Raw genomic sequence first — 61,273 nt, forward strand, 5'->3', positions numbered from 1 at the left:
TGGTGATGAGTTTGGCCGGAGGTACAGAGAGTTGGAGAGTGGAGGAAGAGCGGAGTGTGCGGGCAGGGGTGGCGATGTGGAGAAGGTCAGATATGTACGGAGGGGCCAGGTTATGAAGTGCTTTGAAGGTAATGAGGAGTATTTTGAAGTTGATCCTTTGTTTTATGGGAAGCCAGTGAAGTTGTTGTAGGACGGGGGTGATGTGATGAGTGGAGGGGGTCCGTGTGATGATTCGTGCTGCAGAGTTCTGGAGGAGCTGCAGTTTCTGGAGGGATTTGTTGGGGAGGCCGAAGAGAAGTGAATTGCAATAATCAATGCGGGAGGTGATGAGGCTGTGGACAAGGATGGCGGTGGTGTGGGGGGTGAGAGAGGGGCGGAGACGAGAAATGTTCCGCAGGTGAAAATAGGCGGACCGGGTGATGTTGTTAATGTGTGAGTGGAAGGAAAGTGTACTGTCGAGGATGACACCCAGACTCTTAACCTGAGGGGAAGGAAGGAGAGAGGAGTTGTTGAAGGAAATATGGAAACTGTTGGATTTTGAGAGAGTGGATGAGGTGCCTACAAGGAGGACTTCTGTTTTGGAACTATTGAGTTTAAGGACGTTGGAAGAGAACCAAGAATTAATGTCTTGTAAACAGAGGGTAAGGGAGGAAGGAGGAAGAGAAGAAGATGGTTTGGTAGAGAGGTAGAGCTGGGTGTCATCCGCATAGCAGTGGATGGATATTATGTTTACGGAGGATGTGACCAAGTGGAAGAATGTAGATGATGAAGAGAAGGGGCCCCAGGACAGAGCCCTGAGGCACGCCAGCAGGGACAGGGAAGGTGTTGGACTTGTGAGAGTTGAGTTGGATGAATTGTGTACGGCCAGAAAGATAGGAAGTGAACCAGGCGAGGGGGGTGTGAGTGATGCCGATTGAGGAGAGTCTGTCAAGGAGAATGGGGTGAGAAATCGTATCGAAAGCTGCGGTGAGGTCGAGGAGAATGAGAATGGAGAGTAAACCAGAGTCTGAAGCTATGAGGAGGTCATTGGTAATTTTCAGGAGGGCTGGTTCAGTGCTGTGAAGGGGACGGAAACCGGATTGAAACTGCTCGTAAATATTGTTCGTGATGAGATGATTGTGGAGTTCGGTGGCAACAGATTTTTCAAGTATTTTGGAGATGAAGGGGAGATTTGAAATGGGACGGCGGTTGTTGAAGTTGGTGGGATCCAGACCAGGTTTTTTTAGGATGGGTGTGACTATGGCGGTTTTGAATGAGAGAGGGACAGTACCAGTGATGAGAGAAGAGTGAATGATATTGGTGATAAGGGGGGCAAGTGAAGGGAGGCAGGATTTAACAATGACTGTAGGGAGGGGGTCGAGCTGACAGGTTGAGGGTTTAGAATTGACGATAAAATCGGAAATGGCTTGGATGGTGGGGAGGATGAAGCCGGAGAATGTAGTTGCCAGGGATGAGTGGGGGGCTGAGGAATCCACTCCAGAAATTGCAGCTCCGTGTGAGGTCAGTTGTTGATGGATGGTGGATATCTTGGAGATGAAGAAGGACATGAGTGAGTTGCAGAAGTCAGCAGATTGCATGTGGTGGGGGAGAGAGTCGGGGGGTTTTGTGATACTCCTGTGGAACTATTAATGACAGGTTTGCATTCACAACAATGAAAATAAATATTGTAAAAATAGGAAAAAGATGCACAGACAAGGTACAGGTAATTTATCCAATGTTTTTTATTATTTTCGTTTTAGGCTGCAGTCCTACCAAATGTGAAAAAGGATGGAGACTCCGATGCTATGGAATTTAGGAATTCAATCTTCAACATCATCAAAATAAATGTATTACTATTTCTTAAAAGAATGAATGCAAGTTAAAGATATGGAAAATCAGTCATGGGCGACCGTGGCTCACGTGGTAGAGGGTCGTCTTCTGATCGAGAGGATGGGGGTTCGATCCCAGTACCTGACTATGTGTCGAAGTGTCCTTGGGCAAGACACTGAACCCTAAGTTGCTCCCAGTGGTCGACTAGCGCCTTGCATGGCAGTCTGTCCCACTGGTGTGTGAATGTGAGAGTGATTGGGTGAATGAGCTGATGTGTAAAGCGCTTTGAGACTGCTTCAGTGTGGTGATAAAGCGCTATATAAAATCAAGTCCATTTACCATATCAAAACCAACTGGATGACATTAAAGTGATATTGTTGAACCAAATGACATCTATTTCTCGTACTTATCCGCTGGCGTGGACATGGATGGGCATGTTGGCCGCCCAGAAGCAGGCAAGAGGTTTTCCCAGTATTCCCAGCGAGCCCTAGGACAGGTTTATTAATTCAGTTAATTATAAATCCAACCTTTCCATGATTACAACTACGGCAGGGCGAAATATCGAGATTCAACATATATCAAGTTTTCTGTTTTGGCGATATAGAAAATGACAATATCGCCTATATCAATAAATATATATTTTTATAAGTTATTTTCTATTAAAATACTTGTTTTAGGAATCACTGCTTTCTCTGTTTCTCAGAACAGCATGTAAAGCTCAGTTAGATGGATTTCTGAGTGCGTCCAAACCCAGACCTTTATCTAAACAAGCCACATTTAAGAACTCACTCACACATGCTGTCCCTTAGAGGAGAAAATGACTAAAGTGGCACATATTGTACAGCTGTTTGTTAATAAATGTCTCAGTCCCATTGTGTATCTTTGTTGTTCTTTTGTGTATTTTTCTGGTAATTTTGGATATCTTTCTGAGTCGTTTAAGTATTTTTGTTTGTTTGTATGTTGTTCATGGATTTTTGTTGTTCCATTGTGCATTTTTTCTCCTTTTGTGTCTTTTTGTTTTTTCTTTGCGTATTTCCAGTTTGTTTGTACAATTTTGTAGGGTTTTTTGTGTGCGTTTATGTTGTTCTTTTACGTATTTTTGTTTTCCCATTGGGCATTTATTTTGTCCTTTCTCCTTTTGTGTATTTTGTTTAAGTATTTGTGTTCTCTGTTAATTTGTATTTTTCAAGTAATTTTGTGTATCTTTTTGCTGTCATTTTGTACATTTACTTTTGGGGGCGCTACTTTGATTTTTTTTTTTTTTTTACTATTCTTAAAGCACTGTGATGTTATTTTAGCCTGTGTGACATTTTGAATCAGCAAATTTGACCCAGAATTGTCTTTCAGGTAAAACTTAATTCAAATTAAAATTATTGCCAATAAATTTCCCTTTTTCCTAAATTTTGTCAATTTTTTGCAAGTTTTTTTGGCACTTTTATCCAATTTTTGTCAATTTTTTAACCATTTTTTTTTTTTTACTTTTTATCCAAATAAGCTACCTTTTGCCCAATAAATAACACTTGTTTCCTTTTTTCTCTACATTTTGCCTTTTTTTGTTGCACATTTTTGCCCTTTTTCACTGTTGTTTGCCACAACATTTAAGCTACTTTTTGCCATTACATACCACCTGTTTCCTCTTTTTTTGCAATTTTTTCCTTGCCACTCTTGACTGCTTTTGGCCCATTTTAGTTACTTTTCACTCTGTTTTTGCCACTTTTAGACCAATTTTTTGCCAGCTGTTAATAATTTTTTGTCACTTTACTCATTACTGTGTTAACTCTGTTTACCTTCTCAGAACAGCGGCTTTGTTAAATGGCTGTCTGTGATTGGCTTGATAACCATTCAATCAATCTAACTGGATCAATACGCTTTCAACAATTTATTTATTTATTTATTTATTCAGTTCATTTCCGACATGGTTGCAATCACAGAAATTCATTTTGACATTCAGAGCAAAATCACATCATTTTTTTTTTTTTTTTTTTTTTGTCCTTTTGCATGCCGGAAAGGGCGACGGAAAAAAAGCATTATGCTTATCCAGATCCGTCCCCTGATTTGAACACAGATAATTTTACATCAAACCTCGTTTCTTCCCTAGTCAAACATTCTCATCTCCTACAACCTCCCCAGCATTCAAACACTCTAAGATACCCTGACACACACACACCTAAATATTTAAATCTAAATGGTATATGTTATATCTAAATGTTGAATCTATATCTAAATATTTAATCTAAATTTTAAATCTAAATGTTATTTCTAAATGTTAAATCTAAGTCTAAATATTTAATCTAAATGTTATATATCACATCTCAATGCTAAATCTTATGTCTAAATGTTAAATCTAAATGTTAAATCTAAATGTAAATATACATGTTAAATCTAAATGTTAAATATTACATGTTAAATATTACATGTTAAATCTAAATGTTAAATCTAAATGTTAAATCTGAATGTTAAATCTGAATGTTAAATGTTAAATCTAAATCTAAATGTTGAACCTAAATGTTTCGCACACATGCTAATTGACCCCGCCCCTTGTAACCTCAACCAATACACAAGCAGAGACACACACAGCCTGGGTGATAAGTATGGCGGCGCGGTCGTGGCAGGTGTAAGAGCTGCACTTCACAGTACATTCCCAACACAATTTTTTACACTTGGCACCCCATATTTAGTCTATGCCAGTCAGTTCAGAATTATAAATGTTTAATTTGTGCAGGTTGCAACAATGTTACAATCCTCTGGCTGGAGTTTTTAGGCTGGGCTACCGGACTCAAAACGCCACTCACTTTGTTGTTGTTCTTCTACTTCTTGTTGTGTACACTAGTTAAAATTGCTACTCCTCTGTTATTCGTGAACAAATCGGGCTGAAATTTGGTAGGTATAATCTATGGATGTATGCGTATCGACGCTCTGAGCCCGATTTTCGATTTTCGAAAAGAAAAAAAAATGGCCGTAGTTCATCTAAACTTGTTCTGCAACAGTTTAAATCAAGGGGTTTTTTTTAATTCTGAATCCAAGTACCCCCTTTATCCGACTACAACATTTGGCTTACAATTTTAGGAAAAAACAACTATAGAGCATAATGAAATGAATGAGTGTTAACACACATTTTAAAGAATCTCATTTTGTAAATAAGTGGAATGAAACGTTGTATTTAGTGCCTCCTGAATAGATGTATTATATCTATAGTTTTTTTATTACTTCCAGTCATCTAACGCCTAGTGTGGGACCAAGATGGACCTTTATATTTTTAGTTCATGTTCTAGTCAAGATCATTTTCATCATCATCATCATGATTATTACAATTACCATTTTTTAACAAATAATAACTCAAGTGTGACATAGAACAACGTACACACGAAAAAATTAAATACATTAAAAAAAAAAAAAATCTACATTTGTGATGTGCAAAACAAGTAGGCTTTCATATATATGTAGAACAAAATGTATAAATGTATAAATGTTATAAAAGGGGAAAAGGTTGTGTACAGAATTTTACATATATCAATATATACTCATATGCGTCCGGTTGTACAAACACATACATATATACATACAGTACATGTACGCAAACACCTAAACATGTATTTATTCATACATACCAGATTATACATAATAGCCAAACTTGTAGTAATACTATATGTTGGAGAAACAAATCTAAAACTGCTTTAACTATAGTGATTTAGATATAACAGCTGTCAGATGGTCAACAAACAGAAAAGTCAGAAGCTGACGTTTGGACCACAACAGAGATAATGTGCATAGTTGAATTTAATGATTAACATGAAGAGGCAACACATTAACATGATAGAAAGCACAGATTCATTTAATATTTAGTTAAAAGTGTGATCCGTGTAAAACATCCATATATAAGTTTATCTCACCCTTCTCTTCTTGCTTTCCATCTTGTTGGGTGGTCTCACGTTGGTTCAAAGTTCATTGTGAGCCACAGGGTATGAGAGTCCTATGCTGTTCACTCTGTAAACCAAACTGATGTTAGTTTATTCTTTGTTCAGTCATTAAAACAAGGCTTTACGCAGAAAAGAAAAAAATGTCTATGCATAATGACTGAAGGGGTTAAGGCTGAAGTATGTTACTTATTAATGCCATACACCATGAGCACAATTCCAAAAAAAACACAGAACCAAACAGCAAGCAAAACAGTTTACAAAGGGTTACAACTGAGAATAGCAGGCAACAAGATAGAAAACATATATATCACAGTCATTATTAGTCATGTCCAAATTTTAAATAAAATACCTGTAAATAACGTTTTAAATACAATACCTGTAAATAAAAGCAAGTGTCAGTCAGTGTGAGGGCAAATTACTCAAACTGGCTTAAAGTCCTTAAAGGATATATATCAAAATTAATAAATTAAATTAAATAATAACTATATTACTTGCATTTCCTGAGGAAAATGCATGTGAGGACCCTATAAATCTATTATTTATTTATTTGTATTCCTTTCCCTGTTGGTTTCCTCTTATCTCTCTTAAATTGACCCCTCTATTCAGAATTGGTAAGCGAGTATATTGGAGCTCAGCTTTTATGATGTACAGAAGCACACCAGTACATTTATTTGCTGTTTAAATGTTAGGAGGTAGCTCATATATATATAGTTCCTTACCTGACTCTAATCATGTTTTATTCTGAAAAGATTAAGTGAGAAAGTGAGTCAGAACAATACAGTAACCTGTATCAGAGATTTATTAGTGTGTACAAATGTGTGTTTATTGCCCAAATAGTTGGATTGTTCTGGCAATCTTTTTGTATATTCGTTTCCTCTGTAGAAATTATTCATACTTTGGTTCGCGAGTGTTTTTAAAACGCAGACTTTTCAGTGTGAGCAGAAGTGCTTTACTCACCGCCGACCTGCAGAGGTCGCTGTTTGTCGCTGGGTTTTTTTTAGCTCCAAGCGTCAGCAGTCACGTGACCCTACGTCACATTTCGGCGGGCGTCAAACTTGTCAACAAACGCTCAGACTTCCGTCCACCAACACTTTGGAGCAGAAAACAAGGCTTTATGCAGCTTTAACTGGAATTAAAACCAGGTAAGACATTTCACAAGTACTGAGGACTTTAACGTTGACTGGTTTAAATGTTTCATTTCTTACCACTGGCTCCAGTTGGTTATTCTTACTTTACTGCATCAAACGCGTTGGTTTCTGAGCTTTGTTTTCACTCGTTTTTCTGTTGACAGCTGAGGTTATATTACAAAGATATTAAAGATAAACTTAAAATATGAGTGTTTTTAAAAGCACTTATAAATAAAATTCATTTATTAATATTCTGCCGAATGATTTTTATAAAACTTTTAGAATTGTGTTTGACATCAGAAATACAGTACATACAATTAAAAAAAAAAAGCTTTTACATTTCCTTAGTATGGAAGCCCGTTTTCGCCACTAAAACAAAAAACAAAAAAAAAACAAAAAAAAAACGAGATAATTATGAGAAATAGTCATAATTATGCGAAATAAAGTCAAAAATATGAGAAGTAAAGTCATAATTATGAGAAATAGTCATAATTATGAGAAATAGTCATAAATATGAGAAATAGTCATAAATATGAGAAATAGTCATAACTATGATAAAAATATGTTTTTTAATGTAAAGTTGCAAAGAAAAATAATCACTATGGCAAGTCATAATTATGAGTTAGTAAAGTCATATTTATGAGAAAGAAAGTCATAATTATGAGGAAATTATTTTTATATACATTTGCAAAGAAACATACATAAATGTGATGGAATCATTTTTGCAAAAAAGACTTATTTATGTACTTCCACTATTTTCTACACCATGTATTGATGTATTTATTCTAACTGAATAAACTAAAGCCAAAATATGTGTTATGAATGAATTATTATTAATCAAAGTGTCATTAACAACGTTAACGGTCAGTATCGGTAGACTGCAGCTATTGCTCAGTTTCTATCTCATAATTATGACTTTACTAACTCATAGTTATGCTGTGGCGTTTTTTATTTTTAGTGGTGGAAACGGGTTTCCATACTTTTGTCACACTTCTACTGATTTATTTTCCCTTAAATGATCCATTATTAATTTGACCTTGTGTTTAAAGTCATGAAAGAGAGTGGCTGAGGAGATTAATGTTATGTTCCATGTGTTCACAATTGGATTCATCCAAACAGGCATCATCACTGTGTTTAAAGATGGACTCAGACACTGAGAATCTGAATAACGCAGCTTCATCAGACTGCACCAACAGACAGGACACGTCAACAGCAGACATGCTCAGGTTCTCCCCGACATAGATAAACAACACAGAGTCTCTCTCCTTTGTTCCTACATTATGACATTTGTGATGTTTTCAGGATGCAGCAGCAGATGTCCAACCAGTGCTTTGAGATGTCGGTACAGCTCAATGCAGGTTTGCATCAAGAATTATTCTATGATAATAATTCTGATTTTGTAGATCAAACAATTTTAAGCCTAGTTTCTAATGACAGGAAAAAGTAAAAGATGTTGCAGCACATCTGAAGCAGAGAGAGACTTGTGAGTTGAATTATATTGTACAACGGCACATTAGGGCCACATTAAAGTTAAAATAAAATAAAAAATAATCTGTCCACTATGAGAATAAAGTCGTATCTTAACGAAATCGTAATTTTATGAGATTAAAGTCACAATATTTCAAGAATAAAGTCATATTTTTATGAGAATAAGATTGAAATACAAACAGTCACGCGTGTGTTATGGAGAATGTGGAACATTTAGTGAGATTATACTTCTCTTAAGGTTTCACACATGCCGACGTTTACGTTTGTTCCAACAAAAAGAACCAGACTGATTTGGAGCAAGAAACTTCTTTTGTGGTAGAGGAACTGGCTGGAAGTGGTCGACTTCAGGTGTTGGTTGCGTTCACTTCAACAGGGAATTCTGTGCGCTACACTATTAAGAGTCTTTTAAGATACGCCTTTATTCTCATTAAATTATGACTCTTCTCAAAATATTACAGCTTTGATCTCGATATATTACGACTTTAATCTCGTAGTGCGCAGATTTCTTTTTATTTTCAATGTGGCCCTAATACGCCATCGTAATATTGCACTTTTACGTTTGTGTGTAATATACTAATTAACAGTAACACATGTATTAATGTTTCAGACCAGATTACATGAATGAAGTTGAAAAAGTTAAAACAGCTCATTTTACTGGCACGTTGGCCCTGCACAGGTAACGTAAAGTCTCTTTGCTATTATAAAAATGAACATGTTACATCATGTGACCTAAGACCAAGTATTTGTGTGTTACAGAATTCAGATGTGGAACGCTATTGGAGAGAAACTGAGAGAGGGCGACTCGGTGTAAGTCACCTAATACAGTGTTTCTATAATGGGGGTACTTGAGAGAGAGCGAGAGGAAAATTTACAAATGAAAGCATTGAAAATATGGAGTTTTATAATGTGTATTTTTAGTTAAAAATGATAATCACACTGAATATTACCAGCAACCATGAAAGAGAAAAATATACTGAATAATAAAATGAACAAACAACAACAAAATACACAAAATGACGCCAAAAACACACGCACGAAGAGAGAAAAATAAATGGTAAATGGACTTGATTTTATATAGCGCTTTATCACCACACTGAAGCATTCTCAAAGCGCTTTACATAACAGCTCATTCACCCAATCACTCTCACATTCACACACCAGTGGGACAGGACTGCCATGCAAGGCGCTAGTCGACCACTGGGAGCAACTTAGGGTTCAGTGTCTTGCTCAAGGACACTTCGACACATAGTCAGGTACTGGGATCGAACCCCCAACCTCTCGATCAGAAGACGACCCGCTACCACCTGAGCCACGGTCGCCCGTAGGTAAATACTATTACCAGCAACACACAAAACGACAAAGACACACTGAAGGAGAGGAAAAATACACAAAAATAACAGAGACATACAAAATGACATAAGAAACAAACGACACCAAAAACACACACACACACTGAAAGAGAATCATTTAAATAATACCAACAGCACACAAAAACGACAACAAAAATACACAAAATAAGAGAAAAATATACTGAATAATAAAAGGAAAAGAAACAACAACAAATGACACAAAATGATGGTAGAAATGATTTTGATTAGAACCTGAACTGAAAACACAAAGGTCAGTCTTGGTCCCACATCAGGAGGGAGATGACCATAAATGATAAAAACTATGAAATAAATCTATTCATGAGGCACTAAATAATGTTTTATTCCTCTTATTTACAAAATAAGATTCTTTAATACGTTTATCACTAATTCATTCCATTATTATGGTTTATAGTTGTTTTTTCACAGAATTATGAGCTAAATGTAGTAGTCAGACATAAGGGGGTACTTGCATTCAAAAGTAAGAGAAACGGGGTACTTGAGCCACAAACGTTTGAGAAGCACTGACTGAGTATATTATCTATAAAACTCCAGACATGAGGTGTAAGAGTGAATTTGATGGCTGTGTCTTTTTACAGTTCCCTGAGAGTCATGATTGATCGCTACAAGGCTCTTTGTTCACACATTAAACAACTCCAGCAGGTAAACGCTCCTCATTTTCTCTCTGACACTAAGGTCGATGCACTTTGACCTTTAGATGTGAAAACACTTGAAGAAAGCTTGACCCAGTTTACCTCAGTGTAAGGCAGGGGCACACCCACATTTATATTGTTTAACATTAAGGTTTACAAAGTTCAGTTCATTTTCAAAGTTGGAAAAATTAATTTTTATCATTATCGACTGAAACACCCAGATTTCATGCAAGTTCACGTGATATTATCTCTGAAATTAATCAAAATTCGATTACGTACGTGTAATTTGGTAACTGTACCAATAGCACCGGGGATCGTCCGTACAAATAGACACTTTCTTTTTAATATTCTATTAATTCCTGAGCTTCAGTTCACGTGAAAGTTTACAAAAAATGTCCAGCTCTTTGTAACCCTATTTAACTCATTCAGTGCCAGCCATTTTCAAAATTTCTACCCTCTCAGTGCCAGCTGTTTCAGAGCATTTTGACTCATTTTTTTAAAGACCCACAGAATATTTTGTATTATGACAATCTGAATTCTGACGCCAGATTCTGAAAGATTGAAGTCTCTAATTTCATCAGAAAAAACTAATTTTGTTTCTAGCTCATTTCGTTCTTCTGTAATCCACAGTTGATCGTAGTTCCGTAAAGTTTAGGAAGAAGAGTTTAGGCCTCGCTTCAAGTCATTTACTGGTGTTTCTGTAAAATCCTGGTTAATGAAATCTAAGCTTGTGCTTTGCCGTTTTGTTTTTGTCTTGTTTTTTCCATCAGGAATCGAAAACTCTCCAAGACGAGATCATAAAATTACAGAAGCACAGACTAGGTTTGTCACAATCCCACACATTGTTTTGCTAAACAGGAATTTTGAGTCTGATTTAGAAGCAGTTGTGGTTTTGACGGCGAATCCCAAAAAGTAGTTCCAATCCTAGGATGAGATAAACCCATTGTGTTCATGTTGTGTAGAGCTGAAGCGTCTGACACATGAGAGGATGAAACAAACAGAGGAGCTGGCGTCTAAGATGGAGCACCCAGACACACACAAGTATAAAGCAGCAGTGGAGAAAGGCCAGGCCAACCTGGAGAAATACAGGAGGATGACGGTCATGACCCAGAACGTCCTCAGGGTGAGAAAAACGGGGTTTTTGAAGTCATTTGATCCTGTATGATTGGAAACATCTATTTTATTTCTAAAGCTTTCATTGTTGCTAGAGGTGTCCTGATCCAAGATTGATATCGGGCCGATATCAGCCAGAAAACGAATATCGGATTTTATTGGACTGCATCTAAAATCACCGATATAAGCCCTCCGATAAAACTTTTTGATCCAGCACTTCTATCCATAGGTGACAACAAAGCAACCTACTGTTGCTGACTATTGTTCTCTGTTTGAGTAACATCACTTGATCAAGCCTTTTCTAACATTCCACACTACAAAATAAGTAATAAAAGTATGTATGATTTGTGCTGATATCGTATCGGATCAATAGCGGTATCGTAAAGTTGTATCGGGACATCCCTAATTGTTGCGTTGCAGAAATACTTTGTTCAATTTCAAAATGTAGAGTGTGTGTGTGTTTCTTCAGGGTATTCTGCTGGCCTGTAAAGTAAATTGGATGGATGATCCTGAAGTCCAAGCCATCGCCATGACTCTGGAGGACTAGAGATAGACTTTTTATTCTATTGTTTTTGTTTAATAAAAACTGTGTGTTCCAAGTGTATCTAATGTCATATTTCAGTGGATCTCGTCACTGGTTAAACAAGTTTTAGGTTATTCCATTCACAGTATAAATAAAAAATAAAACAGATCAAACTAAATGAGTGTTTTTAATCAAGTTATTTTGAGTCTAAACTGATCACTATGTACAGCTTATGTACTGCACATGCTAAGGCCAACACTGTTAACTCGTGGCTTCATTTTGAGCGTAATCTGATTATGCACCAATAGAGTCCAGCACAGGCTGTGTAATGATTATTACTTAAGCACAAAAATGAGTTGAGTTATATCCTTTACATGATGACATATTATACAGCTTGTTTTGTATTCTATAGCCACATAATCCTGGAGTATATATATATATATACACACACACGGGTAGAGATGTGTAGAAACATTCTCACAAGATGAAGATTCTTTTCATTATAATTAATGTTTGTTTTTTTTGTGTTCATTTTTATGAACATAGGTTTTTGAATGGGAATATAACACTCAAAACAAGAAGCAGTGAGAGTTGCAACCCACCCTCAATAAGATTTACAGTAAATAAACTAAAACAATATCAGTATGTGTATAACATTAAGCATACATACTTTTCAGTGAACATTGCTATGCATACAAACATCTATCCAATTCATCATAAGTCCATAATTCAGTTTACCTTTTCATTTATTTCACAATTCTAATACACAGAACCAGTAATAAAAGGTTGTTATATATATATATTTATTTTTATTTTTTTTATTTTATTTTTTTTAACTTATTTACTTTTACTTTAAAGTAGCTGCCCAAAACTTGCTTTTTTTTCTTAATGCTTAAAATTAGATTTGCCCAAAATCAACCTTTCAATGTTTAAATATCAAAAATCTTCCATATTTGATATTTTTTTCTTCAAATGTGCCTGTTTTATATTTTCCCATCAGCTCAGATTCTTTCAGAAACTTGGTTAGTATAAAATCGGATTTGATTAGTTTTTCAACTTTGCAAAAATAAAGTAGATTAGTGCCAAAGTGATACCTTTGTTTATAACATTAATGTGTTAAAACGTAAACGTAACAGACAACATAATAAAGTCTTCACACACACAAAAAGAAAAGCACAGTCCTGTTCTACGATTTAGTAAATTAGTTTAACCGCTAGAGGGCGACGCGCCCGAGTTATGCCATTATATTCTATCTACTGTACACACCTAAACACTGAAGAAGAGAGCAGCACACGTGTGTACACACTGCACACAGACCTGACGATAAAACGTCGTTAAAACATTTTTTTAGTGACTGGTGTGTTAGTGGATATCAACGTAAACATGCCAAAAATAAGAGCAGAGAAGAAGAGCAGGCAGCACCAGGAAGTGAAGAATCAGGGTGAGTCGCTGTTAGCTTTAGCATGCTAGCAATACCACTGCTGTAAGAAGATTTCAAAGTTCCTTACTTAAGTTATTCTCAACGCGAAATTTGTCAACACAAGCTGTGTAAAGTGTTGTACAAGTGCTGCTGCTTCTCCAATGAGTCCCAGTATAGGATGGATTGTTCATATTATTATATTTATTACTTGTAGTGAACAGTGGTAAGGACAAAACCAAATGTAATGCTCAATGGTAAGAGTTTAAGAGTCTTAGTATTGGAGTTCATTAGAATGATTAATGAAATTAAAGTGGTCAAGGTCTTAACAGGAAGTGAGAATTTTTTTTATTTATTTATTTTTTAACATTTTTTAATCAAATCTTACATGATCGATTATGTATGACCTGATCAGAATCAGTTTTATTTGCCAAGTACAGTTAAAAAAAAAAAACACCACAAGGACTTTAGCTTGGTGGATGGTGTGAAGAACAACCCCCCCCCCCCAAAAAAAAGAAAAAATAAACACTTATAATAAAATATAAAGGATGATATATACAAGTGTGATGTACAGTATGTAAACCACAGAAGTTTTTATTTACTCTGAATTTAAACTAAAACTATTGATTTTTGATGCAAAGCTAATCAGGAGTTAAACTACGTCCCCACCATGAGTCAGTGCAGTGCTTTGGTCACAGTTACAACAGGATTTATCCATCATTGTGGTTTTGTAAAAGTCATGAGCCTTTGTTTAACAACACTGTGGTAATGGTTCTAGTCAAACTTGAACCTAATACACAGGCTAGTCATTAGGGGTGTCCCGATCCAATATTGATATCAGATATCTGTCCGATATCAGCCAGAAAACAAATATCCGATTTGATCAGACTGCATTTAAAAGTTGTGTTTGTCCCCGCCCTCAGTTGTTCCCATCATATACTGACAGTGAAAAATAACTGAATTGAATTGCTGACTATTGTTCTCTGAGTAACATCACTTGATGAAGCCTTTTCTAACATTCCACACTACAAAATAAGTAATAAAAGTATTTATGACTCGTGCTGATATCGGCAAATATGCAAGGTTGCAATATCGGTATCGGAAGTGAGAAAAAGGTTGTATCGGGACATCCCTACCAGTCATACATTAAACTTGTGGCTCTTTGTTTCAGGGATCATGTTTAACACGGGCGTTGGTCAGCACATCCTGAAGAATCCTTTAATTGTTAATGGAATCATAGAAAAGGTAGGAAGTGAAAGATGGCTTTGCCTCCACATTGTCAGATAAACCCAGTGATGCTTTCATTATTGTTTCCAGGCTGCTCTGAGGCCCACTGACGTGGTCCTGGAGGTGGGACCTGGTACGGGTAACATGACTGTCAAACTGCTGGAAAAAGCCAAGAAGGTGAGAGAGCTCACTTAGCAACCAGGTTTATCCCATTTATGGGTCATACAATGTGTTGCTTTTGCATTTAAAGACATGGAGCTGAACATAAAAATGGCAGCTTCTGTTTGTCAGTGACAGAAGGTGGGTTGTGCGGTCTGTTTGCATGGTCGTACTTTACACATCATGCTCGTTGTATGAAGCTGCTCCTCCACATGTGACGACGATGAAACAAAGCCTCCATGATATATTGCTTAGAAGTCTGAGGGTGCGTCCGAATATTCCCTCCTATCTCCTTTCCTATCCACTTTTTCTTAACCCATGGAAGTGTTTAAGTGGAGCGTTCCATTTCTTTAAAAGCTAAGGAAAGGAGGCTAAATGCTTCCTTTATAACCTCCTTTAGCCTAGGAAACACTGACTCCTGTAATTTATGTTACGGCTCCCTCTAGGATGTGTATCCAGTGACGCCATAACAGAAATCAAGATTATCAAAGTCATTATTATAAGTTTTTTAAAGTAGCAACAGAACGAAACAAAACGGACTGGAGGTCCTGGTAAACTAAACAAAAGTAGGCAGGACCCTGAGCAGCATCCACCCTCTAAACTACTAAAAGTTACAAAACACTATATCTACATGAACACGATAACAGAACTACCACAAACCTGCAGTCCAAACTAAAATAACAAACGTATAAAACGTTGAGTGGGGAGCTGAAGAACAATCTTTCTTTCAGCCCTTTATACAGCTCCTCCTCCCTCTCCACCTGATTACTGATGTGAATCAGGTGTGTTAGTTGAGAGGGAAGAACGGCAGCCGTAACAGCATCCTTTAGCAAAGAAGAAAAGATAATGCTGACCCACAATTCCTTGCGGCGACAACATTTGAAGGGACCTGCTCATCCGAGCACTTACGAAAACTCACGATGACATAACCGAGCGCTCAGTCGTTAGAAAAAGAGATCAGAGAGATTTTTTTCTTCAACATATTTTATTCACATAGGAATGCTTTGTGTGGTTGTTTATTTGTATGCATACAATGTTACATAGGCCTATATCAGAGGTCTGTAACCTTTACTCTCAAAGGAGCCTAGTTTGCCTCATCTCACCTGGATTAAAGTCCTTCCAGAACCGAAAAAAAATACCTTCTCCATGAAGACAATACAGTGTATAAAATTCTATACAATTAAAATATTGAATAATTTTATGAGTTAATGGTTTTGAAGGGTTACAAAAAATAACTGATTTGATAACACATGATCATGTCGGTCAACACATGCTAATTGCTAATTTCATGCAACATATCAAGCATGCACATTAAGCTGGCATGTTGGCAATTAAATATATCTTTCCCCACAAAAATACAAAATACACTCTATTTTCTTCCTTTTTGTTGGTGTATTTATCTTAGCAGGGATTTAAAACTTAAGATTAGCCACAGGTATAAGGGAAGGTGATGGTCTGTAGAGGTTGAAGTAGGAAGGTGGTAAAGTTATTGCACAATGTGATTTTTTTTTTAGGTTAACCAATTGTTAATCATAATTTTATTTGATGTTAATGTCATTAATCATCAATATCCTCTGTAAGAAATAATTCATTATTTTAATATTTATTTTAAAGCTACAGGGAGCCATTGCAAAAGAGTCAAAGAGCCACAAGTTGCAGACCCCTGGTCTATATCTTGCATTAATGTAACAATTTCATACATCATCATACTTATTTTGGATTAATGTTGGTTTCTGGGTGGAAGGTGAGTGTGAGCATCCATTCTCTATAGTTTCACTTTTGTTCCTCGTAGCCATGGTAGCCTCTTTTCCTTTGATTTACATCAGTGCAAAGTGTTATAAATGTGCTTTTAGTCCATTTTCTGAAATTTGTTGTTTATCACCATTGCAGACGTCACTAACCTTCACCGCCGTCGGATTATTACGTCACCTAGTGGAAGTGCGTCTGTCAAAACAACGGGATGGCCTTTCCCTAACTCCTTTAGGAAGTCTAACACCTTTCCCCATGGACTTAAGGAAAAATTGATAGGAGGGACTATTGGGACGCAGCCTGAGCCTTGTTTTAGCTTTTAGCTAAACGATCCATGTGTGTATTTTACAGGTGGTGGCCTGTGAGTTGGACGGCAGATTAGTGGCTGAGCTTCAGAAAAGAGTGCAGTGCACGTGAGTGAGGAGAGCAGTAGCTAGTGCTAGTGCGTGCTGCACACATGTAGATTAGTGCAAATAGTGGAAATGTGACTGATTTCTTTTTCCTGTTAGACCTCTGCAGACCAAACTGCAGATATTGATCGGTGACGTGTTGAAAACAGATCTGCCTTTCTTTGACGTGTGTGTGGCTAATTTACCTTACCAGGTGAGTGCGACTTTGTGCTCTGCACAGTTCAGTCATTCACAATCTAATCTCTTTATTCTTCCTGTTTGTGCAGATTTCTTCTCCGTTTGTGTTCAAGCTCTTGCTGCATCGTCCGTTCTTCAGGTGTGAACCTGTTTATCTGTGTCTGTGTCCTTCCTGTTGTGTCTGCACTCTTTCACGCCTCTGTCATGTTGTTTCTCTCCATTCAGGTGTGCTGTGTTGATGTTCCAAAGGGAGTTTGCTATGCGTCTGGTGGCCCCGCCTGGAGACAAGCTCTACTGCAGATTGTCCATCAACACGCAGCTACTGGCTCGTGTCGACCATCTGATGAAGGTCAGTCCATAGCGGTGTCAGAGGATTCTCACTTCTGTTCTTTCTTTAATTTCAAGGTTTGTTTCCAAACTAAACACTCACTTCCAGATTGTGCATCATTGAAATCTAACCGACACTTATTACATATTTGGCCTATTTGTCACTTTGGGCCCAATCAAATCCACGTGGACGGAATTACGGAATCGACCAATGAAAACGGAATCCAGACTTAAATGCGGAAATGGACAGAATCGGGATGAAACGCCGCCACCGTGAGAAAAAATTTTTTTTTTTTAAATTGGGAAATGTTTCCAGGGACGGCTCATTAGGTGCCCTGCTCGCCCCCCTCTTGTCCTGGCTGCTTCAAACACTGACCCAAAACACTGCCTAAACCACCAAAAACCACCCAAAACACCGCCTAAACCACCCAAAACACCGTCTAAACTGCCGAAAAACTATGCAAATCATTGACTCCTACATATGCAGCTACCAGTTCCTGTTTAACTTCACTGTGTCTGTAAAACTCCATGTTTTCACAGAGTGCCACAGCACTTGATGAAAAGCAATGTAAATCATTTTTACACTACTTATAACTATTTTATCTTTGCATTTCACATGAACCAAATCTAGTTTCAACCACACAGTTAACATGGCACTTGAAATAAGCTTAATAAATCTTTAAATTAAACAAGTAAACTCAATAAACATGCCTTGCATTGCCTGTTAAACAATGAACAATTTGCCAAACTTTACAAGTAAATGACAAGAAATGCATTCAACAAGTTTCCATGCTGAACAATGTTTAAGTCCAAGTTTCCTGATTGCTTTTAAATGAATTGTCCAAGCAACAGAAGCCCGTGGTGATGTCGAGGTGCTTACCACCAGCTGTCCATCCAAACACGTAGAGAGTCTTTACGCATCAAAGTTCAGTCCCAGCTGAGGGTAAAGAACTCTCTCCTCTGTAGGCTGCTAAGCACGCACTGCCATTGTCTCAGTTCACCCAGTGACTTGGTCAGTGTCATTAAAAGAATCAGGTGTGCACACTCACAAGTGGGAGGGGCTTCTACCTGGCCCCTCCCCTGCTTAGCAGGTGGGTGGGAGGCAGCTCACAGGAAGTTTGGCAGAACACCTCCCACTCCGTCTTCACGCTGGATCTGCTAGGAAGACCACACTAAACGTTCACTGCAAACAGCCGTTAAAGTCCTTTGTGACGCTCCACGAAGACTCCAACTTGTTCCTTGATCGGGAGAAGAACCACCAGCCACCGGACGTCTCTATGTAGAACTTAATGTTAACGTATTTTGAGCCTCAGATTCTCCGTTTGAGGGTATAACCATTTCCATTTGATCATCTTTCCCTGTTTCAGTGACTTCACTGGCTATTAAACGTCTCAAAATCATACCAAACCTGCTAAATAGGGTGAATAAAGTCCACTACTGTTACTAATTTTACATTTTATAGCTTCAGATGATTTACGAGAGCAACAGTCACCCGTTTAATGGGAAAATACCATTATAATGTGTGAACTGACCCCAAAATATTATTTTAAAATTTCTGCCAATTAGCGAATGACCCTAATGTTTAGCACGAAACCTCCATGCAGCCATGTGATTGTAGATGCTTCTGATGTGACAGAGTTCAACTAATACACCAACAGCGAAACCCGTCTTTGTACCAGTGCCTTTTCAGTCATAATATTCTGAACCGCTTGTTTAACACATGTTTAAAAACACTTCAGATGAAGCTCTGTATGCTTTTTTAATCACAGAACATGATTTTTTAGTTATTCAATCATCTGATTTCTGTTGAAAAATGGCGTCTAAGTGTGTGTGATGTTGGTGTCTGATTTTCCATAAAAAGAGAGAGGCGGGAAAAATTAGTTTGTTTGCCTTTATGTGTCAGATTGATTTTTTTGTTTTAGAACGCAATTTTTTCGTCCATTTTTTACATTTACAGGAAGTCTGAGGCCCTACATATTGTGCGCCAATGATGTGAAAAACTCAAAAAAGTGTCCAGTATACAGGGTCCCCACGGTCATTAAAAGTTATGGAATTTGAAAAAAACTATTTTACAGTCTTGAAAAGTCATGGAATGATTTAACTGTTTTGGAAATAGCCTATTTTATTTTAATGTTTAAAATATGTTAAACCTCAAAGATTGCGTTCTCAAATTGAAAGTGCTGCATACTGGCAGCATAATTGAGTGGGAATCACGAGTTATCAAAATTTCATGCAAATTCACTGCCTCATTTATAAAACTGCGTAGGTAAGATCACTTCAGCTGATGTACGCTAAAAAACAAGAAATGCATACGCAAAAAAAAGAGCTTAGCGCTTCAGAACTAAGTCATGGAAATTTGGGAAAATATTTTGGAAAAGTTTTGAAAAATCATTGTGTAAAAAGTGCGGGAACCCTGAGTATATAATAAAAAATAAGCAAAGTGCGCTGTCAATTTTCATAAAGATTTAAAGCACTATACCTGAGTCCCTGGGCTTTAGAGCAGCTGCTAATGAGTTCTGTCACAGGTCGGGAAGAACAACTTCCGCCCTCCTCCCAAAGTGGAGTCGAGTGTTGTGAGGATAGAGCCAAAGAATCCCCCTCCTCCAGTCAACTTCCAGGTGAGCAGAGTGTCTCTGACTGATGAAACAAGGACCGCTGCTGTAAACGTGACCATTTGTCTCCTCTGAATCAGGAGTGGGATGGTCTGGTCAGAATAGCATTTGTGAGGAAGAACAAAACCCTCAATGCAGCGTTTAGGTGAGTACCTTCACCAAACCAGACCTTTGAGAGATTTGCTTCAAAGCTGATCATGTGACTAATGTCTGCTTTCTAGGTCGACTGCTGTGGAGCAGCTACTGGAGAAAAACTACAGAATTCACTGCTCTGTTCACAACGTGGTGAGGAAAAGACAAAAAAAAAAACCAAGGAAATGAACATTTCTGAACTCTAATGTCACATCCATCCAAATCCCTCTGTTCCATCTCTAAAGGAGGTCCCAGCTGATTTTAGCATCAGCAAAAAGGTTGCGAGTGTCCTACAGGAGGCGGGGTTTAGTGAGAAGAGAGCCAGGTCCATGGACATAGATGACTTCATGGTGTAAGTTCTCATCTCACTAACTCTTCCTACCTAAAGAACTCTGATGTTTTAATGGCTATATGTTGTCTCCATCCACAGACTGCTGCATGCGTTCAACTCTGCAGGGATCCACTTCTCTTAAAAAAAGAGCAGATCAGATGAAAAAATAAAATGGACTGTTTTTCCCCTCCTTGGAACTGTAATTGGAGGCGTTAACTAGGTAGTGGAATGTTCAGAGCATACTGGTGGCTCATATTGAGTGCTATTCTACACATGTAGATATCTGAAGTTATAAAAGGACATTTTATTCACCCTACATAAGAGGAAATATATCTATATCGCTTTCTTTTTGAAATCATACACACTTAATTACAGTAAGTTTATTTTGTCTTCTTTTTTTAAATATATGTAAAGGTTTTGTTTATTCAGACAAGGTTTTCCAGGAAATGTTATCTCCTGACATGTTTCGTCTTCCTTAGCCTTTTAGGTGATATGCCTTGATGTGTCCCTACGAGTTATCTCATAAGGAAGTTGACAGTCGAAACATGTCAGGAGATAAAATTTCCTGAAAAACCTTTACATATACAAACTTTTTTGAATTGTATTTCCTGCATTAAGACTTGGTAACTCGTTCACTCACAAAACTTTTATCCAGAATTTTATCCGCTGCAAACCCTGAATAACAAAACTGTTGGTAGGTCTGTGGTTTTCACTCTAGATAGTCTTTATTCGTTTCAGTTTTGGAACAAAGTGTTAACTGGTTGGAAAACATGTTTTACAATAAGTTTATAAAGTCAGTCGTCACAAAATGAAATGGCACAAACTGAAACAAACTACATGTAAAAACGTCTCAGGAATAACAGGAAGAAACCCAAAAGAGGAAAAAAGCTTCTTCCAGCCTTAAAAAATAACCTGAGCTGACGAAGGGAAAGCGTGAAACAGAAATAATCCGTGTACCCTTCGTTCTTTTACTCTCAGACAAAAAAGGAGCAACGCACAAGTCACATTACTGATGAACTGGTGAATTGAAACAATAATAAATCAAAACAAAAAATGGATGTTCCGAAAAGCACACACGATATGTGATTAAAGGTGTAATGAATCTACTGGTGCTCCTCGTTTCTTGTGATCAGCTTCAGTGTGTGTTGACGGCTGCCATTATAGGCTAGAGATATAACGTGCAAAACAGATATTTTGACAGCCCTCAAAAAAATCTGTTTTTGCAAAAGTGTCAAATCATAAAAATTCTAACATTGATTATTCCTCACACCGACCAGCCTCAGAGTCGATAGTCACCTGTTTATTTAGATCATAGCACTTCAAAACAAAACGTAAATGTGAGCAGCTTTTTTCAAGCCAAAACATCTACAGACTGAATGAAAACAGGAGCAGGACCAGAAAACTGCTGAAATAAATCCTAAACAGTCCTATTACAGTGTGTGCAGAGACCTGGTCCAGGACCTGTGGAGGGAACCAAACAAAGTGCAGCGGACTTCTTTCTCTAATTTCCCTGTAAATGATGTGATTTGGTTTTAAAACGGAATAACCAAAGAACGAACAATACACGTATTAGAAATGTACCTGTGTAAGCGTTAACAGAGCACTCATGCAGAGATGTCAGTCCAAGCAACTAGGAACCAAATACTGGGTTTTGTTGGAGAGTAAAGTCGGAAAGATTCTATTTAAAAAGTATAAAAGAGAAAATAATTTAATAACAGTGAAGGAAACTAAACACACTTCATGAAAAAGTCGCCTAAAAAAGGATGGAAAGGAAACTATTTTCTTAACAGTGAATGTTGAGTCAGTTCAATAAGGAGATTCCTTGAGCCTGTTTATCATCAGAAAGTCTTTATATGGGGGTTTTCACAGCTGCTGGTGACAGCTCAACATGTGCCAAATATCTAGTGGTTCCACTTGTCAGTGTCCAAAGCTCTTTGGTCTCTAGAGCACACGTGGCCTCTTGAGGTGGATTTGCTTACTGGCCTGTTCCTCTTTCTGCATCGTAGAGCGGAATGACTTCACTTTGTCTGGTGAGGAGAAAACACCTTATTTTAGACACAGGCAGGTGCAGCATGTGACCAACACAGCGTGTGCTCTTTGATCTTACCCCGTAGTTCAGTGAGGATTTCTATCTTCTGGTCTAAAATCTGCTCCAGTTGTGTAGCGTAGGACTCAACGTCATAATCCACCTCCTCTGTCATTTCGAGGAGTGTCTTCTCATCTTCCAGCCACCGGAAAGACTCCTGCTCAGAGAAGATGAACAAGAATAATTACACGTCCTCAGATTTTTGATGAGAGTGATGGAAATGTCTATTCTTGTACAAAATCTGACATAATGACCTACGACTTCACCCTCTGAAATGGAAATAGCTTTACGACAAACTAAGTCCTTAACAAGGCACATTTAAAATACACATTTAAAGTTACATAACAAAAGGTAATTTACGGATACAAGTGCAATATACAAATACAAAGTGCAAGTTGCAAATAAGTGCAAAATCATCAAGTTACAGTATTTAGCAGCATTATTTAAAGTGCAAAAATATATGAAGTCCATAAAACACATAATACAGTGTGGTAGCTATCAGCTGGTACTCATGAGGGTATCATCAGTCAAATACCTGTCTGGTACTATTAGTGTGAGCAGGACTGGTGGTCTAAAAGCCATTCTTCGAGTGCTCGTGACAAGCTGTGAAAATCTGCGTAGTTCTTTAAATTGTCTGGGAGCACATTCCAATCTTTGATGGCTTTATAGGAAAAGGCTGATATTCTAGGAACATTGGAGTCACCCCTGGATACAGACCTCAACACTCTGCTTGTTAGTTGAGCTGTACATAGGTTTTTCCAAGTATGTTGCAGTGGTGATACCGCCGAGGATTTTGAAGACCTGAATATGTAATGATCTAAGAGGGTTTAGAACGGTCCGTTAAAAAACGATTTTGCTGCACCCACTGATAAAGAGCTCCTGATGTGCTGGAAGTTGGAGATTTTAGAACATGGCTTACCTTTTTAACATGATTTTGAAAATTAAGTTTTTCAGTATCTTTAGAAATTGCAGGGAGTATATACTGATAGGTCTGTAATTCTTAATGTCCTTTCTGTTTCCTGATTTGAAAATGGGTGTTACAATTGCTGTTTTAAAGGAGGATGGAATACACATTCTCTTATTGCTTGATTCATTTTATGCATAATTGGTCTTTGATCAAGTCCCAATGAGTCTTTTGCTTTCAAAATTCAAAGTATTGCGATAATACTTCCACCAAAGTGGGTTGTAGCCCTAAATACAGTATATTACAATCGTTAACTCCATTAACGATATAATGCATGTATGGCAAGGCTTCGGGAAGTTAAATGGCCTGTAATAATCGGTTAAAGAAGATGAAACAAAGTGTTAGTGGGTTAATCCTTAATTGGGGAAACTGTGAAACAGTGAATCGGACGCTTTATCGTTTGAGGGGTGAAGTTTCTTATTGACGTACATGTGGATGTTGATCTGACCTGAAAAACAGCTCTGTGGTCTTCCACTACTTGGTCCTCCATCTCCACCAACTGAGACACAGCCTCGTGGAAGGTGAGGAGCTGAGGTGATACTTCTTCCTCCTGGAAAACATGTCAGAGCTAGCACAAGCCAACAGACAGATCCACTCAAATAGTGATGTGTCGGTCACAAACAAAACAGCTCTGAGAGCTGGCTCTTTGACGTGAAAGACAGGAACCGCTTTGTGTGCATTTGATTGGTCAATATGTGTGTGTGTCGTCTCTGTCTGTGCTGAGCAGAGGGGGGAGGGGCTATGGTGTCACATTAGTTTCAAAATCCACACGCGTGAAAACAACAACCATGCACATACTGTAAAACCCGTAGTTAGTGTGCGGGCATGCGCTCGCGGTCCCTCTATGAGATGAATTCTCTTGCTCATTTACGAGCGCCATCGTTTTCTGCACGCTCTCAGTAACTCCCTGCGTGCTTGACATCACTTCCTGCTTGCTCGAATGTGAATTCAGTGGCTACTATCGCACGCGGCAAAATCAGTTTACCCACTAGGATCAACCCCTCAAAGCTGAAGCATTGAAGGAGAAAATTTTATCTGGATGCAGATTTTTTTTCATTTTCTTTCATACATTTGAATGTATATTTTGTTGTGTGATTCTGTAAGCATCTGTATGTTGTTTCACATTGAATTTGTTTAGTAATAAAAAGCTAAAAGTTAGTTATGGTCATTTGTAAGTAGTTAAACGTTTGTTTATGCACTTTCCAATTTATTATACTTTTTGTTTTTATCACTGTAGAGTGTATAAATAGAGATGTATTTATTTTATAAACATTTGATATAGTGCATGTTTCTTTTATATCAGTAATTCATATTGCGCGTGATTTTACTTTATTGTCGTTAATAAGAGCCACCTGGGAGCTGAAAGAGCCGACTCGTTGAAAATCATCACTACACTCAAAGAACACGTTAGAAGAATAAATCATGGTTTGCTTAGAAATTATTGTGCATATATGATTCTCCCAGGCTTGTTGGAGAACCGAATTGTTATTAAAAAAAAACAATTAATAAAATCTGAAATAATGTAAGTCCTAAGGTCGAAATGAAAGAGAAAAACAATAAAACCCAAAATGCTACAACTGGTCCATAATGTGACAAGATGCTGAGCCCAAAACATAAACACTGTGTGTGTGTGTGTGTGTGTGTGTTTACACATAATAACACACACATTTGAGTATAATACTACACACTACATTGAAGCAATACTTCCTTTAATCAATAATAATATTTTACTATTAGAGGAAAAATATTTTGCCTACCCCATAATGTAATAACGACAAAAAGTTTTTACATTTTTGGAAACAGGATCTTGTTACATTTTTTGACCAGTTGTTACATTTTACGTATTATTAAAAAAATTTTTTATTACATTTTGGGCTCAGCACTTTTACATGATTGAGAGAGACCAGCTATTAAATAAAATAAAAACTAGGCAAGACCTGTATTCGCAAGGCAAATACTTATTTGGAAATTGAAAATGGGCAAAAATGACAACCTGTATCTGGTTCTGGACTTGTGCAGGAAAAACAGAAGACTGACATTGACCTTAAATATGACCTTGAGTGAAGGTTATGGACACACATTGAAAGGAAATGTTGTTCAATGGTACCAGTGGCCAAGTTATTGGGTAAAAAATATTTTTAAAGTATTTTTTGTTTTGGCTGAGCTTCAACGTACTGAGACCGCGGAGGTCTCACTTTGTTCACCTTTCTGAGGAGTTCTTGACCTTTAATATGACCTTGAGCGAAGGTCAAGGTCACATTGAAAGAAAATGTTGTTCAATGGTACCAGTGGCCAAATTATAAAGAAAAAAGTATATACAGTATTTTTTTGTGACGTCATGAACTTTGACCCCTACTGATCTTTTTACTGGTAGGTCGTACAGCTTTGGTCCAAACAAAATAAAATACTCCACTTGAGATGAGCTTTTCATAAATGTAAGCATCAAACTTGTACAATAAATATTCGTAGAGATATGGAAAATGTTATTTGACACTTTACACGACCTTGACATTTTGACTCCAAAAAATTGTTGACTGCACATCCTTGACATTTCCCCAATGAGACGACATACGTGTCATTAGTGCTGCATTAATAGACTAGGAGGAGGAAGGACTTATGGAAGAAAAATTATTACTCCTACGAGAACAGTATATTTTCAATTGCCAAATACAATAATAATTCAAGTCTTGTTACATGTGGGGCTCCAACAAGGCTTACTGTGAGATGTGCTCAGCACTTACATTCTGTTCACAGAGCAGTTTGAGATCATCCCTCTGTGGAGACATGCTCATCCACTGTTCGTCCAGATGCTCCAGATGATTGACAGCGTGAATGTGGATCCGTCCTTCCTCTATCACTTGGTTTGAATCCACAATCAGCTCCTTCACCCTGAAGACAAAATAGACCCAATATTAGCCTCAGGCTCATTGGAAACAGCTGTTTGATTAGGGCTCTGGAGTCAATTATGTAATCACAAATGTTAGCAACACGATACCACAGCGGTGATGACGTCATGCGTAACGACGATGAGGATGTAGGCTATGGGGATGACTGGACGGCCAGAGCTTGTGTTGGAGGAGGCGTCACAGAGCTGGGATTAGTGCGTTTACAGCTCTGATTAATGAGGACTGAGGCAGGATTACCTGCTGAGAGCTCACACAGCTGCTCACACTAGAGTTTCCATGCTGAAGCAGCCTGTGGTCATTCACATTAACATCATTCTTCAGTTCTCGGCATTGGTTTTGTTAAGAAACAGTGCAGGTAAAAGCAGGAATGAAGAACTTAAAGAGTAACTGAACTAGTGGTGTGCCAAAATATCAATACGATATATCGCAATATGTCGTCTTGCCAGACGTTATCAATACATGCACCATCATGTGTGTGTGTGTGTTAAGAGACACTGTGCAATTACTTGCCTGTCATTCACGTGAAATTTATTGACAATGTTTTGTAATTCCTGTGAAATGGATTCAGTGCAGTAGATAAATTTGGAATTTCTTCAGTGACACAGATATCGTAATGTATCGTGGATGAAATGTCTTGCAATATATCGATTGTCACAGAATCGCTGTATTGTGATATTATCGTTGTCGTGGGCAAAATATCGTGACGACATTGTTTCGCAAGGTACCTGGCGTTACCCAGCCCTAAACTGAACCCCAACAAATGTATTTGGGTATGAAGTAGTTCTGTTGATTGATGCTGGTCCAAGTCTCAACATTTTAGTCAAAGTATTTCAATTTCAGTAGCTAGCTAACCTAGCATAGATTGTTCATTTGAGATTTTAGAGTATAGACTGGGCGTGTCTAACTGCTCATAATCAAGGCCTTTTTTGAATTTCCCTCCTAGTGACAGGTCAGAAGAAAGCAAGGGTTTAGTTACTCTTTAAAGCTCATGCAGATGGAAAAAGGAGGAGACATTTAAACACGATGGGAGTGCATGCACTGGGATTGTGTGTGTGTTCAATGCTGGACTTTGGGTTTCCTTGACCTGCTGGGAGAAGTAGCAGCAAAGTCATCGTACTCTAAGGTATTGGTGGGCGAGTGATCAGGGCAGCTTCCCTGACCGCCCTGGAAGAAGGGGATGTCTGACGGACTAATCCCAAACTCCTTCACTCTGCACAGTGGCAGCGTGCAGTGGAGAAAAGAGGGGGAAGAGACAAGGGTCAAAACTAGTGAGAAAATGCAGATTAATCCAAAGTCTATCAACACTGCCTGAGGTCAGCTAAGTGAGGATTAGAGCTGAGAAGAGGGAGCTTTGCTTTAATGCAGTAGGTCAGCAGGCTCTCACCTGTTGGCGTAACGGAGCGTGTTCAGTGTGTTCTCACAGCAAGTCATTCCAGGTGAGATTGTTGCAATCTTTACCGGGACAGAAGAATGTTGGGATTAGCAACAGATATATGTAAACACACACACACAGTATATATATATATATATATATAAACGACTTGTAAACAACTGACCATGCATGTGCGTGAGTTCTCCCCAATGAAGGAGTCTCTGAGGACCTGGGTGAGCTTACTGGCCCTGAAGGGACAATGTGCTTGGTTCCTGCCCAGAGCTCTGATACACTCCTGAAACAAGACGCAGAGAAGACAAATAGAATATTTCACATCATATATTAAGTAAATTAATAATTTAAAAAAAAAATGGGATCTTAGTCCGCGCACTTTCAGGGCCAGCAGGCTTTTGTTGATCTCTGCTCCTTCCAATCGGGTCTGGCGGTCAGCGCTTGATGTGTCAGCGCCTCTTTCATTCCCAGCTAGATCTACGAGGGAGAACTTCCCGTGCATCTTCTCATTGCGCCGCAGAATGATCTGAAACACAGCGTGGCTGCGTGACGAGTGTGCGTTTGCTGAAGTCTTTCCCGATGTTCTAGAAGTGAAAAACAGACGAGAAAATTACCTGAGTGAAACCTAGAACTCATCACAATAAATGAGGAAAAACAATAAAAAACACTTTATTCATGTTACATTTTTACACAACATATTAATTACTTTCACAGTTTGGTTTGTATTTAAATAATATCTATTTGACCTGCAGCTGTTGCCCCGTTCGATGAGTTTCAGGACATCCTCTTTACATTTCACTTCCTTCTCCCGAAGACCAACCACGTTGACCTGCTGTTTCCCGTCCTCCAGCACCTTTAGCTTCATTTTACCATTTAGCAAATCAAAAACCTTCCAGAACAAACATATACAAGTCAGCAGAGCTTTTTTTTTTTTTTTTTAAACATGTACATAAAACCAACAGGTGATCCAGAACTCTTACCTTTCCACTGTAGATTTCAAAAAAAGTTGCATAAACCTGGAGGTCAAACTTTCTGTATTTCGGCTTCTTTAGCATTAGAAAAACGTCTCGAGCTGCACAGAAAAAAAGAAATAGAGTATAAAAAAAAGGCAGATGTAGAGTAGCATCTTTCTAATGTTTTACAAACTAAGAAGTAAAATTAATTTTAGGCCTGTTAATGTGCGGACAACAATGAAAAGCTTTGGTGTATCAGTGTGTGGAATAAGATTCTGGAACAGTTTGTCAAAGGAAATTAAATTTTAAAGAAAATATCTTTACGTTACATGAAAATTTTGAAAGTGTGTAATATGTTTTTTGTGTGTGTATTTAATCAAAATGATATATATATATATATGACAACATTAATTTATTAACAGTAGCAATGGCTGGAAAACAGGATGCTTAAAATTGATTATCTGTAACTGTAATGAAGAAAAAGGGGTGGGACTAATAAGTTTATACTTCCAACCACTCCCTTTCAAACACAGAAAGTATGTGTATGCAGTGATTTATGTAATTGTTTGTTGCTGAATCAAATCTTTTGTTTACTGTAATATTGTTTTTGCATTTGTTTGAAATGAAACAGTATATCAATATCAATAGCATGTTGGATCTACTCTTGCATAATCTCATTTTCTTACCAGCTAAAGCATAAATTCCTTTGGAGCAGTCCTGGTTCTTTCCAGAAAAATCTCCTCCCATTGTCTAAAATACCATAAAAATAACACATAATGCATTTCAATATGGTCTAATAAACAAATAAAAAGAAATCCCCAACATACAAAATTCAAAGAGAAATGACTTAACAAAAAATGTGTTTTCTTTGAAAGTAACTCACGTGTGTTTTTCCACTTCCTGTTTGTCCGTACGCAAAGCATGTGGCCATGCCTCCCTCAAAAATGGTTTCCACTAACGGTCCGGCAGTGAACCTACAGCACAGCACAGAGTTACACACTCATTCAGCAAAATCAGTACACACGGTCTACACCAGGGTTGGGGTCAGATATAATTGTAATTGGTAATTAAATACAATTATGGAATAATTATAAATGTAATTTTAAAAATCTGTTGCTGTCGTAACTGTAATGAAATTGTAATCGAGTTTAGATAATTCACTTTGTAATTGTAATTGCCATGAAAATTCTACAAAAATGATCAATTATAATTTAACACAAAACTGGGGAACCATGTTACGGTTCTACACATACAGTATGTAGTTCGAAATTATTAAAATAGGTTTAATATCAAGCTTTCCCACATTTTACAATTTAAAAAAAAAATGAAATCGAGGGGTATGCTGACATAAAAAGGTTTAAATGTCCACACCAAATACATTAAAACTTATATTTTCATTGATTATGAAGCCTAACAAGGTAACCAATAGATAGGAAAGAAATTAGATCATAGATATTTGTTTTTAGTGTATTTTACAGCTGATTTAGGACAAGCTATCACAAGAGAGGCAAACAGAAAGCTAACATAGGTTATCTATCTATCTAAACCAGTTTGTTGCTATTTTGGACCAACAGCTTCTGTCTATGGCTGTTGTTAGGCCTGTCTCCGTTTAATGATCAAATATACCCATATTTATTCAGCGTTCAGTGAACTTCAGCAAAGTCCGGCTCTCACGCACCTGTAAACCATCTCATTATTGGAGGTGTCATCAAAGGCGTAGTCGAAGCGGAACGTCTGGTTCTCCAGGAAGCGGGTGAGGTCCACTTTCTGTTTGGGTTCGTGAACCATCACCACGTCTTTGCTGGGAATGGTGATCACATCCAAATCCTTTATTGCCAACTCTGGAACACAGAAGACGTTACACGTTCAATTCCAAGGATCCTGATGACAGTAAATCTCAATCACCAAACCAGCGCTGTTACTGAGACTACCTTTTTTGTTGAGTGGGCGTTTCCTCACGCAAACACATATTCTGTGCTCCTCAATCTAGAAAAAAATAAAAAATTTTTTAAAAAAAGCGTGTTTCAATGGGTCATTATTGAGGACATCGTCACAGATTCGGATTCTGGTTTGAATTTTGTTTTTTCATGCACATACCTGCAAACCAGCAAAGGGACTGTGGCAGAGATTGCATTCATCTAGTTGAAAGTGTAACCTGGATCAAAACTATCCAGATTTTAAAATCCCTTTTTTATTTTTTATTATCCAGGATCCCATAATCGGTCTTAATTTTATCCAATTTGTTGAAAGCAAAAATTGGATTGAATCAGTCTGATCCAGATCTTTTAAGATGACAAAATTCAGATAATAATCGCTCTAAATTAGACAGCATATCATCCTGAAGGCTCCTAGGTGTGTGTAAAAATAGTGTGTGGTAGATAGCCAGCATCGGGTCACTCGAGTGGTAATTATTTGAAGAAACAAAAAGAAAAGAAAATAGAAATACCTTTAATAACATATCTTTTGACCATATCTACCCCATAAAAAATAAGGAAAAAATGCAAATATACATTCCATATACTTCAAATTTAAACTTAATATGCCCACCAGGGCTCGAGACTGCAACCAAATTGGTCGCATATGCGACTATTTTGTCAGTGTGTGCGAGTGCAAGTGGGATGCGCTTATCGGACCTGGGGCGGGGAAGAACGCGCCGAGTATAGTGAGAGAGCGTACACACGCAGCACATACACGATTCCACACCAAAGAGGACCTCATCAGAATCAGTATGGAGGGACCAGAACTGACTATGATGCCAGGCCAGATGTTCATCTGTGGTTCTCCTAGGGCAGGGGTCTGCAACCTGCGGTTCTGGAGCCTAGTGTCTCTCTTTGATTCTTATGCAATGGCTCCCTATAACTTTAAAAAAAAAACTAATGAAATGAAGTAATTTTTTTTTACAGAGGCTATTAATGATTAATGACAAATAAAATCAAGATATAACAATTTGTTAACCTAAAATAAATCACGTTGTGCAATGACTCAGCACCTTCCTACTTCACCTCCTGAAGCATCTACAGACCATCAACTTTTCTGCACCTGTGACTAACTTTAAGTTTTAAATCCCTGGTAAGATAACTAAACCAACAAAAACACTATTCTGGAAGAAAATAGAGATTATAATTGAGTGGGAAGAGATTCATTTAAATACCAATGTGCAGGTTAAATATGCATGTTTTATGTGTGGCAATAAATGAGTAATTAGCATGTGTTGATCACACGATCATGTGTTATCAAAATAAAGTTACTTTTTGTAGTTTCAAATACATTAACTAAAAAAAACTTCTTTATATAACATTGTGTTCATGTAAACTGAGATATGCAAGAGTTTAAAGATGCAAGATACTGTTTTATTTCTCGATGTTAATTTTATTTTAAACTGTTTTTAAGTTTGTATTTACATGATCAATTTAAATCAAGTCAAATTAAATCAAACATTACTCTATATAATTTTAACTGTATAGAATTTAATACACTGTATTGTCTTCATTGAGAAGGTATTTTTGGCTCCAGGAGGGCTTTAATCCAGGTGAGATGAGGTTAAATGGTTCCTTGTAGAGTAAAGGTTGCAGACCAAGGGAAGAGGGTTAGGAGACCCCACTATGAGAGCTGGACCCTCTGAATTTAATTCCATGGGGTGAAACAATGCAGATGCTAAGTTAGTTATGCTACTGTTAAGTTAATTCAAGTACATTTCTGCAAAAAAAAAAAAAAAAAACCAGAATACATGTAACCTGTTCTTATGCTTTGCTGTTATTTAAAACATTTTTGTCACGTCTTCTTTTAAAATTATATAATAGAAATGACCTGTTATTTCAGCCACTGCTTGTTGCAGAAAAACTTAATAATGACACTAAAACATTAAAACATTTAGCAAATATCATCTATAAATCTCGAGTCACTGTCAATCTTTACTTCAACTATGGTACAAAATTGAAGTCAACTATTGACTATATGATTTTAGTTTTGAACAACCCTTTTTTTTTTGTTTTTAAAGGATTTTTTTTTTTTTTTAGGCTCTAGTGGCCTTTATATGACAGTTGCTTGACAGGAAAGGGATCAGAGAGAGCAGGGAATGACACGCAGCAAAGGGTCCCAGGCCGGGAATCGAACCTGGAACAACCCTTTTTAAATATTTCATCCAATTCATAATCCAAAATCCAATCACATTACCTTTCGAACCACTGGCTGTCAACTATGGACGGAGATCGAGCAGAATCAGTGATTTTAGATTTACTCACTAGGTCCGCTGTGGACAGAGGCCGGTAGTCCAGATTGGCTCGAAACTCTCGGATCATGTTCAGAATCTCAAAGTTTGGAATGGTGGTGTCCACCTCCTGAAGACGACACAAAGAGACGGTGAAATACTGATAATGATACCAAACACACAGCTGTCAATCACATGACACAAGCATTAAGTAACGACTGCAGTGAGTTGTACCTGTGCTCGTTTCTCTCTGATCTCCTGCTGCTGGAGTCGGCGTCTCTCTCTTTTTTCTTGGAGTTTTTCCACCTCTTTGACACAGTTGGACTTCCTCCTCGCTATTATGACAAAAAAAAAAAAACACATTCACAATTTTTTTTTTAATCATTCACAGTTTTTTTTAAAAATCATAATAATCTCTGATCTGTTTCCCTGTCCTCCATTTACCCTTCTATGATTATCTTCATATAAACAGAAGCAGAACCTTACACTTTCTCCAACAAATTCAACTGATAATGGTGTAAAAAATAAAATAATGGATTTTCATTTTATTTTTTACATTTCAGTTTCACCAACACTTTTCCCAATGAAGCAATCCTTTAAAAACTGCAACCCATCTGTCGTTAATATTTAGTCAACAAATAAACCACAAAAGCAGAAGGAATATGTTGTATTTACCACAAACCAGGGTGGGGGGGTCAATTATAAATGCAATTGCGTAACTGACTGAATTAATTACAATTATGTTGTAATTATAATTTTAAAAATCTGTTGCTGTCGTAATCGTAATTAAATTGTAATTGAGTTTAGATAATTGACTGTAATTGTAATTGCCATGAAAATTCAATAAAAATCGTTTTTTATATTATAAATAATTAACCAAAATTCAAATTTGCCGCAAAACTGAGGAACCATGTTACAGTTCTATGTACAGTTCTACACATATGTAGTTTATAATGATTAAAATGTTTCATATCAATTCCCAGATTTTACTATTCAAAAAATGAAATTGAGGGGTATATGGACAACAAAAAAAGCTCAGATCCCCACAACAAAAATATTAAAACCTATATTTTCATTGATTAGGAAGTCTAACAAGCTAACCAATAGATAGGAAAGAAATTAGGACCAGTTATCATCAGAGATACTAACAGAAAGCTAACACAAGAGGAAGGTTAACTTTTATTAGGTTATTTATTTCAGGCTTGTTTGATTGTAATTGAACTTTAGTAATTGAAAACGTAATTGTAATTGACTTTCTGAGGATAAGAAATAATTGCAATTTAATTGTAATTGGAAAAGAATTATGCTAAATGTAATCGGAATTGAACTGTAATTGAAGATGGATAATTGGAAATGTAATTGTAACTGAAAAATGTAATTGACCCCAACCGTGCCACAAACATTCATGATGATTTCAAATCAAGAATATTTTAATTAAAAAAAATAAATAAATAAATTTAAAAAAAACACATCTAAATGATTGATCAAAATCCCCAGCAAAGCGCACCAACAGATAACTTATTTTAGTTCATTATTAGCCATAATGAGTGAACACCAGAGGGGAAACATGTGAGTTCATGAGAACCCAGACAATTAAGGCAGAGGGATTAATAATCTGTTCTAATCTGGAAGGAGAAGATGTACTGGGTCAGATTGGGGATGAGAAAGCGTGTGTGTGTGCGTGCGTGCGTGTGTGTGTGTTGTTGGGGGAGGAGTAGTTATAATCTTTGTGGGTGATCCAGTCAGATTGTGGGGCAGCTAAAAATGTGTTTCCATCCAAATCAGGAATTGGGGTTAAAAAAAAAAAAATGAGGTGATTGCTGCGGTTTGAGCCTGTTGGTGTAACATGTACTACTACAGATTTGAGTGACTCAGCAGAAATCAGAGAGGGATGAGACAGCACAGCTTTAAAATCAACTCTACCATACAGAGGCATGTCTGCTTATCTCATATGCTACATCTCCACACTGCAGTGGGCTAAAAACCAGCTGCACATATTCATTGTGAAGCTAGTAGCAGCTTGAATTCTACTGGGGGCTCTATTGAATTGACATCAAGCACTGAGGAAGAGGGGGTGACGACCAGCAGATTATACATACAAAGCTGTCCAGATTCCTTTCTGGAAATTGCGTGAAGTAAGAATTCTGTGATGGATGTGATCGACACAAAAACAACAAATTATGAGGTTTTTCACTCAACTACAAGGTTTCATCAATAAACGCTTTATAACAGTTATCTCAAAGTGTTAATCCAATTAGATTTCAATAATTCATTTGGTGGGAGTACCGTTCTGTAGTTGCTGTTGTGTCTGGGCTTGAGTGAGCTGTGTAGAATGTTGTACTGGAGGATTTGGAGCAGGTTCTGGCTGTGGTGGCTGAGGAAGTCTGGAGCGGGTTGGAATACCTGAAAAATAAAATAAAATAAAAAACACAAAAGATTAAAGCATAAAATCCATTGATCCACAAAACCTGAGGTTGGAATCTAAAAAAATCTAATCAAAAAGCGCCGATCTGTCTAGTTTCCCATCTGAACAAGCACGACTCATTGATTTTGTTAATTTTTAACATGTAAAATCTGTAAAGCATGGATAAAATTAAAAATATATAAAGTAATGCAAGAATGATATGTTTTACAAAGAAAAAGAATGTAATTTATGTGTGCAAGAGGAGTAGAGTTGAAGTATAAATAACTGTTCTTCGGTGTGAAGAGATTGTTACATTGTACGTGTACTTATTATTTGCATTTTCACATTTACAATGATCATGACTGCTCAGTGGGACAGAAGATGTGTAGAATGTATTAGATTCAATGCATTCCATAACTTGAGTCCAAATCAACATAAACAAGTAGAGAGGAAGAACGTCATAACTAATGCTTTTCAGCCTAAACCCGTTAACATTATGAACTTTTTGAGAACGTGAACACTGTTTGTGAATCAGACCTCTGTTTTCCCTCATGGGTGTATCATTCTTCACAGGAGCCATCGTCCGTCGGTTCTTCAGGAGGAAAAAAAAAAGCCTCATTCAGATACATTACACACAGTTTTTACAGCTGTTCTCTTTGTACAAATGCTTCAGAAAAAGGGGAATTTGTGATTTGCAGCCACTTCCCTCTCGTGACTGCATCACGTACAGATATACAGAAATAGACAAAGCTCAAGAGTCAGACAACAAAGCAGATCTTTTTTCCATGCCCCATTGAACACATTTTTCCCATTTGTGTTTATTATCCGTTGTCCTGCCACTTATCTTTTATAGGACACATATAATTTCTCACTGAAACATTACATTCAAAACTTGTGCATAAAACCCCTGGCCTTAATCTACTATGCATTACACAGTGTATTTACCACAACCAATTAGCTGGGGACCAAAAAAAGATCCTAGCTCTATATTAGGACTGAGCTGCACGGTAGCACTAACGCTTTACATTAACTCTGTCTTTGAATACTGAACCAAAACCCACTAATGAGTTTTTGCTCTTTAAATGATTCAAGTCATAACGAAAGAATAAACCTCACATTCCTTCTGTTGAAGTCAGAGTTAAGATGACACGGTTGCACCTACCTTTGCAATTTTGCTAACTTTCCCACATATGGGTGTAGGAGGAGGTGGAGTCTCTGGACTAGGAGCCATCTCCTCATCGGGTGCTACGTCTGGATTAAGCCCAAACACACTCATCAAGTCAATCTGTTCAAAAAAGAGTAAAGTTGTACATCAACAAAGGTGGAATCAGACCAAACCTGATCAAATACAGACTCGTTTATTTCTAAAGAAAATAAATATTGCACTTAAAGGCACAAAAGGAAGGGTTTTTTTTTTTTGTAAAGAGGACCTAATTTTATGACCAAATGTGCAAACAAAAGGAGAACTTTTCCACAACATGCAAACATTGCTAATTGCTTTATGATCTCTGTTCAAATCAAAACCAGAACAGTTGGGCTGTTGTAGTCATGAGGGACACTTGAATCTGGCCTCTGGGCTGTGAACACACTGCTGTATTCAGTCAGCTTACTGCTGATACATAAATGTGGATGGGATATTTGTGGTATGCGTACATGCAATAATACATTATTAGTTCATTACAATTAGCTCTCCTCCATGAACCGCCACCTTAACATGGTGGAGGGGTTTGAGTACCCGAATGATCCTGGGAGCTATGTTGTCGGGGGCTTAATTTCCCTGGTAGGGTCTCCCAAGGCAAACAGGTCCCAGGTGACGGGTCCGACTAAGAGCGGTTCAATAGCCATATATGTACATTAAACAACAAAGGCAGTTCTCGTCGCCCGGATTGGCGCTACCGGGGCCCCACCTTGGAGCCAGGCCCGGGGTTGGGGCTCAAGTGCGAGCGCCTGGTGGCCGGGGCTTTGCCCAATGAATGAAGGCGGGCTGACGGAAAGGAGGCAGTGATGTCATTTTTTTGGGCTGTCTAGAAATCACGGAACATGGAGTTTTCCCAACGCTTGTAAATGTCATAGAAATCCGTGATCACTTTTAATTTGAAATGCCTTCATTGATAAACAATATAACAGGTTGATTTGATCATCATCATCATCGCTGTAAACCGTGATTGAGTTAGATGCACTGGAGATATGAGGAAATAATGCGGCCGCAGAGCGTCCTGCTTTAATACAGAGGGATGTTTGAAGTGAAACAGGACTTTTGGCTTCCATATTACGCAGTTTTAAATATCAATTGTTTAAAGCGACCTGAGCTGAGCCTCATTAAAATATGAGTGGGAACAGATTCATCCTCATATGACACCTTGTTTCACTCTGTAGTGGATCAAACTGTGACTTTATGTTGGACATATGATGAAAATAGTTGAATCACTGTGACCAAAGTGGACAGAAGTCTGCGTTTGTCAGAGTTTTAATTAATCGTGCAGCAGCAGCTGAGTGATCACAGCTGCTGCGACACACAAGTCCGTGTGGCTTCAAATGTAACTAAGTCCATATTTCTAGTGCAATATAATGTTTCACTTTATCGGGGCGCTGCACTTATTCCAGGGTTAGAAGGGCGTAGAGGAAAAGAACTTACGCACACCGGGGAATGCGCGTAAAGCCAGATTTGAATGGGAACACCCACATTTCAGGGCTGCTCCACCCACAGTGTGTAACTGGGATGAAGGCGCCCAGCAACTGACTTAAGTACAGGGGGAGAATAGCGTGCAGCCAGAAACAGCGCCGCTGCGCGCCTTTGTGGACTTATGCGCATGGGTAATAGAGCCTTGTGTGACATGTGACAATAGTAAAGGAAAATTATATGGATTTTTGGGCTCCACAATGTCTGATAAAAGATTCATTACTGGATCTTAAAAGCATTCACCACTGCTGCTGTTAATGTGAGCTGGACTGGTATTGCATTTTACCTCTTTCCCTTTTGTGTCGTCGTTCTCTATCCATTCCACTGTGACACTTTCGTTATCATCATTCAGTGAGGTCACCATTGCCTGGTGTATACGTCCTATAGGAGTGAACAGACAAAAGGAAACAGTATTAGTCTTCAGGAGGTTCTACTAACTGAGAAGCACACTTCAAAAACTGTCATCGCCACAAAATTGACTGGTGATTTTTATGTAAATAAAATACACACACAACTCCATACCATTGAGCTTCATTAACACATGTTGGCATGGCAACGGTGTTAGTAGGGTAAATTACAGAAGCCCTATTGGTAATTACCACCTGCTGCCCTGATCGGATGCGTTTGAACCAACCAAGATGTGTTAAAATGCAACAGTAGACGTGCATGAGCACTTTAGATAACATAAACATAACGGAGCACATTTTCTGTCATTAAGCCGTGTTTTTTTTTTTTTTTTTTAAATTGCAATTGAGCAGCACACCCTTCAGTTATCTAATACTGTCCTTCTGCTGTCAATTTACACCAACAGATTCTTCTTATGATTAATCTTTGCCTCTTGTTGTAAAATGTCAGTCGGCTTTTGATTGTAATAAATTCTGAATGTAGGATTTTGAAAAGTAACCACTGCTGTAGATAAGGCAGACACGCAAATGATTCATTGAGTTTTCCGAGTAGAGCAAACTTATATTTCAACATGTTTGCTCATCATTCTTCACTAAGCGATTAAGGTTCTATGTTTACTATCCGTCATGTGTTTTTCTTTTCATTAGTGAGATTTACCATCTACAGCTGAGCCTAAAAGAAGATAACTAAAGAATTGATGGAATATGGGAAAATACACAGTATATTAAACATGAACCACCGACTGAGCCCTGCTCGGCCGACGAGACACACGCAGAAATATCAAAATGTATAAGCTGTGTAAACAAACACAGATGTAAATTAGCTAAGTGTTCTGTACATGTATGTTCATTAATATAGATGAATTGTAACAAAACAAAAACCCATAATAACAGCAGTAATTTTGTTTTTGCATTGATGTATGAGAAAAATGGAGCTCCAATGTGGTTCAAGTGTGAAAATAATTCAATACTTCTACCTAGAGACAACAGCAACATATTATATACTGTAGGAACAAAACTAAGGCTGATCAATTCATTGCATTATGTCAAGTTCAGAGTGTTTAAGAAGTGCAGTGCACATTTTTACATGTTTTTCGTGAATTGCAAAGTTAGTTAGATATGTTTAAGAGGTAAAGCCACAGATTTGTTTGCTTTATTTTTGTAATCTGTGCTTTAAAATGTATATTTTGTATTTATTTCAAGTTTATATAAATCTGAAATTGTTTATTATAAAACAAATTAGGGATGGAACGATTAATCGTAAGGCAGCTAAAAATCAATTCATAAGTATCACGATTCACATCGATACTGTGAAAATTGAATCACAGTACTTTTTTAACCAGCAGAGGGCGCTATCCAGAAGTGTTGGCAGCGGGCTGAATCTGCTAATACTTTCTTTCTGGCTGCCTTCTACTTTTAAACATGTTAATAATGATTCCTTAGCCCTTTAGCACCAAAAAATATCTGTAATATTACATGAATATCTGTAAAAGTCACATTTTTTATTAGCTCTGTCTGCTAGCATAGCATCTCTTCTTCACTGCAAGATATCTGCATGCCAACCGAACACTGGGTTACCAGCGCCCTCTGCTGGTCCAAACAAATATCTGACCTAAATACAGTGAAATTACTGGGTTTTTTTTTAAGTCCATTTGTTAAGGCACAAAATACATTTTCAGTTGCACTTTTAAAAAGAACTATTATGCAGTTTTGCATTGTTTACTATAGAACCAGAATTTAAATAAATAGGCTTCTTCTTCATTTGTATTATTCCTTTATTTCATTCAAGATTTATTTTTAGTTAAATTGCATTGTTTTGAATAGTTTATCAAGGGATTCTTTTGACAATGAAAAATAAAAGGAATACAGTATAGTTTTTTTCACCCAAAAAATAAAGGAATATTTTTCAGTCATCATTTTTCTACAGTCCCATTTTGTAAAATAAATCATGAGAGAATCGTATCGTGAACCCAGTATCGTGAATCGAATCGTATCGGGAGTTGAGTGAATCGTTACATCCCTAAAACAGATTGATTTCTTGCTTGCGTTCATTGAAAAATACATGACAAGAAGCCCTTGAAAAAACAATCATATTAAATCGCAATCGCAATATTGGGGGGGAAAAAAAAAAATCACAATTAGATTATTTTCCAAAATCGTTCAGCCCTAAACAAAACTTATTTCAGTCATGAAGCATAAACTCAGCGAACAGAGAAGCAGAGTCTGCAGCTGTGATACCACCATGTAATTAGCACACAACAAATAAACAACAGGGGTCCTGTCCTGTTGAACCTGTTGTAGCTCACCATCTAAATACCATTTCAGCATGTCTTCAACAATACAAACAAGCTTGTTCTTTCTACCACCAGAGATGAATTTACTCAGAAGAAAAAAATGTTACAAAGTGTCAACAAAGCTTAATAGTCATTGTTTGGCTTTAGCTACATGTCCTGGTATACACAGACTTGTCGAACAGCAACACTTACAGGCTGATCTACAACGTCTGTCCCACTTTTACAGAAAAACCTTTTTGAATAGATATGGCTTAAAAGGGGGAGCTTCAGACTGTGCTAAGCCTGTGGAACGCACAAAGCTTTCAAAGCCTCAGTTTCACTACAATACCAAAGACACAGATTAATGAAAGTGTGTCAATATGTCACTGATTGGAAAACAACCATTAATACAGAACAATACACAGGAAAAAGTATGAATGCCATAATAATTCACATTATATTGGAAATCACACATTGAAAGACTGGACACAATTACCTCTTTGTACTAAAGCTTATAAACAACAGTTCATTTGACACTATAGATGTATTCGAAATTTTGACTGCTGGGAATGACTATTACATTAAAAAACATGAATAATACAACAAGGGAACAAGCGAGAAGCCTGGCAAAATTTGAGCTTGCCTGCTGCGACAGATGGAGTGGTGGCTAATAGCCTAATTCTGGCTTGAATCTGAACCAGCCCCATCATCATCGTCAACCCCCAGGGAGGACAATCCCTTCTCTGGATACACCCACCAACAGAGCAGTGACGGATAGAATGACTTCTTTCTCCAGGACTGCCATGTAAATATTTCACATTGGAACCTGATCTAGAAAAGGACAATTTCTACATAATAATCAGGAACATCCAGAGCCACTCAAATGTAATAATTTGGCTCTCGGAGGTTTAAGGAAGTTGTTGCAAAAGGCGCAGTCTAATACTCAGACATCTCATAAAAATACTGTAAACTAAACTCCTCCATCCTCTTTGGCTGCAACGCCTTAAAGGAAAAACCCACTGACACAAAATAAAGGCAGAATGCTGACATTCATAATGAATTGATGGCAAGTCATAAGGCTCACAGCCTCTTCATTTGCTCTCCATACTTCTCTGTTAAACTTGTTAAAATGAATTTAGGCTATAGACGATGTAATGAAATAGGGATGCAACAATTCACGATACTGGGTTCACGATACGATTCTCTCACCATTTATTTTACAAAATGAGGCTGTAGACAAATGACGACTGAAAAATATATTTTTTTTCTTCTTCGAAAATAAAAAAAGAATCCCTTGATAAACTATGCAAAACAATGCAATTTAATTAAAAATAGATCCTAAATGAAATAAAGAAACAGTACAAATGAAGAAGCCTATTCATTTAAATTCTGACTATACAGTAAACTATGCAAAACTGCATATTAGTTCCTTTTCTTTTTAAAAGTGAAACTGAAAATGTATTTTGTGTGTTAACAATTGGACTTAAAAACAAATCCCATATTAAAGAAATAATATAAATAAACAAACTATGGCTTTTATTCTCTCTCTATTGTTTCTCCCTTTCCTCTCTGTGTACCTCTTACCTTGGATTTCACATGTTCTTTCTTTCTCACTTCTTTCATTTTGTCTTGGGGAAGCCAAAATGCTTCCACACTTCTGATTTAAAACACAGTGGTGCATCTCTTTCCTAAGCTACATTTTAAAATTATTACCATTTTATTTCAAATTAATGATACATGCAAAACCAATGTCCTGACATTTAAAGTTATTGAAGAAGTGAATGAATGTGCACAATATCATGTATGATGGTCAGAGTGGGAGCGTGTTTGGTATAATAGGACATGCCCACTTTCTGTATAAACATGAGTTTTCTAACCTGTTTTACACTTCTAATTAGGGATAGACCGATATGGATTTTTTTAGGGCCGATAACGATTTTTTTTTCCTTAGCTGATGAACGATACGGACTGCCAATTTTCTTGAGCTGATACTACTTTTGCTCCCTCAATTTACAGCATAAAAATTACACAATGATGATAACAAATGGTACGAGTCTCAATAATTAAGAAAAGGAACATTTATTGAAATTAACAAAGGTGAGGTAGAATGACAACAAATAAAAAATATTTAACAAATATTAAAAACAGGTGATGCAGGACAAGTAGTAAAAAATATTTCTGCTCTCTGTGAATAATGCGGATTGGCAAACGCAGCAGCCCGAATCGGGCGATGCCGATATACGTAAAAAACGCAAAAATCGGCCGCATAATCGGACGGCCGATATATCTGTCTATTACTATTTCTAATGTGGGATAAACTTACTTATTAAGTTCCTTTGTTTAAAAATTGGATGTGTTTGAGAAACAGTGCGACTCAAAGCAGGACAAGCTAACCCCTGAACCCATGAACACTCCCTCCGAGAGCTTCACCATATGCTCATTAAAACTCATTAGAACAATTGTTTCTTTTTATAGATTTAAATTGTCTAGATTCACAATTATAACTCCCATTGTCTAATTAATCTCAAGATTTCTTTTCGGTACTAATAATAGTTGAGTGGTTTAAGGTGACGCATTCACCGCTGACGTGGGTTCGAATCCCACATTTGACAAATTTTTTCTTCATTTTAACATAATTAACACGGCAAATTCCACCTTTAAAAAGAAATTTCTGACAATAATAAACATTTTAGAGTTAGGGATAGAGTTACAGTTAGGCTTAGGGCTAAAATAAAAGGGTTAGCGGGGTAGCTAAAAATAAATATGAGCTAAAATACAAATGACGGAAATTTAAGTCACTTGGTGCACCTATCACGTGACTTAAACTGGCCAATGTGGGGCGTATCCATCTGTGTATCCATAGAGTGGCAGTCTATGGATATGTTTAACATACCCGTAGCCACGGTCTAATAATAATAATAACAATAATATTAAATTTCATTTAAAAGGCGCAGTAGAAAACAGGTTAAAAACAGTAGAAACAATGACAAAGACAATAACAAACATCGTTGTCAATGTTTTGTGGCCCATGCATGGATAAATTACTGATTGTTACATAAATGATATGGCCAAACTTAAATTATTTTTTTTTAAATCTAAGTAAATTCAATCATTGTTAAAAAATATTTTAAAAGGAGATTTATGTATTTGACAGAATTTGTAATGTTTAAAAAGTAAATACATTTGGATTATTCTTGTTTTGTACATTTCCCAGGTGCATTGGTTTAGACCAATCCCAGGAAAAAGGAATTAGATGTTATATTGTGTTTTAAAGACAGTGTCTTTCACATTTCGTCTGTATTGGAGGTATGTATGATACCTTTGGTGTAAACTAAACATGTCAATCACTTTTTGCGAAAACTATAGGTGGCTAAACTTGGACTATTTAGAGATTCTATACTAACTCATATACTGTATTCCTCTCTTGGCACAGTAGATGTATGTTGGTCCAATGATGGGCAACATTGTAAACTATCAAAAAATTCTGATTATTCGTCCTTTTTTATATGCTGGGCGTTGAATTCTCCCTGTAAAGTGGTGTTTACGGTCAAGCCAACACTGCTTCCCATATTAGCTAGTTTAGCATTCCAGCTAGCTTAATCTCAGTTTAATTTTGAAACCTTGCTCTTCATGTGAATGACCCCATGAAGTGAACACACTTATTGCGCCAAGATGGAAATATTTAAGTGCAAATACATGTATTATCATCAGAAGCATTTGATGAGTTGGCAAAAAGTGGCGCTAACAAAGGTGAGCACCCATTCAAAGGGCCGTACGAAACCTCTCCGCCCTGCCAGCTAACGCTAACGTCACGCCCGGCAGCCGGGAACAACGGTTGCTAGGTCCAACCGCTCCACAACAACAAAGATCCCAAACAACTAAAAATCAAACGAGACAGACCGGCCAAAACTCACCATCACTGCGCTTTATCTCCACATAAGTTCCGACGACGATCTTCCCAAAACAAGCCGCCATTCTCATCACTTAAAAGTGGACGAATGCGGCAGTGGAGTGCGGCTGAGCCGGGCACACAGAGGTTCGCTTTGGATGCAGCACAGTCAAGCCGGGGTGACGTAGCAGACTGCTTCCTGTAGACAAAAGAGCGGAACAACAACAACAACAATAATAATAATAATAATAATAATAATAATAATAATAATAATAATAATAATAATAATAATAATAATAATAAGTTGAGTTTATCTATATTAATATGTATGTTTTTTCACTTATTGGCCTATTTAGTGTCCATGTTGTGGACTTCCTTCAAATTTGTATATTTAATTAAAATAATAACTTAATCAAAATTAATCATGGAAATGTACCTTTTCAAAGTGAGAACTCACTCTCCTTTTCACACTCACTTTTCAATCTCACTTGTCCCATCAATAATAATGATACATTTTATTTTTGAAAAAACTCTTTATAGTTGTTAAAAGAATTACACAAATAAAAAAGAAGAAACTAACAACAACTAGAAAAGCACTCGGAGAGCGCAGATTTATTAAACCACAGTGCGCTATTTTATTTAAATGGTGCCACATTTATTGTTTTTAAGATTTGTCACAAACACGTAGAGTATAGCACGAGTACCGAGTGGGACATACACACAATTTACTTCCCTACCACTACTACATTACCCATAAGTCATCGCGCTTAAAGGAGCAGACTCAGGCACACCTCACATCCACTCATATTGTGATTTCCACGAGTGGTATTTTCTAATTTCTCGAAGCCAGAACATCACCAAAATTGAATCACCTGTTCTTTGTCACATTTATCAATTTTCCTGAAGATTTCATCCAAATCCGCTTATAACTTTTTAAGTTATCTTGCTAACAAATAAACGCAGACAGATAAAGGTAAATAGTTGATGGGCATCAAGCAACAAATGTTGGGCCTCATGCATATTAGTTAAGAGAAAATAAAAAATAATAGAAATCAACTCTGGATACATCAAACGTGCTGAATCTCCAAATCTATTCTTACTCAGATGTGTTGAATGTTGAATAGAAACTAAGGATAGGACGATATATATCGTGTGTCAAGATATTGCGATATTATTAAATCGTCACAAGATTTATCGTTTTTTCTCTTTTGAGGGTTTCTTTACAATTTTATGTGTCCAAAAACAGCCTAAAAAGATCTATGAATGTTGTCCTATTATCTTGAAATTGATTGAGTCCCCCCTGTAATGTGCTCCTGTACCCCTAGGGGTACACATGCCCCTGGTCAGGAATCACTGGTAAATGTTTCTTTAAAATATGTAACTATGTACGTTAGACTATATTATGTGGGGTTTTTTTTTGTTTTTGTTTAATGTTTATTGAATTTCAAACGTGTGCTATTGTGCATTGGATAAACATTTAATAGGCTGTGATGTTGTCTTTTACCTTAGTACGAGTGCTCTTCACCACTTGTAGTAATTTGAATGGCCCAATGTTCTGTAAAAAACAAAAAACAAATGTGTACATAATTAAAGCTTTGTGTCACAAGGCAGTTCCAAAACTGATAGTCCCTTAGTTATGTTATGTTTGAAGAAATGCAACAGGTTGGGTCCATGTGGATATCACTTTGACTCTACCGATCCTTGTTTTAGACTAAGTAGTGCAATTTTCCACTGAAACAGGAATCCCCAAAGGCAGCAGAATGTTGGGGACAGAAATGAGGCTTCACACACACAAAAAAAAATAAATAAATAATAATAATAAAGAAAATGATGAATTTGAGATGGAGCATTTGCTATTTGTTTTCTTTTAGCTAATTTAAATAAGTGCTATGTAAAAAAAATAAAAAAATAAATAAAAATTGTAAGAAAACCAAAACTCACAAACGTTGCTCACTGAGGACATCTGCTGGTCAGTCTTTACAGGCTGTTTCAAGCTTATTTTAGACCAATTTTAGTCACATACTATTGGTCGTCACCATAGATCTTTATTGAGTGTTTTAAAGCATCACTAAATGACTTCTTTCAAAATGACAAAGTGGTTTCATGAGAGTGCATCTGCAGCTTAAGCCAAGCCTGCTGCTTAAACCTGGTGGCGAGCAGGTCTCTGTTACTATGGTAACTAAGGTGTTTTCTCTTTGCTGAAACCGCCGTTCTAGTTAGAACCCGGCTTAACGGAGTCGGACTGTCAGGTTAAACCTGAGCTGGGTTTGATGAAATACTTTGTTGCCAACAGAACCAAAAACATGATAGAAATTAGATGTTATTTTTATGTTTCATAATATTAATGAAAATATTCCATATTCATAAATCCCTTTCAAATGTTGATCTTTTCTTTATTGAGGTTATTATGTGAATACTTTAAAGTTTTTGTAAAAACCAAAAAAGAGAAATAAATCTGTTTCTGTATGAAAAATTGTTCCCTGTACCTCTTCCTTTTTCGTTTTGTATGGCGGGTGGCAGCTAGCTTTACAGTTGCATTACCGCTACGTTCGTCCCTTTTATGTTGGCTGTGTTCCAAACTCCTTGCACTAATGCACTAGTCTGACATCATAACTAGTAATTTTTCTTCCATATAATTTAACAGCGTTTGGCTACCAAGGCAAGGAGCATTCGATAGTGTGCAAAGTTTAAGTTCATAACAAATACCCGGATGTACACTATGGTCGTGTTGTAAATGTCATCCTTACGCAATACTCACACTAAGATGCCTCTTTTTTTTTACATTTTCATGCAATGGAAGCTCTGTGGATTAATAAACTGATACAAAAATGTTCGAATGTCAAAGCAAAAGGTTTATAAGACTCTTTGATTATTTGTAAACATTGTGACATATTTTGTTGGGCGGGGCTTAGCCTGGAGGCAAAACCACAATTATCTTCATTTTTTTCTTAGCACGAGTGACCAATGGAATTCTATAAAACCTTAATTTACATCCACTAACCTTATTCCTCCTATTCTGGCACCCAAACACACAACAACATGACATTCTAAAGCTGTAACATTACTAGCGCCTTTGGGTTGGGGATTGGGGTCGGTGGCGGGGTGTGCTGGATCCTCGGCTCCTTGGGGCTTTCTTGGGTGTGTATGTGGGGGGGGTGGCTGCCTCTCGGCTTGGGATCTTGGGAGCTTCTGGGGAGCTGCTTGGCCGTGGGGGGGTGTCCTGGAGCTCCTCATTCTGCTGGCCTGGCTGCATCTTCTGGCCCGTGGCAGCGCTTGGGTTTGCAGTAGCGGTTCTTGCACATACAGTGGTCTACGGTGCACTGGCACCCCTTGGGCTGTGGGATAAAACACTTTGATCCCAAATACCTGTTTTAGGTACTACCACTCACTCATTCCCCCTGTCCACAGCCCCCACCATTATACCTAAGCTTCACACCTGTCACCACACTGGCTTGATTACAATAACACAATATACACAACTACAACTTCACATCTCACTCTCACTTTAGAATAATCAACTCTTCCCTACCTTTTACAATTCTTGCTTTGGGTCTCTCCTCCCTGTTCCCTTCCCCCTCACCTAGGTGTAACACTGCCCTTTCTTCTTATATCCTCCCTTTAATAAAGTATTTATTACCCTTCCTGGTGATGGTCACAATTATGCAATAAAATAAATTCATTTATTTAATTGCAATAACAAAACATGCATTGTTGTCTTAAAAAGATTGCACCTCTTGTAGTGTTGACCTTTGACAAAAGAAAAAAAAGTGGGTCTATATAACAAGCACCAACAAAAGTTTATAACTCAATCAAAAATATCATTATATTTTGTCATGGTACCTGTTAGTAGGTAGGGTACATCAAGCAACAAACTTTGGGCCTCATGCATATTAGTTAGGAGTAAATGATTAAAATAATAGAAATCAACTCTGGTTACATCAAACGTTCTGAATCTCCAAATCTGTTCTTACTCAGGTGTGTTGAATGTTGAATAGCTACTAAGGATGGGCTGCCCCCTCTGAACAATATACTTATATTGTAGAATTGGACATTATAAGTCCAATTCTGCCTTTTTATTTTTTAGTAACAGCGCAAGCATGTCATGATCTTTCACTCTTTATTAAAAAGACAAGATCAACATGAACAGGACATGAGTTCATCTTAATAAACCTGTCATCTGTAGACACTACCTATTGATCAGATAAATCATTTCTATCATCTCTATCCATCTCTGACAAAGAATGCTAGTAAAATTTAAACATCAGATATTGAAACTAAAATAATCACTCTAACCTTTCCATTAATTTAGTAAACTGATATATAGAGAGAACAGAGACGAACCATCACAGGTGCACAGTGACTACTCCAGTCAGTTTAGAGAGAGTCCAGTTAAAAAATATTCCTCTTGTATAAGGAATTGAAGTAGCCTGCATGAAGATTGATTGAGTGATTAATTGAGTGATTGGTTAGATGGATGGATGGCCAATTAAAAAAGGGAAACTATTGATAGATTCACTATGTACATTGTTTCATTCATTGTATAAGTAAATTATCAAATCTGCAGTGTTATAAAAACAGTGGTGTTATGAGTTCCGTAACAAGATGTCTTACTGTGACTCATGGAAGCTGTAATCTCTGTTCTAGAAACTACCAGTGTCTTCTGTGGCCCATGAGCAGCTGTCCCCCACCCTCATCCACCCCTGACTGGCTCCACGCACACTTACCCCCTCCACATTAGACATTTGCTAGTAAGTTCTCAGCTGCCTGTGCCCTAAATAGACCTTATCAGGAGTAGACCATCTCTGAGGGGGACTGTACAACTGAAATGTACTGATTCAAAAAGTTTGTGTATGTTTTGAGGCTTTGAGTACCTCAGGTAGTTGGAGAAGACATTTACCAAAGCTTAGGTAATTGGTAAATGAAATAACTTTTAATTCAAACTTGTTCTCAAGAGGTTTTAAACTTTGGTGATCAAATCCATCTCATGTCATGGATGGGCCACCATAGACTGGTCCCACCCCTATCGGTGCGCTATAAATATAAACAGAGGTATTGGTGAGAGAGACCTCAAATAGCAATAGTTAGTATCAACTACCAGTGACTGGAGCTCCAGATTATCTCTGCCAGAGAAAAAGATTTACACACAACCAAAAAAGAGGAATAAAGAAGACATACAACCTTAAGGTAGAGTTCAGCTTTACTAAAGTTATTTTGTATCTTTGAGTGACTGACAGACATGCAGGAGGTAGACCACTTAGGGTGAGTGGAGCATTTAGACCTGTTGTCTGTCATTCAGAAAACAGGAATTTGTTGCAAAGATAAGGACCTAGGGTGTTAAACCATGTCTAAATAAGGTTGGGGGGAGGGGGGGATGGTGGGGACGCCATTTAAAGTCAGACACAACACGTGCATGTCCATTTGCTTGAGAGGAGATCAACACCAATGGTAAGAACTAACCAGTGTTTTCCTTTTTATGAAAGTTTGTTCTGTTAGTGCATGTGTTTTACATGACAAGTTCACTTAACTGTTTTAAATTATAGGGGGCTGCACTTTAATAGCTCTTATTTCTAAAATACTTCACGAATGTGAATTAAAACCCTAAGAATGCACATGAAGCTTTTATTAAAACATTCAGGTCAAACTGAATCAGTCACATTCTTCATTTTCTCATGTCAGTTATAGGAATGCGTATACATAATATTGCAACAGAGTATTTGGTTTGTAGATTTACCATCTCATAATTCCAATCCTATGTTTTGACCAGATGGGAGACCTAAGCCAATTAAAAGAAGAGGGAAACAAACACTTTCAGGCAGGAGAAATTGACCAGGCCATAGAGTGCTACACGAAGGCCATCAAAGTGGGCCAAGACAAAAAACAATTGGCCGTCATTTACAGAAACAGATCAGCATGCTACTTAAAAAAGGTAAGATCTCAGAAAAATATTACCAGAAAAAGAACAAATGTCCACACATTTATTTAGCAGTTGTTAATTTCCTTTTCAGGAAAATTATGTCAATGCAGCATCCGATGCATCCAAAGGTAAAGTGATCAAGTGACAGTTGCAAGCCGTATTGTGCTGTGATACAGGACAGGGAGTTCATCCTTTTTTTTCTTTCCCATATAGCAATTGATGTCGATGCTGCAGACATTAAAGCTTTATTTCGGCGTTGTCAAGCCTTGGAGAAATTGGGAAAACTGGACATGGCCTTTAAAGATGTGCAGAGATGTGCCACCATCGAACCGAAGAACAAAATCTTCCTGGAGACTCTCCGTCGGCTAGGAGGAGAAATCCAGGCCAAGGTTACCTTTAGGCAGCATGTTTGTAACACTAGTCTGTCGCGGCCTCAAAATATCTCAGCAAAATCTAGCATTAAATCTAAAAGTTATAGTTATAGAAGGTTAAAAATGTACAACTTTGTTCATTGATGGAATGGGGGATTATTGAAAACATGCTTTTGCCTTCACAGCTCAAGACAACATTTTCCACAGATTCAAGAGTGCAAAACATGTTTGACATCCTCCTGGATGAAGAAATGGAAAAAGACAAAAAGGAAAAGGTGAGTACTTTTTACCGAGTAAGAGAAAACCAGCTCTGTTTTGGTGACTATAAAAAACACTTGTTTGTTGATGTACAATAGGCTGCCAACAACTTGATTGTGTTGTCAAGAGAAGATGCTGGAGCAGAGAGAATCTTCCAGAACAATGGAGTGCATCTGCTGCTCAACATGATTGAGACGGGCAAAACTGAGATGGTCCTGGCGGCGGTTCGTACACTGTCAGGAATGTGCACTGGACACAAAGCAAGAGTGAGTACAGATTCCCATCATTCAACCATCTTCAATTTACAAACTTCTTCCCATATTAATGCTGTACCATGAACAGGCCATGGCTATTGTCAACATGTTGGGTGTGGATAAGATGTGCAGCATCATGGCAGTTGACAATGAGGAGATTGCACTTGCAACCTGTAACCTCTTCCAATGCATTAATGACTCACTTACTGGTGGAGACAAAAGAGACTATGGGAAGGAGGCCTCCTTGGTGTTGGGTGAGAGAACATAATCATCTTTGAAGTTAATAGCAATAAAAAAAAAAACTTTATCTCTTCATCGGGAAATATGTTCTTCTTGCTCTATAAGCTAAGGAAAATTTAAATAAATAAATAAATAATGAACCCTCCTGTCTGCAGATGCTGGAAAAGATCTAAAAGCCATCCTTCTCTCCCTGCTGGAGATGGTTGCCAATAAGAAAGTATCAGGCTATGGGAGAGATCAGGCATTAAACCTCCTGTCCAAGAATGTGCCTCGCAAAAGCAAGAAAGAAAAAGACCACTCAAGAACACTTTTTACCATTGACCACGGTGAGCAAGGGAGCTGCTTTAGAGCCTTCATCTACAATGTAATCCTATACATACTATGATATATCTCATATATATAGAGATGTGTTCAATTTCTAGGTCTTAAAAAGATCCTTAAAATCTGCGGACAAGTCCCTGAACTTCCTGACCAGCTGCCCATGACTGAAAACACACAGCTAATTGCCAGCATACTCCTCAACAAGCTTTATGATGACCTCCAATGTGATCCAGAGAGAGATAACTTCAGGGACATTTGTGATCAATATATCAAGTATGTCTACATTAAAATGGTCACAAGTGTTGCCCTGAAAACTTCCCTATTGAATACCTAGCCACTAGTCCTTTATAACTACCATTTTTCCCCCTTTGATTTGCTATTGGCTTTCCATAGATCCAAAATTGACCCCAACAATATGGACAAGACGCTTCATGCTATCAACACCATCTCAGGGCTTCTGCAGGGTCCCTTTGATGTTGGGAACGCTTTAATTGGACACCAAGGCATCATGGAGATGATGGTTGCACTGTGCAGCTCTGAACGAGAGGTGGACCAGATGGTTACAGTGGAAGCGCTGATCCATTCCTCTACCAAGATGAGCCGCGCCAGCTTCATCATTACCAACGGTGTGTCGCTGCTTAAAGACATCTACAAGAAGACCAAGAATGAGAGGATCAAAATCAGAGCCCTGGTGGTGAGTGTGTCAAGACGAAAGGACTCTGAACAGCTGAATCAACGAAGCAGCTGGGTTGTCAAATGTGAAAAAATGGAATTTCAAACTTGTAGTGCTGCTTATGAACAGTATGCTTGTTCACGCTCTAGGGTCTCTGTAAACTGGGTTCAGCAGGAGGTGATGATTACAGTTTGAGGCAGTTTGCCGAAGGTTCAACTGAGAAGCTTGCCAAACAGTGCAGAAAGTAAGTGTCATACGAGGACAGATTTAATGAATGACATTAAATCGTGCAAAAGTTTTTTTTTTTTTTTTAGATACATACAAAATGTGTAACTTTGTGTAAAAACTTAAATGCTGTTCAATAAATATTTTTTCTGCTTTTAGGTGGCTGTGTAATCCCCAGATTGATACCAAAACCAGGAAGTGGGCTATTGAGGGTCTTGCCTATTTGACAAATGATGCAGATGTGAAAGATGACTTTGTTGAGGATGAAATGGCTTTGAAAGCCATGTTTGAACTAGCCAAGGTAAGCAAAAATATTCATCAGGGATATGAGCTGAATACGGTAAACATTAAGGTGGCACAAGCGTGACTTTTTGTACCATTATAATAGTTCTACAACATACCATCTCTAAGACAAGAGGCAGTTTTGACACCTTGTCATTTTAACATTGAAAAATGTGATGGCACTTAATTGGTATACATTTACTTAGTCAGTTTAGCAATCAGTTTTATTTTGGAGGGGCTGCTGTAGGAGGAAACTCCAGAAAGGCCAAACTCCAGCTGTTGAAAGGTAGCATCACAATCCTCCATGTCATCACTTATAAATATCTGGGTAAACATCTGTTTTTATTTAATTTAGAAAAGGTTTAATTCATTATTTAGCATTTTCTTTCTGTTTCTTGGACATGGGTGCAATAGGACTTGTAAAATCCTTTTTCAAACTGAAATCAAATTGTTATTGCAAACACATTCATTCGTCTTATAATGGACAGTTTTATTAAAATTTGATTCTATTTATGCTCTTTGTGATTTCAGTCAAATGATAAGACCATCCTCTATGCAGTTGCTTGTATTCTGGTTAACTGCACTAATTGTTATGACAAAAAGGAAATGATCCCTGAGCTGGTTGAGCTGGCTAAATTCTCCAAACAACATGTACCGGAGCAACACCCAAAGGTAAACATGGCAGAGGGATGTCACGAGAATCAGATCTTAGCTGGACAATAAGCCCTGAAATATTTCACACATGGATGAAAAACAAACAGTGTTTTCTCTTCTCAGGATAAGAAAGACTTTATAGAAAGGAGAGTGAAAAGGCTGCTGAAAGCTGGAATCACATCAGCGCTCGCTGTCATGGTCAAAGCCGATAACTCTATCCTGACTGATCAGACCAAGGAGATGTTGGCAAGGTGGGCAGCACACGAAAGTGAAAGGATGAGAGAGAAAAAGCTGCATATGAAACAGCTGAACAGTTCAGCGTAACTTTAAAGAAAAACAACAATCTTGAAGTGGTATTTGAAATTTTGAGTAACAAACCCACCCAGCATTTTTAGATCTATTATACATCTAATATACGTCTAAATGTTCCTTAGACGTCTAGTCTAAAATTGGTCCACCAGGGGTATAGAAATGAAAGTTTTTTAGATGTCTAAATGTAGACTAGACTAGACTAATAAATAGTTATTGAATAATGGATTAAAGTGCAATGTCTAAATTCCTTCTGAAAAAGACGGAATCTCGACGGTTGAAATTAGGTCTAAAAAATAACTAGACGTCTAATATCTGTCTATTGCTCAGTGGGAACAGTCATTACTTGTTTTATTGATGTAATTTTTTTGTCCTCTCTCCATTAGTTTCTCTTTAGCACTTATTTCTCAGTTTAATCTCATTTTTGTCTTATTAGGCACCGATAATTATCATATCTGATCTCTGAACCGTTTTTTTTTTTTTTTTTTTAATAATAATTTTACCTTTAGAGTATTTCTGGCATTGGCAGATGACCCAAAAGATCGTGGCACAATTGTTGCTCAGGGTGGGGGCAAGGTAAGAGCTTTACAATGACAGTACAAATACATGGTTGAATTCATTGTTTTCTTTTAAACATTCAGTATTTAATGATGACATGACTTCTGACACTACTCACAGGCTCTAATACCCCTCGCTCTGGAGGGAACAGATGCTGGAAAAACAAAAGCGAGCCACGCCCTCGCCAAGATAGCGGCAATTTCCAACCCAGAAATTGCTTTCCCTGGTGAGAGGGTAAGACTCTACAAAAACAATCCATCGTGTCATAGCTTAGACTTTACCTTCTAATAATACAATTGTGTTGTTGTGATTAGGCCAAGACATAGCATCCTCCCAACTTCTTTCTGTGTTGTCCCGCAGGTTTATGAAGTGGTGCGTCCTCTGGTTAAACTTCTTTCCACAGACAGAGATGGGATCCAGAACTTTGAAGCTCTCAAAAGCCTCACTAATTTTGCTGGTTTCAGTGAAAAGCTAAGGTAGGCCTTTTAAAAAAATTTAAAAAAATCTTATCAATACTGCCACTTGATAAGAGGATACCAAGCTTGAGCTCCCACAAGCTTGAAAATAAAAGGCTATTTTTTAGCCTCTACTATTTCTGAGTTTGCATGTTCTCTCCAAGAGCTGATTGGTTTTCTTGGTTGTCTCTAAAACAGAGGTGTTAAACTCATTTTCACTCACAGGCCAAATAGGGAGTGGTTTGATCTCAAGTGGGACACAGATTTTAGGGAAAAGAGCAATATCCACATTTTCATTCAATAGTTTGCAATCCCACGTATAACTGATATATTGTGTGTAAGGCACTTACAATATCCAATCAGCAAAATGAAATACATCAATGCTTAATTTCCTCCTAAATATTCCATAATTTTGCTACCAATTTTTGCCTAGGTTACAGGAATTATGTTCTAGTGTTTGTCAGAAATTGCAGGATTTTAAAAGATTGGAGCGTGTTTATGACAATAGTGTTTAAATGACTACAGTCATGTGATTAAGGCACAGGTAAATAACTGAATTATTCGTTTTGTTTTTTTTTTTTTCTGGGGCATTTTACCTTCCTCCTGCGGGCTGATTTGGATACTCTAAAGGGCCGGATTGGGCCCCCAGACCTTTTGTTTGACACTTGCGCTACACTCTGTAAAATATGTATCTAAGGTTAACTCAAAATCAAATGGAATATATATGAATTGTCCTGATACCCTGAAATTATTTCACAGGTTATAGCAATATAATATCTTCACATCTCACCAGATTTTTCAAATTTGCATCTTCTTTCAGAGTGAAGATAGTGAAAGAGCAAGCTTTGCCAGATATTGAAAATTACATGTTTGAGGAACACGACGAGATCAGACAAGCTGCCACTGAATGCATGTGCAACCTGGTGTCGTCTAAAGAGGTAATGGCTTTTGTTTTGACCGAGAGGGGTAAATGAATACATGCAGCGGCTGAACACTGAACATATGAGTGTGTTTTAGGTGCAAGAACGTTACTTGCAAGATGGTAATGATAAACTGAAGCTGCTGGTGCTGCTTTGTGGTGAAGACGACCACAAACTCCAGATCGCTGCAGCCGGAGCTCTAGCCATGCTCACTGCTGCGCAGAAGAAACTGTGCACCAAAATGACCAAAGTGGTATGTACGGTAGTTTTTAAGCTCATGTTATTCAATTGAAATGATGCATAATTTTTTTCATTTGCCATTTTCAAGCCAAAGGATGTAACACTGAGACTTCTGCTTGTTTTCAGCTTTTATAGACATTGTTTATTTTCTTTATGTTTCCCCACTCAGTCTATTATACAATTCAATAACCTCTGATATAATTAAGACATAATGTGATATAAACATGTGCAATGCTCAGCTTAAACTACTTTCAAACCCAAAAATCTGTAATAATGAAGATGTAGGTAGGTAGGCAACTTTTATCACAGCGGGGTCGAAAAAAAATTGTTGGTTTTGTCGGAGGGTCACATGATCAACATTCCTGTCAGCATTCAGAATAATGAGCGATCTGAGCATTAGTACAGGAAAGAACAACGTTTTTATAGTAATTTTGTGTGTTTTTCCTGTCATTCTGTGTATGTTTATTGTTGTCTTGCTTGTGAAGCATGTTGTGCATTTCTGTAGTCCTATTGTGTATTTTTCCTGCAAAATATGTGTTTTTTGGAGTCACATTTTGTATTCGTGTTGCCATTTTTGTGTATTTCTGTTGTTGACGTGCTTGTTTTGGGTTTGCGGAGTCATTTTTTGTGTTTTTCTTGTCTTTTTGTATACTTTCGTTGACATTTTCTATATTTTGTGTAGTTTTCTGAGTAATTTTGTGTATTGTTGTTGTTTTGTTCATTTTTGTAGTAGTTTTGTGTGTTTTTATCTTGTCTTTTACTGTATTTTCTTGCAATGTTGTAATTCTTTGTATTTTGAAATGTATTCTTAATCTTGTTTTGTGTATTTTTCTGTCATTTTGTACATTTACTTTGGGGGCCACATAAAATTAGACCGAGGGCCGCATGTGGCCCCCGGGCCACCGGTTGCCTATGTCTGCATTAAATAATAGCAATGGTTGTTTGTTAAAAATCAGTAAGTTTAAAAAACAAAAAACAAAAGCAAAAAAAAAAGCTAAATATTGACTCTCTCCCAACAGACAACGCAGTGGATGGAGATTCTGCAGAGGTTATGTCTCCATGAAAACCCAAAAGTCCAGCACCGTGGTCTTGTGATTGTCTTGAACATGCTCAACTGTGACGACGACGAGCTGCCGAAGAAGCTGATTGAGAGCGAGATCCTAGAAATTCTCACTGTGATTGGCAAAGCCCAGGACAATCCCAAAAGACAGGAGCCCATTGATGCCGCACGTGCGTGCTTGGTCAAAGCAATGGAAATGGGTCTCATCAAACCCTTCAACAGCCCTTCATAACAGGCCTCCATGTGACACACAGATATGAACATTTCTCATTTCTATCTCTTTAGATATCCAACTAAAAATAACAAAACACTAATCCATATTGTTTTACAGAGAATACATGGCTTATATCAAAAAAGATTAGTATAGAGAACCGTTACCCATATTCATTATTTTTTACCTTAAGTAGAAAAGATGAGTTTTTGTGTGTTTGTGTTGATCTGTAACTGTGTGAATGTTTTTGAAAATGGTTTGATTACATAATTTTACATTGTTTTATATGTTTGTTTGGCTTGGTCTCAATAAATTCTTTAAAAAAACCATTTTGTTTCATCCTGATAAACATTGTAACATATACAGTATACCCCAGAATCTATTTTTAAAACCGGATGGTTTTGTGGTGGGAAGTAAAGAAACCCCATGCATTTCTGCATATGGATACCAAGCTTTGCAAATATCACACAGAAGGCAGATTTCAATACTATTACAGAAACTATGAATACAACTAAGAGGTACCAAATTATTTGTTGTGGGTGGTAGATGAACCCAATGGCTCCAAAATTCTTTGTTGAAAACTTTAAAAACAGAATTTGTGCTAATTGAATATATGTCCAATATTACTAAATTGACAAAAGGTGGTAAGTTTTAGAAATATCTAAAACATAAAATATTTTTTGCTCACGGTACAAAGGGCTTCAATAGGGGGCGCTAAAGAGTCAAATGTGGTTATTTAGTTGTTCTAAAAACCTAAATCAAGTCAATTTACCATCTATGTAACATTTACCGAATCACGCACTATAAAAGGCAGTTGTAATCAAGTAGTTTCACATGTGGAAACAATTCACCACATATACTATTGACCCCAGGATGAGCAAAAAGTGACATTATCACTATGCCCAAAACCAAACAGGAAGTCAGCCATCTTGGGTCAAAGGTAAAAAATGGCCAAACGCATTTGCGCAAACAAGTCTGAGGGGCTTCATTCGATGCTCTTCAAACTCGGCCAGAACACTAAGGACCCACTGAAGATTAAAATTCTTCAAAGGTATTTGTGTATCTATAATGGTTTGGTCATGGCGTCGCAAGAATGTTGCAATGCTAATTTTCGTTAGCATGCCACAATTTCAATATCCCTATAACTTTGATGCACAAAGTTCAATCAGCCTCAAATTTCACACAAATTATATTTGCCTAACCTTATTCATAACTGACTTGAAACATTTCCCATCATGCCTTGCATTTTTGACTGGCGCCATTTACGGTCATGTTCACTGTTAGCAACTATAACACGTCATAATAGGAAAATGCATATAACTCTAATACACAAACTGCCTCATATTTGATACACATGATGACTGTCCAGCCCTAAACAAGACTCAATATGAAAATTACCCATCATGCCTTGCATTCTCAGACTGATGCTAACACCTCTAGCAGAAAGACGATAAGTTGTGTTGACCTCAAAATACTTTTGGATGAACCTGGACATATGGGAGCAGGTCGCTGATGACGAAGAAACAGGCTGTGATCAGTGGGAGGGGCCTATGATGTTACTGGAAAATCCTTTGCCATTTCCTCACCATCACATTCTTAATGCTGTATCTTGGCTATTTTTCAATGGATTCACATCAAATTCACTGAGAGTGATTTTTTAACTGGTTTTCCCTTTATACTGGGTTTTTAACTAATACTACTGTGTAAACAGGCCTTCTAACTGGTTTTACTGGTTATACTGTTTTTTCTGTTCTGCAATACCATCTACCATTGCAATATCATTGTTATTGCTAGACTAAAGGTAGGTTATTGCTACTTTAATGCTATTGCTAGGTTAATGCTAATGTTTGCTTAATGCTAATGCTAAGTAAATGTTATTGCTCTGTTAAAGCTAATACTAGGTTAATGCTATTGCTAGGCTATTGCTAATGCCAGGTTATTGCTAATTCTAGGCCAATGCTAATGTTAGCCCAATGTTAATGCTAAGTTAATGTTAATGCTAGGCTAATGCTAATGCTACATTAATGTTAATGCAAAGTTTATGCTAATACTAGGCTCTTGCCAGCTAATGCTATTGTTAGGCTAAAGCTAGGCTAGGTTAATGTTATTGCTAGGCTAATGCTAATGCCAGGTTATTGCTAATGCTTGACTAATGCCTAATGTTAGCTCAATGCTAGTGCTAGGTTATTGTTAATGTTAGGCTAATGGTAATGCTACATCAATGTTTATGCTAATGCTAAGCTATTGCTAGCAAATGCTAATGTCAGGCTAATATTATTGCTAACGTAATGCTATTTCTAAGCTAATGCTAAAACTTTTTAAATGGAATATCTCAGCTGTTTTTCCACCAATTTGCACCAAATTCCATCAGACCGAACCCCGATCCCCAACATTGGGATACACGACCTTGGGTTACTGACTCCGGCCACTTTTTCGGACCCTACGACGCCACTTGGGGTTTTAATTATAATTATTAGAGTCCTAAGTCCCAGAATGGGACAAAGGAACCTACTGTAATTACTATTACTAGTACAGTGCCTGTCGGAAGTATGTATTCATATAGTGGGAGCTTAAGTAGAGTTGTCAATTATGGCCAAATAAGTATGTGTTTGTGTAGGTGATTATGTGAGTGTGTGTGTGTGTGTGTGTTAAAACATTTCCTGTTTGTGGTTGGGGGTACACAGGGAAGATCTGTGCTCTCCAGGGCCAGAGGCAACTTCTCCGCTGGGGTTAACTCCTGTACACTCCACGCTCTTATGGTACAGCATAGGAGGAACAGGCTGTTTTGCTGTTGTAAAGCTGCACTTTATTGACTTGCTGCACTATATAACATAAGACTCGCTACCTATCCCGGATGCCGTGGCGGACTCTATTCATTCACACATCTCTCCTCCGTGGGCTCACTATCACACATATCTGTGAATCAGGCTCAGATTGACCTGAGGCTTGCTGCTGCTTGGTTCAAGGGTGTGCAATGTTGAATTTGTTTGGACTGCAATGATATCGTTCATGAATTATTTAATAAAATGATCTTAAACGCAGCTTTGCAGAAAAGCTCAATGTTGACAGGTAGTATTGGTAACTCAGGATAACCTTTATAAAATGGATGACCCAAATTAGGTTAGGGTTAAAACCAGGTAGTTGACGATATCAGGATACGCAATAGATGGAAGACTCTCCAGGTCGTCATTGATCCAAGACGAGGGAGCCAACTCGTATGGCTCTGCACCACCAATAAACTGTAACTTGCAGACCAAGTCCTTCCCTGTATGCCTTTGCAACTATAACACATTTTAAGGAGCTTTTCTGTGGTTTCGGACATTTATCCATCGCAGTGTTTACCTCTGAGTGCCTGCAATATGGCCATTACTGCCCAGAATGTGACGTCGGTGAAAACCCTCTATATGTACTGTTAGTCTGATGAGAGTTAAAGTGAAATAAAAGCGTGAAACTGCATTTTTTTTTTTTTAGTTCTTTTTTTTCCTTTTCAAAAATATTGTATCAATATCACCAGCCTATTATCGTATATCGTCCCTGGATTTGTTTTTATTGTGTTGCTGTCATTTTTCTTGGCAGAAAAAAAGAGAGTTTTTATTGTATTTTGAACCACTGTCGTAAACAAAATGTGATAATGACATGA

General features: G+C 37.5%; 4 protein-coding genes across 7 annotated transcripts; 3 read left to right on the forward strand and 1 right to left on the reverse strand.

The window, feature by feature from the left end:
* The first annotated feature begins 6,759 nt into the window (after positions 1 to 6,759).
* Positions 6,760 to 12,029, forward strand: LOC114470388 (centromere protein H-like). The gene is made up of 10 exons (XM_028458573.1): positions 6,760 to 6,868; positions 7,973 to 8,079; positions 8,156 to 8,211; positions 8,291 to 8,336; positions 8,949 to 9,017; positions 9,098 to 9,148; positions 10,308 to 10,371; positions 11,132 to 11,183; positions 11,324 to 11,484; positions 11,944 to 12,029. Exons 2-10 carry the CDS (start codon positions 7,994 to 7,996, stop codon positions 12,019 to 12,021), a joined length of 663 nt encoding a protein of 220 aa, XP_028314374.1. The 5' UTR covers positions 6,760 to 6,868; positions 7,973 to 7,993; the 3' UTR covers positions 12,022 to 12,029.
* Positions 12,030 to 13,268: 1,239 nt separating this feature from the next.
* On the forward strand, positions 13,269 to 20,854 carry dimt1l (DIM1 dimethyladenosine transferase 1-like (S. cerevisiae)). 2 transcript variants are annotated; one of them, XM_028458571.1, is made up of 12 exons: positions 13,269 to 13,438; positions 14,586 to 14,659; positions 14,732 to 14,818; positions 16,901 to 16,962; positions 17,059 to 17,152; positions 17,226 to 17,275; positions 17,362 to 17,485; positions 19,989 to 20,081; positions 20,156 to 20,220; positions 20,297 to 20,360; positions 20,453 to 20,559; positions 20,638 to 20,854. In XM_028458571.1, exons 1-12 carry the CDS (start codon positions 13,381 to 13,383, stop codon positions 20,678 to 20,680), a joined length of 921 nt encoding a protein of 306 aa, XP_028314372.1. In that variant the 5' UTR covers positions 13,269 to 13,380; the 3' UTR covers positions 20,681 to 20,854. The 2 variants fall into 2 exon arrangements, with proteins under 2 accessions (XP_028314372.1, XP_028314373.1); XM_028458572.1 differs by lacking the exons at positions 13,269 to 13,438; positions 14,586 to 14,659 and having other exon boundaries at positions 14,746 to 14,818; positions 17,069 to 17,152.
* Positions 20,855 to 21,327: 473 nt separating this feature from the next.
* Positions 21,328 to 47,238, reverse strand: LOC114470385 (kinesin-like protein KIF2A). 3 transcript variants are annotated; one of them, XM_028458567.1, is made up of 24 exons: positions 47,175 to 47,238; positions 46,193 to 46,243; positions 44,714 to 44,887; positions 38,409 to 38,503; positions 36,605 to 36,727; positions 35,980 to 36,034; positions 35,325 to 35,441; positions 35,138 to 35,182; positions 33,273 to 33,373; positions 33,073 to 33,168; positions 30,763 to 30,817; positions 30,510 to 30,672; positions 29,715 to 29,805; positions 29,518 to 29,581; positions 28,859 to 28,950; positions 28,625 to 28,767; positions 28,258 to 28,462; positions 28,051 to 28,161; positions 27,879 to 27,946; positions 27,579 to 27,704; positions 26,330 to 26,477; positions 24,037 to 24,138; positions 22,646 to 22,781; positions 21,328 to 22,565 (listed from the first exon to the last, which is right to left on the reverse strand). In XM_028458567.1, the coding sequence occupies exons 3-24, from the start codon at positions 44,778 to 44,780 to the stop codon at positions 22,480 to 22,482; spliced, it is 2,289 nt and encodes a 762-aa protein (XP_028314368.1). In that variant the 5' UTR covers positions 44,781 to 44,887; positions 46,193 to 46,243; positions 47,175 to 47,238; the 3' UTR covers positions 21,328 to 22,479. The 3 variants fall into 3 exon arrangements, with proteins under 3 accessions (XP_028314368.1, XP_028314370.1, XP_028314369.1); XM_028458569.1 differs by lacking the exon at positions 27,579 to 27,704 and having other exon boundaries at positions 21,329 to 22,565; XM_028458568.1 differs by lacking the exon at positions 35,138 to 35,182 and having other exon boundaries at positions 21,330 to 22,565.
* A 2,505-nt stretch (positions 47,239 to 49,743) lies between these two features.
* Positions 49,744 to 57,771, forward strand: unc45b (unc-45 myosin chaperone B). Its single transcript, XM_028457202.1, has 20 exons — positions 49,744 to 49,872; positions 50,453 to 50,614; positions 50,694 to 50,730; positions 50,816 to 50,991; positions 51,159 to 51,248; positions 51,330 to 51,497; positions 51,574 to 51,739; positions 51,881 to 52,051; positions 52,148 to 52,319; positions 52,440 to 52,740; positions 52,869 to 52,963; positions 53,104 to 53,245; positions 53,758 to 53,898; positions 54,004 to 54,131; positions 54,699 to 54,765; positions 54,868 to 54,981; positions 55,108 to 55,223; positions 56,023 to 56,140; positions 56,220 to 56,375; positions 57,382 to 57,771. Exons 2-20 carry the CDS (start codon positions 50,453 to 50,455, stop codon positions 57,652 to 57,654), a joined length of 2,793 nt encoding a protein of 930 aa, XP_028313003.1. The 5' UTR covers positions 49,744 to 49,872; the 3' UTR covers positions 57,655 to 57,771.
* Positions 57,772 to 61,273: the final 3,502 nt, after the last annotated feature.

This window comes from Gouania willdenowi, chromosome 9 (assembly GCF_900634775.1).
Source record: "Gouania willdenowi chromosome 9, fGouWil2.1, whole genome shotgun sequence".
Classification (NCBI taxonomy): domain Eukaryota; kingdom Metazoa; phylum Chordata; class Actinopteri; order Blenniiformes; family Gobiesocidae; genus Gouania; species Gouania willdenowi.

Bases quoted from the DNA above. Each gene is read 5' to 3' on its own strand.
- unc45b (XM_028457202.1), top strand. From the start codon at position 50,453: ATGGGAGACCTAAGCCAATTAAAAGAAGAGGGAAACAAACACTTTCAG. The intron at 52,320-52,439 runs GTATGTCTACAT...GGCTTTCCATAG, and splicing joins ATTTGTGATCAATATATCAA to ATCCAAAATTGACCCCAACA. The intron at 53,246-53,757 runs GTAAGCAAAAAT...TTGTGATTTCAG, and splicing joins CCATGTTTGAACTAGCCAAG to TCAAATGATAAGACCATCCT.
- dimt1l (XM_028458571.1), top strand. From the start codon at position 13,381: ATGCCAAAAATAAGAGCAGAGAAGAAGAGCAGGCAGCACCAGGAAGTG. The intron at 14,660-14,731 runs GTAGGAAGTGAA...TATTGTTTCCAG, and splicing joins TTAATGGAATCATAGAAAAG to GCTGCTCTGAGGCCCACTGA. The intron at 14,819-16,900 runs GTGAGAGAGCTC...TGTATTTTACAG, and splicing joins TGCTGGAAAAAGCCAAGAAG to GTGGTGGCCTGTGAGTTGGA.
- LOC114470388 (XM_028458573.1), top strand. From the start codon at position 7,994: ATGGACTCAGACACTGAGAATCTGAATAACGCAGCTTCATCAGACTGC. The intron at 9,018-9,097 runs GTAACGTAAAGT...TGTGTGTTACAG, and splicing joins GGCACGTTGGCCCTGCACAG to AATTCAGATGTGGAACGCTA. The intron at 11,485-11,943 runs GTGAGAAAAACG...GTGTTTCTTCAG, and splicing joins TGACCCAGAACGTCCTCAGG to GGTATTCTGCTGGCCTGTAA.
- LOC114470385 (XM_028458567.1), bottom strand. From the start codon at position 44,780: ATGAGAATGGCGGCTTGTTTTGGGAAGATCGTCGTCGGAACTTATGTG. The intron at 28,768-28,858 runs GTAAGAGTTCTG...TTGTTCTGGAAG, and splicing joins TTGAAATCTACAGTGGAAAG to GTTTTTGATTTGCTAAATGG. The intron at 26,478-27,578 runs GTCAAGGAAACC...TTTTGTCTTCAG, and splicing joins GCTGCTACTTCTCCCAGCAG to GGTGAAGGAGCTGATTGTGG.